General features: G+C 45.6%; 1 protein-coding gene across 2 annotated transcripts; it reads right to left on the reverse strand.

Annotated features, from left to right (window-relative positions):
• Window positions 1-20,961: 20,961 nt before the first annotated feature.
• DRGX (dorsal root ganglia homeobox) lies at window positions 20,962-49,874 on the reverse strand. Of its 2 annotated transcripts, none has more exons than XM_090279519.1 (6): window positions 49,841-49,874; window positions 45,645-45,742; window positions 44,623-44,724; window positions 41,491-41,669; window positions 41,296-41,408; window positions 20,962-21,227 (listed from the first exon to the last, which is right to left on the reverse strand). In XM_090279519.1, exons 1-6 carry the CDS (start codon window positions 49,872-49,874, stop codon window positions 20,962-20,964), a joined length of 792 nt encoding a protein of 263 aa, XP_090135645.1. The 2 variants fall into 2 exon arrangements, with proteins under 2 accessions (XP_090135645.1, XP_090135644.1); XM_090279518.1 differs by having other exon boundaries at window positions 45,645-45,745.
• Window positions 49,875-52,538: the final 2,664 nt, after the last annotated feature.

The following is a 52,538-nucleotide window of genomic DNA, read 5'->3' on the forward strand; positions in this document are numbered from 1 at the left end:
TCCACACTTTGCAGCTTGACTTTGGGTTACATAGATTTTGGGCAATGCCCAGAGGCATAGCTGTCATCTAGGGATGCTGCAACAGAAGGTCAGGTTCACCCAAAGTTAGAAAGCTCCATCCCTGAAACATAGGTTGGTCAGACAGCAATAGGGGGTTGGACAGAGGAGAATCTTAGACTGTGTATTGGTAGCAAATGACCCACACCCTCAGGTCTGCCACAGGGACACCTCCCAGCTTCAAAAGTCTCCTATGAGTGTGATGGAGATAATGCTCGGGGAGGGACAGAGACAAAAACTCAGAGGTATTAAAATTCTAAGTTCCCCTAAATAGAGACAAGGGGGAGGAAATCAAAAAGCTGTTCACACTCCCTGCCTTAAAGTGACAAGGAGGCAGAGTCAAGCTTGCAGGGGCATCTGAGGCCCAGCCAAGGAAGGGCAGCAGCCAAGGTGATGGAGGCACCAGGGGACCTGTGTTGCCAGGTGAGGGAGACAGCTGGGGAATAGTCTCCTGCCCCCACATGCCTGCTCATTCCAGATTCATCCCAGTAATAAGCAGAGATGAATCTTCCCCATAAAGAGGAACTCCAACTGATGCCATTACTAATCACCGGCAATAAAACTACTAAATAAAGAACAGAGACAGAATGATAAATCTACAGGAGGTATGCCCAACAGAACAATTAGATTTGGGAGATGAACATTTGTTCACAGACATCATCATCAGGCATGTATTATTAATAAAATAGACATTGAGTTCAGTTATAAAAGGACCCCAGCCTCCTCCACCCCAATAGTCTTCTACCTTCCCTCATCCTTGGCATTGAGCTATAGCTGATATCAGCTCAGAGACTGGTGAGGCTGTCAGTGATGCCCCACTATGCAGAGGCAACCTCTCCCTGTCTCCCTCTCCTAGAGAGGCAGCAGGACTTCCATGATTCCTACTGCCAACTAACACCCTCATCCAGCTACTCCTTTCCATGTTTTAATGAGTCTTCCCTACTATTTTTGCATCATAAATCATCCCAAAACTTAGGAGTATAAAACAATTATTTATTGTCTCTCAGTTCCATGAGTCAGAAATCAGGCATGGCTTGGCTGGTATCTGGCTCAAGGTATTTCAAGAGGTTGCCGTCAAGCTGTCCCTTCTCTGTCCTTAAGCCTTCATCTTAGTGGCTCCATACAAGGTTCGTTGCCAGAGCAGCTGTCACTCTTCCTGGTTCCTGGAAGAAAGGAGCTCAGAAGGAACATGGGCCTTTGGTCCAGGACCAGCACTGGGGAGCCAGTTCTGAAAAGACATCTAGAGAAAAGGATATGGACATTAATAAAAGCAAGAAAGTGGACATGCCACTTATTTTCATAAGTAATTGATGACCACTTAAACCATGAAGGAAGGGCAGAGCAGAGCAAGAGCTCCGGAAACTAACAGAGCCTGAGTGATCGACAGCCTCAATGTGTCCCAAAGATGGGAAAGCAGTGTTCCCAAAGACCCTTGTAAATCTGCTCAGGACTTCCTCATTTTGCCACCTACCCATGACTCTCCAAGGAGGCTAGGGGAAGGCTGACTAAAGTCAAAGGTTTCCTCACCATGATGGAATGGCAGGAGGTCCAGCCAAGACGGGCCAGGAGACTGAATCAGACACATGTCCCAAAGACAGCAGAGGAATGGCATGGTGCCTGGTTTCCAGATGACTGCAACATCCCTTTCCATGTTCTCCAGCCCACTGTGCTCCCTTGGCCTCCCTTGCCCTCTGGCTTCCATCAGGGCAATGGAGAACTGGCAGGGAGTCCAAAGCAGGAAGAAAATGGGCAGGAATATTTGCTCCTGGCTCTCTCACCAGGAGAGTGCAGGCTGCCAGTGGCTCTGTTCCTCTCCCAGAACCAGGGCTCCTGTCCAGCAACCTCTCCAAGGCACAGGCCTACAGATTTCAGTGCCCTCCTATCAGATCCAGCAGTGGGAATGGATTTCTGTAGTCACCAACCTCTGGGTGCTTTGTCACCTCTTATTGACCTCCCTTTACCTCACCTACATGCTTGAAAGTAGCTCGTGTCTTAAGTTCTCTTCATCACCCATGGGAGGTGCCTGCTAGACCGTGACTAAGAGACATTGCTAGAATTGGCCCAGAGATAGGAACTGGTGGAGCCAGAGCAAGAATGAATAGGATGGAGGCCACAGTGACCATGGGATGAGCCACCCAGGCATATGTGATGGCTGTGCAGAGGTGTCCAGCTGCCTCCATGAGCAGATGTCAGTGTGCAATGCAGTCCACACTCCAGGAAGCTCTGCTCCAGCAGGATTAGCACCTGGTCTGTTCACAGGGAAGGGCATGACCCCTGCAGCATCCTTGGGAGGATGGGAAGTGGGGCACCTGTCAGTAGATAGAGAATTAAGAGCGGGAATGAGGGCCTGCCTCTACTTAGAAGCCATGGGGAAAATGCACCATCAATCTGCCAACCAACACAGACAGCAGGACACGCTTCTACCCTAAAGAGGAAGCAAGTGTTCATAGCATCTTGGTGCTCACCACAGAACAGGCCTCCACGTTGAGACAGTGACAGCAAGAAAGGAAGTGTAGCAGCAGAAGGCAAAGAGCCAGGGCATCTGCATTACATGTGCCCAAGTGAAAATTCTGGCTCCACCAATTCCTGGCTGATGACTCTGGATAAGTCACTTAAACCCTCTGAGCCTTACTTTTTTCAGATGTGAAGTGATAAAAACCATACTAATCTTGTAAATTTCTGTGAGCATCAGAAATAATAAGTGAGAAGCATCTGGTAGAATGCCTGGCACATAGATAGTATCCAAAAATAATCATTATTTTTATTTTTTCTTATTTTTTTTAATTAGTTTCTTTTATTTTTTGGTTTTTCAATTACAGTTGTCACATTTTTCCCCCATTGCTCTTCCCACCCAGCTCATCCCTTCTCCTACAATCATATCCCTCCCCGTTGTCCATGTCCATGAGTCATTTATACATGTTCCTTGACTAGACCCTTCCCTTACTTATCCCCCTTCTCTCCTTCCCCCCTTCCCCCTACAGACTACTATTCTACTCTTTGTTCTATTTAGTTCGTTTGTTTGTGCTGCTCTTTAGTTTCCTGTATTAGGTGATATCATATGGTATTTTGCTTTCTTTGCCTGGCTTATTTCACTAAGCATAATTCTCTCTAGTTCCATCCATGTTGTCGCAAATGGCAGGAGTTCCTTCTTTCTTTCTGCTGCATAGTATTCCATTGTGTAAATGTACCACAGTTTCTTGATCCATTCATCTACAGATGGGCACTTAGGCTGTTCCCAGCACTTAGCTATTGTAAACAGGGCTGCTATGAACATAGGGGTGCATAAGTTTTTTTGAATTAGGGTTTTAGGATTTTTCGGGTATAATCCTAGCAGTGGAATTGCTGGTTCAAAAGGCAGTTCCAGTTTTAGTTTTTTGAGGAAACTCCATAGTTTTTTTCCATAGTGGCTGCACTAGTCTGCATTCTCAACAACAGTGCAGTAGGGTTCCCGTTTCTCCACATCCTTGCCAGCATTTGTTGTTTGTTGATTTGTTGATGGCGGCCATTCTGACAGGTGTAAAGTGGTATCTCATTGTGGTTTTTATTTGCATCTCTCTGATGGCCAATGATGTTGAGCATTTTTTCATGTGTCTATGGACCTTCTGTATGTCCTCTTTGGAGAAGTGTTTGTTCGGGTCCTTTGCCCATTTTTTAATTGGGTTGTTTGTTTTCTTGATGTTGAGTTGTATAAGCTCTTTATATATTTTGGAGATCAGTCCCCTGTCTGTGATATCATTGTCAAATATGTTTTCCCATATGGTTGGTTTCCTTTTCATCTTGCTGATGTTTTCTTTTGCTGAGCAGAAACTCTTTAGTTTGATGGAGTCCCATTTGTTTATTTTTTCCTTTATTTCTCTTGCCTTAGGAGATGTATCCATAAAGATATTGTTAATCATTATTTTTATAATAAAAGACAAAGTCAACCCAACATTCCTTCATAGTCCAATACTTCCCACATCATCTACAGGGTAAAGCTCATGCTGGTTCACAAGGTCCCTCCTGTCTGTCTTTGGCCTATGTTCTCCACTCCTCTCCCTGCACCTCAGCCCTCCTCAGCTTTGCTCCTCTCAGTTGGGATGACATTGACTCTTGACATGAATACATCAACTTTCCCACAAGCAGAATTTCTATACATTATACTGCAACCTCTAAATCAACTGTCTTGTGCCAAAGTTATAACTCTGGAACATCAGCTGATGAATGAACATTTGAAGCTAAATAGTCAATATATTTATCAATATACCAGTCTTTGTGTTATACCAGACTACTGGTCTTTATTATCTTAAAGAATAACTGTAGAGGTAAGATGGCGGAGGAGTGAGGAGAGGTTGCGGTTTTAGGCTCCGGAGACCCGTCTGCAGTTTGGTCTAATTGCAGACAGAACATCTCAGTGAGCAGCTGGACATTGGCGGGAGTTGAGCCAAGGCACTGCTGGATTAGAGAAAATCCATCTGGAAACAACCTGTTTAGTGAGGATAGCGGAGAAAAAGGGGACGAAACGGGATTCCTGACTGGGGCGGCTGCCCCAGCTGTGGCGGGAAGCACACAAAGGATTTTTGGTGACCACAGGCTACCCCAGAGAGGAGTCAGGCGGAGAGCGGATCTCTGCCCGCTGGCAGAGAGGGGACTCGACCAAGTGGCATTGGTGCTGAAGGACAGGAGACAGCGTGCTGACGGGCAAGTGAGAACATAATTCTCCTTTATATTTTTCTCTAGTGGACGGTGGAGAGGGGAGGAAAGTTTGGGTGTGGTAGGCCGTTCTGGAGGAGCCCAGGCGCAGGGGCGCGCTAATCCACTCCTCAACCCTACCATTGGGTCGCGGGGGCGCACATAGGGAAGTGCTCTCATTCACTGGCCCAGGTGCGCGGGGCCGTGAGTCCAGGCGTCCCTCGGACACTCCCCAACGGACATAAGATCAGTGCCCCAACGGGCACAGGGAGGGCCCACTGAACACGCAGAGGACTGTGCACAGACACCCCTAGACAGCTCCCATGGGCGCAGGGCCCCAGGCCGGAAAGCAGACCACTAGCGCAGGCTCTGTTTGTGCCCACCCAGACGGGTGAGGGAACGGGGCGGCTGCAGCACGGGAACAGCGGGAGGCGGCGACCCACGGACGCTCGATTCCACTGAGCACAAGTGTCCCTGGCCCTGCCCTAAGAGGCGAGAGACCAACTCCCGGAGCTCGGCTCAGCGGGACTGAGGGCACGGGGCAGCCCGCGAGCGCGAAAGCACCTCAGCCCGGGGTCAGTGGGAGCTCTCGGGCCGCCTGCGCGGGCAGGGTCACCTCGGCGCGAACGGGGAACCGCCGCGGCCCAGCGAAAGCAGGAGCCAATCCCAGGGAAAGCGCTCGGGCCGCCCGCGCGGGCAGGGTCACCTCTGAGCGAACGGGGAACCGCCGCGGCCCAGCGAAAGCAGGAGCCAATCCCGGGGAAAGCGCTCGGGCCGCCCGCGCGGGCAGGGTCACCTCGGCGCGAACGGGGAACCGCCGCGGCCCAGCGAAAGCAGGAGCCAATCCCGGGGAAAGCGCTCGGGCCGCCCGCGCGGGCAGGGTCACCTCGGCGCGAACGGGGAACCGCCGCGGCCCAGCGAAAGCAGGAGCCAATCCCGGGGAAAGCGCTCGGGCCGCCCGCGCGGGCAGGGTCACCTCGGCGTGAACGGGGAACCGCCGCGGCCCAGCGAAAGCAGGAGCCAATCCCGGGGAAAGCGCTCGGGCCGCCCGCGCGGGCAGGGTCACCTCGGCGCGAACGGGGAACCACCGCGGCCCGGCAGCAGTGGGCTCCAACCGCGGGGCAAACTCTCGGGCCGCCCGAGCGCGCAGGGGCTTGCGCGCAAGGGCACCTCAACTGGCTACAGCGGGCAGCAAGGTAGCGCGCCGTGCCGGCAACCGCGGGCGCGCACCATAGCGGCAACCGGGTGCGCACACCAGTCCGGCAAAAGAACAAGAACCTCTGACCTGCCACACTAGACCAGCTGCGGACCCAGAAAAAGAAGGCAACACACCAAGGCTAAAACGGAGTAAAAACATCGTTATTTTTTTTTTTCCAAATTTTTTCTCCCAAATTTTTTCTCCCTTGTTCTTTCTTTCTTCTTAATAATTTCTTTTCTTTCCTTCTTTCTTTATTCTTTTTCTGGGGTTTTTGTGGGGGGGTTTTGGGGGGTATATATATATATATATTTTTTTGGGGGGGTTCAATTTTTTTTTCTCTCTTTTTTCTTTCTTTCTTCTGTATTCTTTCTTTTCTATCTTTCTTTGTTCCTTTCTTGCTTACCTTTTGGGGTTTTTTGGGGGGGTTGTGGTAAATTTTTTATTTTCTTCTCTTTCTTTCTTTCTTCTTTTCTTTCTTCTATTTTCTTAGGGATTTTTTGGGGGGGTGTTTTTCCTCCACCTCTTCCAATAATAACAAACTTTATCTCTAACATGTTGCATATAACCTCTCCTTCTCATCCTTTCTCTTTAATAGTGGTTTATTCGTTTGTGTGTCTAGCTTAGCCCCCCTATCACTTTAAATAATACAATATAATTACTATATAAACCCAAATACAATACAATCCCACTTTCTTACTATACTATGTATTTTTCTATCCTTTTCTGCTATTTTTCTTAACATACAATGTAAATATTACTAACTGGCTTGCACAGTCTCAACTATTATTAATCTATCAACCCCTCTATCAAAAATTATATTTTTCCTCCCCAAAAACAACTCGTATCTATTCTTCTTATAGTATAAAAGCTCAAATCTCTTTACATTTATATTAATACGGGCTAGTTGGCTAACGATAGCAGGATAGAGTGGGGGATACTTTCTGAGGGTGTGGGTCTCCTGCCTGGGCTGTGTGTTTATGTCTTTAACAGCATATCCACAAAAGAACTCAAGACAAAGCAGATAGAGTGACTCTCAACCAAGTAGCCAGAAGGAAGATCCTATCAAAGAACATCTGAAATATAACCGAACAGCATAAACAAACGACATAAAGGGTAACTCAAGACCATCAGGCTCAGGATATCAAAGAGACTGCACCACTGAAACTCCCAGACCTTCGATAAAGAATATTACACCACAAAGGAGGGAAGTCAAAGCAGACTACCCCCCCAAAAAGTAAATAAATAAATAAATAAATAAATAAATAAATAAACAAAAAGAATCCAACATGGTAAGACGCAAAAATAACCCCTCAATGAAAAGAAAAGAGGAATCCTCAGAAAGAGAGATAGACGAAATAGACATAGCCCAAATGTCAGACATGGAATTCAAAACAATGGTGGTAAAGAAGCTCAATATACTCGACATCCTTAAAATCAACTATGACAACCTTCAAGGAAGTTACCAGCAGCTCCAAGAAAATTACAGGGAACTTGCAGAGAACTACACCAGCATAAAAAAAGACATAGAAATTGTTAACAAGAACCAGGAAGAACTTAAGAATACAATCTCTGAACTGAAAAACACAGTAGAATCAGTCAAAAGCAGACTAAACAAAGCAGAGGATCGGATTAGTGAGTTAGAAGATAATGTAGAGAAAAACTCCCAGACAATACAGCAAAATGAAAAACGATTGAAAAAATATGAACAAGATGTAAGGGAATTACAGGATAGCATTAGGAAAAATAATTTAAGGATCATCGGAATACGAGAGGAAGAAGTAAAGGAACATGGAATTGAAAATCTGATAGGAGAAATAGTGACAGAAAATTTTCCGAACCTGATGAGAGGAAAAGCTATGCAAGTCCAAGAAGCACTGAGAGTTCCAATCAAGAGGAACCCCCAAAAACCCACTCCAAGGCACATCATAGTTAAAATGGCAACATTCCAAGACAAAGAGAGAATCCTAAAAGCAGCAAGAGAAAAGCAGCAAATAACATACAAGGGAGCTCCGATAAGGCTATCAACTGATTTCTCAACAGAAACATTACAAGCCAGAAGGGAATGGTCAAAAATATTTCAAGCAATGAAAAACAAAGGCCTACAACCAAGAATACTCTACCCAGCAAGGCTCTCATTCAAAATGGAAGGTGAAATAAGGAGTTTCTCAGACAAAGGAAGACTGAAAGAATACATCTCCACCAAACCAGCATTGCAAGAGATGCTAAAGGGACTGTTCTAAGAAAAAAGAAGGAAAAAACAAGAGAGGAGAGGAACAGAGGTACAAAGGGAAATGAATAAATACACGTCAATAATAACCTTAAATGTAAATGGATTAAATGCTCCAATTAAAAGACATAGGGTAACGGAATGGATAAGAAAACAGGACCCACATATTTGCTGTCTACAAGAAACAGACCTCAAAACAAAAGATTTACACAGACTGAAAGTAAAGGGATATAAAAAAATATTCCAAGCAAACGGACCGGAAAAAAAAGCCGGGGTAGCAGTTCTCATATCAGACAAAATGGATTTCAAAGCAAGGACAATAAAAAGAGACAAAGAAGGACATTTCATAATACTTAAAGGAACAATCCATCAAGAAGATATGACTTTGATAAACATATATGCACCCAACATAGGAGCACCCAAATACATAAAGCAAATACTAGAAGACCACAAAAAGGATATCAACAACAACACACTCATAGTAGGGGACTTCAACACTCCATTATCAACAATAGACAGATCATCAAAGCAAAGAAACACCAAGGATATACAGGCATTGAACAACACACTAAACCACATGGATCTAACTGATATATATAGAACTTTTCACCCCAAAGAAGCAAAATATACATTCTTTTCAAGTGCACATGGGACATTTTCAAAGATAGACCACATGATAGGTCACAAAACAAGCCTCAACAAATTCAAGAAAATTGAAATCATATCAAGCATCTTTTCAGATCACAATGCCTTGAAACTAGAAATCAACCTCAGAGGAAAAAATCAAAGACACCCAAACTCATGGAGATTGAATAACATGCTATTAAATAATGAATGGGTTAACAATGACATCAAAGAAGCAATCAAGAAATTTCTAGAAACTAATGATAATGAGCACACAACAACCCAAAACCTGTGGGACACAGCAAAAGCAGTCCTGAGAGGGAAGTTTATAGCAATACAGGCATATCTGAAAAGGCTAGAAGAATCTGAAATAAAAAACCTAACCACAAGGCTACAAGAACTAGAACAACAACAACAAACAAAGCCTAGGGCAAGAAGAAGGAATGAAATCATCAAGATCAGAGCAGAACTAAATGACATAGAGACTAAACAAACAATCCAAAAGAGCAACAAAACTAGGAGCTGGTTCTTCGAAAAAATCAACAAAATCGACAAGCCTCTAGCCAGTCTAATCAAGAAAAAAAGAGAGAAGACACAAATAAACAAAATCAGAAATGAAAGAGGAGAAATCACGACTGATACCTCAGAAATACAAATGATAGTTAGAAATTACTTCAGACAACTGTATGACAAGAAATTTGACAATCTAGAAGAAATGGACAAATTTCTAGAAACATACAACTTTCCAAAAGTAAATCAAGAAGAAGTGGAAAGTCTCAACAAACCAATAACAAAAAAGGAAATTGAAACTGTAATCCAAAATCTCCCGGCACACAAAAGCCCTGGACCGGATGGCTTCACAGGCGAATTCTACAAAACATTCAGGGAAGAACTAACTCCTATCCTCCTCAAACTGTTCCAAAAAATCCAAGAAGAAGGGAAAATCCCAAACTCTTTCTATGAAGCCAGTATTATCCTAATCCCCAAACCAGGTCAAGACACAACAAAGAAAGAAAACTACAGGCCAATATCACTGATGAACATCGATGCTAAAATCCTCAATAAAATATTGGCAAACAGGATCCAGCAATACATCAAAAAGATCATACATCATGATCAAGTGGGCTTCATTCCAGGGATGCAAGGATGGTTTAATATTCGCAAATCAATAAATATAATACATCACCTAAACAGAATGAAAGACAAAAATCACATGATCATATCAATAGATGCAGAAAAAGCATTTGATAAAGTACAACACCCATTTATGATGAAAACACTCAGCAAAATGGGAATAAAGGGAGCATATCTTAACATAATTAAGGCTATATATGAGAAGCCTGAGGCCAACATCATACTCAATGGACAAAAACTGAAAGCATTCCCCCTGAACTCAGGAACGAGACAAGGTTGTCCACTCTCTCCACTCCTTTTCAACATAGTGTTGGAAGTCCTAGCCACAGCAATCAGACAAGAAAAAGAAATAAAAGGCATCCAAATTGGGAAAGAGGAAGTGAAACTTTCATTATATGCAGATGATATGATAGTATACCTAGAAAATCCTATAAACTCCACTAAAAGACTACTCAATATAATAAGTGAATTTGGCAAAATCGCAGGGTACAAAATAAATATACAGAAATCTAAGGCATTCCTGTACACCAACAATAAAATAGCAGAGACAGAGACAAAAAAGAAAATACCATTTACTATAGCAACAAGAAAAATAAAGTACCTAGGAGTAAACTTAACCAAAGAGATAAAAGACCTGTACTCTGAAAATTATATAACAGTGAAGAAAGAAATGAAGGAAGAAACAAATAAATGGAAGCAAATACCATGTTCTTGGATGGGAAGAATCAACATCATCAAAATGGCCATACTACCCAAAGCAATTTACAAATTCAATGCAATCCCTATTAAAATACCAATGACATATTTCACAGACCTAGAACAAATACTCCATAAATTCATATGGAACCAAAAAGACCCCGAATAGCAAAAGCAATCTTGAGACAGAAGAACACAGCAGGAGGAATCACAACACCAGATATCAAACAATACTACAAAGCCACTGTAATCAAAACAGTATGGTACTGGCATAAGAACAGACATATAGATCAGTGGAACAGAATAGAGAGTCCAGAAATAAACCCAGGCCTCTATGGTCAACTAATCTTTGATAAAGGAGGAAGGAACATAAAATGGAGTGAGAAGAGCCTCTTTAACAAATGGTGCTGGGAGAACTGGATAGGGACCTGCAAAAAAATGAAACTAGACCACCAACTTACACCACACACGAGAATAAACTCAAGATGGATCAAAGACTTAAATGTAAGCCGTGACACCATAAAAGTCCTAGAGGAAAACATAGGCAAGAAAATATCAGATATCTCACGTAACAATCTCTTCATGGATACATCTCCTAAAGCAAGAGAAATAAAGGAAAAAATAAATAAATGGGATTACATCAAACTGAAGAGTTTCTGCTCAGCAAAAGAAAACATCAGCAAAATGAAAAGGAAACCAACCATATGGGAAAACATATTTGCCAATGACATCACAGACAGGGGACTGATTTCCAAAATATATAAAGAGCTGATACGACTCAACATCAAGAAAACAAACAACCCAATTAAAAAATGGGCAAGGGACCTGAACAAACACTTCTCCGAAGAGAACATACAGAAGGTCCATAGACACATGAAAAAATGCTCAACATCATTAGCCATCAGGGAGATGCAAATAAAAACCACAATGAGATACCACCTTACACCAGTCAGAATGGCCATCATCAACAAATCAACAAGCAACAAGTGCTGGCGAGGATGTGGAGAAACAGGAACCCTACTGCACTGTTGGTGGGAATGCAGACTGGTGCAGCCACTATGGAGAACAGTATGGAATTACCTCAAAAGATTAAAAATGGAACTGCCTTTTGAACCAGCGACTCCACTACTAGGATTATACCCGAAGAATCTTGAAACACCAATTCAAAAGAACTTATGCACCCCTATGTTCATTGCAGCACTGTTTACAATAGCTAAGTGCTGGAAACAACCTAAGTGCCCATCTGTAGATGAGTGGATCAAAAAACTGTGGTACATTTACACAATGGAATACTATGTAGCAGAAAGAAAGAAGGAACTCCTACCATTTGCAACAACATGGATGGAACTAGAGAGAATTATGCTTAGTGAAATAAGCCAGGCAAAGAAAGAAAAATACCATATGATATCACCTAATACAGGAAACTAAAGAACAACACAAACAAAGGAACTAAATAGAACAAAGAGCAGAATAGCAGTCAATAGGGGGGAGGGGAGAGAGAGAGAAGGGGGATAAGTAAGGGAAGGGTTTAATTAAAGAGCCTGTATAAAAGACTCATGGACATGGACAACGGGGAGGGATATGATTGCGCGAGAGGGGGTGGGTTGGGTGAGGGAGAGAAATTGGGGGAAAAGGGGACAACTGTAATTGAAAAACCAAAATTAAAAAAAAATAAAATAAAATAAAATAAAAAAAAAAAAGAAATGAGCAGTCACAAAAGTTAAAGAGTTTTTTACCTCTTTTAATTGCATATTTATTTTTGTAGACTAATATCGTACAACCATATTTATATATGGAAAGAAACATACACAAAAATAAAATTTTTAAACTTTGAAAAAAAAAAAAAAGAATAACTGTAAAGGGGGAGTCAAGTTGCTAACTGGAATAAACGCAGAAAAAGATAAAAAATCATTAGGCATGCTGCTACCAAACACACTTCTGCTTTCACTCTGATGCTCACTGGACCAGTCTTGGCATTGAGTGTCCATCTGTCTCAGGAATAAGCCAGTGGACAAGCACTGGCCAAACACTTGGAGGAAACTTGGAGAGAAGTTACTAGAAGCTAAGTGCATCAATGGAGGGAATGCAGACATGTGAACTAAGAATTAGCTTCAGAACAACAGTCCAGAAGCAGAACCATACACATTAATATAAAACTCTTCTCAAAATATGTACTTAAGAAGAAAAAATCTATAACCAAACAGTGTGTAGGATACACAATTATTTACATGGAGGAAGGGTCATGTGTATACATATGCACATCTCTGGGCAGATGCCAAACCTGGTCACAGTGGGCATCTCCAGAGAGAGAAGCTGAAATTAGGGAAGGTCAGCAATAGAGAGAAGATAAAATTTACACCCTTCCCTTTTTTCTTATCATGTGCTTGTAGGTTGTAGTATAATGATCCAAATACAGAGAAAATTCATGCACCCATGTGGTACACTTAGGGCTTGTCATGGATTCCCCGGCCAAGATGAGCAGGCTAGCATTCCAAAGAGTTAATAAGACAGCATCAACATCAACTTCACATTCTCCTACTTAATTCTTTCCAGAATATCCATCAGTAAAATTTTTTCACATAAAGACAATTTTCTCCAACAAGCACATGAAAAGATGAATGGCATAACTAATCATCAGGGAAATGCAAATCAAAACACCCTCGCACCTGTTAGGGTGGCCTCTATCAATTAGACAAAATAATAAGTGTTGGTGAAGATGTGGAGAAATTGGAACACTTGTGCACTTTTGGTGGGAATGTAAAATGGTGTAGCCACTATGGAAAACGATATGGTGTCTCTTCAAAAAATTAAAACAAGAATTGATCCAGCAATCCCCCCCTTCTGGGTATGTACCCTAAAGAATTGAAAGCAGGGTCTTAGATATTTGAACACCTATGTTCATAGCAGCATTATTCACAATAGCTAAAATGTGGAAGCAATCAAAGTGTCCATCAGTGGATGAGTGGATAAACAAAAATGTGTTCTGTTCATACAACAAAATATTATTTAGCTTTAGTATGGAGAGAAATTATGACACATGCTATGACATGGAAGAACCTTGAGGACATTATGCTAAGTGAAATAAGCCAGTCACAAGAGGACAAATACTTCATGATTCCACTTACATGAGGTTCCTAGAGTAGTCAAACTCATAGATACAGAAAGTAGAATGGTAGTTGCCAGGGACTGGGGTGAAAGAAAATGCAGAGTTGTTGTTTAGTGGATACAGAGTTTCAGTTGTGCAAAATGAAAAACTTCTGGAGATTGCAAGGTAATTAAGACAGGAAATGCTCTCAGATGTATTTATATTTAATCAGTATAAAAATAAATAAATAAAACTAAATTTCCTTTGTCCCATAAATGTCACCTGTTATCTGACAGAGCCCCTTATAAGTTATGTTGTAGTTAATGTTTTCTCTCATACTCAATGTTTTAAATCATTGTGACTAGTACATCATGTTTAACACTAGTTTTTTAAAAAGCATGTGGCCACTTTATGACCCCATGTATGTAATAGTCTTAAAATGAGAAAAGTGTAGAGATGGTGAACAGACCAATGGGTGTAGGGGTTAGGGTTAGGAGGAGAATCTCTGGATGCTAAAGCAGTCCTGTATCCTGACTGTAGTATGGTTAAACAAAAATATACATGTGATGAGGTTTCAAAATCCAACCCCACCCCCCCAAAAAAAAGAATTAGCACATATAAAAACTGGTGAAATCCAAATAATGTCTGTAGCTTAGTTAATACTACTGTACAGATTGTCAATTTCCTAGTTTTGATCATTGTACTAGGGTTATGTCAATGCTATTTTTGAGGGAAATTCAGTGACAGGTACACAGAAACTAGTATTTTTGCAACTTGCATGTCAATCTAAAATTATTTCAAACTAAAAATATTTTTTAAATGTTTCCAATATTTGAAGAATTTGTTATATTTGTAGCTCTCTGGAGACAGAACCCACTTTATAAGGTGTAGTTGCAGTTTGACCTCTATACACAGGACTTTCATGCTTTCCCAGGTGCCCCTGAGGTGACAAGAAGACCTGTCTGCACAGCACACTCAGTGCCCAAGTTCCCCATGCTCTTGCATCCCTTCCACCTACAGGCTTTTCCCTCAGCCCACAGGGCTTTCCTGTCCTGTAAGTCTGGGACTCTTCGTCGTTGTTGCCACTACCTGGGAGAGCTCATGGGCCCTCTGCTGTAGTAACTGCTGGGTGCAGGGTGCAAGGCCCCACATCAGCTCATCCCACCTCAGCCTCACTGCTTCCATTTTACAGATGATGAAAGTGATGCTTGGAGTGGGGAAGGGACTTGCCAAGATCCCAAAACCAGCGGGCGGTAGAGGATTCTGGACTAAAGGCCAGATCTGGTGACACCCCCACAGTGGGGTTCCCATACCCCCTGCCGGCCACCAGTGCTGCCACCTTAAGACTGGCCTCTGACAGTAGGTGGGCAGCAAGCCAACGGGGACAGGGCACTAATTTCAAGGCTGTGGGCAGAGCAGCTGTTCTCTGAGTCCCTGCGGCCTGGGGCCACGCTGCTCTTATGTTCCTGGGTAGATAAAGTGCTTCACTTAGGAGAAGCTCTCTCATGGCTGCAGGGCCATTAGTTCACCGACTCCTGGAAAAACCATTTGGCCAGCACTCTGACAGATGTGGCCATTACACAATCACTTAGACCCTCTAGCTGCCCCATCCAGACCTTGGGAGGTGGAAGGGCCATGAGATCCTCTTTCTGGCCACTGCCTTCCCTCTGCTCTTAGGCTGCATTTTGCTGGCCCAGTTGCTGCAACAGGAGGCAGCTTGAGACAGCATAATTTCAATGTGCTGCCAATGACCTTGTTCTCCTGAGAGTTGTCCACAAACTGCCTTCACGTGCATCATTTCCCTTGATCCTCACAACATCCCTGTGAAGTCAAAATTAGGATTATCTCCCCTATCCAGAGAAATGAGGCACAGAGAGGTTAGGTAGCTTGCCCAAGATCACACAGCTAATAGTGTCAGAGAAGGGGTTGACCTCAGCCTCTGCTTCCCAGGCCTGTGGTGCCCCACCCACTCCACACTGCCCAGGATCCTGTTGATGTTACCATGTATCAGAAATGCAAACAGCCTCAAAGCAGGGACTCCAGGGCCAGGGACAGGGCAACGGCTGCATCTCTCTGCTGAGCAAAAGCATGAGGCTGCCAGAGGTTGCAGCCTTGCCCCCAGGAGCACCTGTCCATTTGGCAGAGCCAAGGCAGCCCTTGACCTGGTGGGCTCCCATCTTAGGTCATTGTATCCTATCCCTCCCACACTCTCTGGACCCTTTGTCAAGCTAGATGTGAGCCCTCCCACCCAAGTCCCCAGGCAGGGCTTCCCAGCCATGCGACAGCTGGCAAACCCCCTGTCACCATCAGCAGCACAGGCACCTTATGATAGAAGTGGCTGTGACACCGGGGGCATTCATCTGTTTCTGGCCAGGGCTCTGCAGCCACTACCCAGCACTGTCTGACAATCTGTCCTTGTCCCTGTGTTGGCACTGGAGCCAGGATATACCCAGAAGAGTTGAGGGAAATGGGAAGGTGGGAGGGGGCAATGACCAAGTCTCAAAGTAGAGCACTAAGGAGCAATAATCCATCTCCTGCACACAGCCAGGCTTGGAAAAGAAGCAGATGAGCCCAGCCAGGGCCATCGTCCCCGCTCAGAGGCCTAAGGGCAGGTGGCAGACTGCCTGCTCAGACCCAACCAACAGAATTCAAAGAGAAGACCCTAGATGTTTCTAAGATACCCAGCCAATGCCGTTCTCCCTCAAGATGTGTTGCTTTGCCTTGAGGTGGCTCAGGAAAATGTAATTTCAAAGCCCACATCCAGGCAGTGGGGTGCCCCCTTCTATAATATGTCCTTCCTGGTGGGTTACAGCATGGATCCTGTTTTATCCAAACTCATCACCCTGTCTCCTGCCATAGGACTGAGGGAGCATATGCATCTGGCTTGGCCAGGAGAATGTACTGCAAGAAAGAATGTGAATGCTGCTCTGGGACATGAAGCTGCAGACCCCTGAGGCCTGCCAACCCAGTCCTGTCCAGCAGTCTGTGCTGCTGGAGCCCTGGGGGTCCAATTTCAGAATTGAGAGCTTTGCTGTCATTGGGGGATGGTTCTAGGCATGGGCAAGTAACTTAGGACAGCTCAAGGGGACACCTGGGGAATTACACAGCCAAGAAGGTTTCTTCTCCCAGAGGTCTGGCAGGGGTTCCAAAACCACAGTGAACCTCTCCCAGGGTGAATCTGAGTGAGATGCTCTGTGAGTGATAAAGCAGAAGGGCAGAGCAGCAGAGTGCAAAACAGACTGGATGACCAGAGAGAAGCAGAACGAAGGGAGGGGTTACACAGCCGCTGGCCCTTGCTGCTTATTCCCCTGGAGTCCCAGGACCAGAACCCTAGACATCCTGAGCTTCATGGAAAATCTTACATCCTTCTCAGAGAATCGTGTTTTTTTTTTACTTAAACTGGCCCAGCCCCCTACCCCTCCCTCCTGGCACCACAGGCTCCCATCCAAGGTCTCAGGTCCCAAGACCCAGCTGGCAAGATGCCAGGCTCTCAGCCATGAACCAGACTGTAGAGGCATTGGGGATGGCCACACCCACCCTCTCAGTAAATTATGTGGGCTATGGGAGGTCATGAGTTCCAGGAGAACTCAGCATGTTCTCAGGCTATGAAGACCAAACCACCTTGTTTCCTTCTTGAGAAGATGCCATTTTTTTCACTTGAAAAAGGTCTTCAAGTCCTTGATATGCATGAGGCTAGATGGAATGAGAGCTAGGGTTTCTACCGTTCTTTCTTTATGCCAGGCACGACTTAGCAGTCAATTCACATTATCTCCAAAGATATCTATGAGGCTAGTATCATTATTTTTCCCATTTTATATAAGGGAGAACCAAAGCACAGAGAGGTTAAGTGACTCACCCAGAGTCACACAACTAATAAAACCTGAGATTCTGAACCACTTCTGATTCATAAAAGTTTCACTTTTCTTAGTGAAGCTAGAAAATTAAAGAGAGAGTTTTTGTGGTTGACTCCTTCTTAGAGCCTCTCTTGCTAGAAAAGCAGTTGAGGGGCCTGGGGGATCTGGCACCATCAACATTGGGAACCCCTGTTGGGCCTGCTCTTAGGCTGTCATGGATGTAAAGGCCGGGTATGCTGGCCCAGGGGCAGATTAAATGGGGGAAGGTTGACCTCTGCCTCTACCAGCCTGGACCTAGGAGAGGGATACGCTGGGGTGGCATGTCCTCCCCTCCTACAGGCCCACCCAAGCCAGAGCTCACAGGAAAAAGTGGTCCTCATTATGCCTCCATTGCCCTCTTAGGCCTTGAAGACTGAGCCCAATAAATCTCATTAATTCATTTACTTAGCACTCCCTGTGTGACACTCCATGAGGCCAAGCTCTCCCTCTTTCCATCAGAGGCTACCAGCCATGTAACTTTGGAGGAATTGTCCAACCTTACTGTGCCTCAGTATTCTATCTGTGAATTGGGAACAGTAATACTTACCTTGTGGCTTGACCATTAGAATTAGATGAGCTAGCCTCTATAAAGTTTCCAGGCAATGGGGTAGTGGCAACATCTTAATAAATGGGGATTATTTATTAAGGGAAATCCTTCTACCCAATTGAAAAATCAGGCTCTGTGTATTCCTAAATAAAGCACCAACTGAGGAATGGAGAAGGGAGACACTGACTCTTTACCACCCCCACTATTGGTTGCTCCCCACTCCAGTAGGCTGTCATCCCCAACATGGCTGGCTGCTGCCCAGTCATGGGTTCAGACTCCTTTCTCTTAACATGGAGTGCATTAAGGAAAGCTCTTCAGAGGGCTTCAACTAATAGATAAATAATAATAATCAGTGAATCCATGGGGACTACACCTTCTTCCCAGACTGAAGCCCAACGTTTTATAGTCACATTATCAACTTCAGCATATAGGACAGCCTATAGGAGCTCCATCAACACCCATTCTTACTGCCAGAAAGGGGAGCTCACCAAGGACAGTCCCAAAGGTGATTCAGCAAGGCCATGCTCATCTATCAGTCCATCTGTCCCAGTACAGGAAGGCTGACTCCTGCAGGCAGTGGCTCCAGGGGGTGGCTCAGGCCTACACAGCATCTGCTACAAGGTCCCTGAGCCAAGGCCTCCATGCCCTCTGCCTGGAAGCTTTAGAGAGATTTCCTTTTGCATGCTGGCCCAGGTCAGGAAGCATGTCCCATGCAAGCCTTCAGCCCAAGGCCAGGAAGAACAGAGATAGGACCTGAGCTCTTTATATCTTTCTTATAACTCTTATAAATTTATTCGGGTATTTAAACAAACAGAAACTACAGCATGCATGATTACTTTTTGCCTTTGTACAACAAAACTAAGTATTCAATATCTCTGCAGAGGTTTGGTGCTCATCTTTTTTCCTTCCTTTCAGTAACATCAAGCAGACTTTTCGATGTTATCCAGTTTTGCACAGTCACTAGAGTGTCGCATCATGAATTATTAAATCAGTACTTCGTGGTAATACATAATTTCTTATCAATTATTCATGCTAATGTGTGTGTAGTTTACTTAATTGTGTTATTGACGATCAAAAGTAATTTCCTGAAAGTCCTCAAGGACACAAAATTTAATCAGCGTAACTACTTTTCAGATGCAATGCTGTTAAGTATTCTTAATTTGCTCAACAGTTCACTTATTTATGTACCTTTCTGGAGGAAATACGAGTTTAATCAAACAATTAGATTGAAGAGTTAGTGTACATAAGGGCTTGAGCTTACATCATTCAATCCAACATTCGTAATTACAGGGAAACAGAAGCGACTTTGCTGCTTTTTGGCAAATCATTTCATCTTGGTACTCAACAAGCAAAATACAGCAGGAAGAAGGGTTTGATTATTTTTTTTTTTTTTGTAAGAAGACAGTGTATTTTATCAAATGCTTTGCAGTAATCGGAGGCGAGGCCCAACACATTCAGGAGTATTATTGGGGGGGGTGCTTCTGAGGGGACGGTAAAAGGCGGCAGGGTAATCTAAGGTAGAGCCTTTTGATTATAACTGAAAGGAAAATAATCATCATAAACACTGTAAGGGTTTGCATGGGAATGTCATCATTAAGCTGTCAAAGACTGCCATCTTTCAGGGACCAGACACCCTGCTGGGGATGGACAGAGCTCATGCTATTGCACATTTCCCTTCAATCTCTTCAAGTTTACTACCCACACAGAAGAAAATGACAAAATAGATACGCCAGACCAAAACTGAAATCACTATGCAATTCGGTCCTTCGGAATTAACTCTTCATACCACGAGGAAGCCCTCTTCCCATGCTCCATTTCTGAATATACATCATTCTCATCTCATTTTCTACTATTTTTTTCTTCAGTGAAAAAAATAATAATAAACTTAAAAAAAAAATAAAAAAGAAACACTGGAGAGCTCCCTCCATGTGTCAGGGACCTGAGGAAAGGTAGTCTATCCAGATGCATACTTATTTCAGAGGTGTTCCTGGGGGCATTTCTTCCTCCTCCAGAGGCCCTCAGCATTCCCCGGACCAGAGTGCTTCTTTCCACTGACCTAGCAGTCTAGTCCGGAGAGGCAGGGCTTGCAGGTGGGTGCTTCAGCTGGGAAGGCCACACTCGCTCCATGCCTGCAGTGTCAAGATGGTTGCCCCAGTTCATGGAGCTGACAGCCTGTCTGGCCAGAGGTTCCCAGTGAGAACTGCTAGTGGCAGAGCCACCAGGTACCCCCAAAAGTGGCTGTGTCCTGTCAGCCTATCCCCACCCTACATCTTCTAACTTTCTAAGCTAACCAAGCCCACAACCAATATATTTCAACAAGATAAAGGAGGACGTAGCTGCTAGACTTGGTAGAGGGGAATACGAGTTGGTTGGGATTATATCAGTTTCCTGATTCTTAATGGAACAAAGACAATCCCATTTCATAGCATGAGACTGAGCCCTGGGCATCTCACGTCATAGTTCTCTGGGTTGACAAGACCTTCAAAGGCAGCCCAGGAAACAGACAGGAAGGTGACAGGGTGAGCAACTCTACTTCTGTCCAAGACTTCTGGGCCTAGAAGGAAACCCCACAGGTCTCACCACAGCGTCTGCCCTGGTGTCTCCAGTACCATCGGGACCTATCACCAAAGAAGGCAGGATAACACAGGCCCGCTGGTTGGGTGCCAGAGGCACTCTCCAGACAGCAAGGGAGTGGTGGGTCTCACTCCCTTCCTGAGTCCAAGAGGAGGCTCTGGGGCAGCAGGCTTCTCCTTGCTCTTTTGAGTTTTCCATTGGGCTGAGGCTGGGAGAAACAGAGGTGGGGGAGGGTGCTGGGCTTGGCCCTCAGGACCCTCATACACTCTTCTCACCCTCACTCTGTTCCTTGGCAGAAGAGGTCTTGTCCTGGCTGCCATCGGGGTGCGCTGGCTTGGCCATAGGGCTGGGGCTGCTGCTGGTGGACGGCAGGAGGTTGGCTGACTGCAGGACAGCCTCGGAGTGCTCCCGAGCCTTCATGCGAAGGGCAGCCACGCTGGCCGTGCGGTTGCTCTGGCAGCCGTAGGGGGGGAGGAAAGACAGCCCCATGGGGTCTGGGACACAGCAAGAGCACAGTGGGCCCCCTGCAAGGAGGAAAAACAATAGGCTGTCATCGCTGTCCGTATTCTGTCTCTCAGGACTTGGGGTGGGAGCAAAGGGCTAATTGATACTGTTTGGTTCTGGACACTAAAAGGAGAGGTAACAAATGCTCAGGACCCCAAAGATGTACAATTCAAGAGATCCTATTGACAGTCCAAGGGATTATCAGAGCATCAGAGAAACCTGGCCAGTCCTGGTTCCTTGTATGGCCTTAGGCCAATATCTTCGCTTCTCTGAGCCTTAACTTATACTTCTGTAAAATGAAATGATACCTACCTCACAGGATCATTATGAGGATCTAATGATATAATCTCATAATCCCCAAACTATGCGATAAAGCACCCTAAGAACTCACAGGGGCACTACAGTGAGATTTTAAATATTTGAAGCCAAGGGAAACATAGCCACATATGTCAGACGCTATACAAGCTGCTAAGAGGCAGCTCACAGCTTTAACATGAGTGCATGCTGTATGCCTTTCAAGGACATCATATATTTTGTGAAGCTGAATTTTGCTGTTTTGAAAGCACCACACAAAAATTCACATGGAACATAAAATGAGGGTGGTGTCCTCCAATATGAGTCCAACTTCACAGAAGCAACACAGAGCCCATCAGGCTCACATCCAATAGAAAGTCATGGTATTTATTATTTTCATTTTAATTTATAAATATTATTCTTCCAATAGCTACTAAGTTATTGGGATATAAATGCTTATTGAGTTTCTTGGGCCTAGCCATTTTATGAACAGAACCATTGGGTATTTCCTATGGCCCAAGAATATCCTGAATAATTAAATGAGAACCCAAGGGCGCTGTGGACTGAGGGTTGAAAAGCTCTGAAGGAGCTGGTTTGGCAAGCACTTAGCACAATTCCCATGTGTGGAAGGGAACTTCAGAACAATAGCCTGGTCCAGCCTGCCAGCCAGCCTTGAATCTCTCACTCCAGGAAGAGGGCCAGGACAGCCCTCTGTCATGCTGAGTTTGAGGAGCCAACCTCTTCACTGGTCATCCTAAGTCATGCATTTATTCAGCAACTATCCATGAGCTTCTGGCACTGTTCTTGGCCCTAATGACTAATGAGCAGAAATAAGGCAGTGAGACCTCAGCCTCATGGAGAGTAATTCTAGTGGAGAGGAAAAAGCAGGCTGTGGTAAGTATTACGCTTGCATGAACAAAGCACAGTGCTTGGCAGACCTGTGACAGCCATGTGACTATCCAGAAGAGCAAGACAGCTAGGGAGAAGAGCAGTACAACAGCACAGATATGGGGACAGAAGTCACCTATTCAGGAAGCAGCAGGGTGTTCAGAGGGACTAAAACCAGAGACCGAAGCAAGGGAGGGTGGCAGATTGGTGGTCAGGGGCCACCAAGGGCAGACTGCCTGCAGACCATGCAGGGTACAGTGAGAGGAAGCCTCAATGAGTTTGAGTAGAGAGAGTCTTGAACTTATCTGCAACTGGGGAGTGGGGGAGGCTACTGCAATAATGCAGTCCGACCTGACAGTGGCTTGGCCCAAGGCAAGCTGGAGGGAAGGTGATGAGAGATGGCCAGATTCTGGGATTTTGCTGAAGGTCTGAGTCTGCGCAGATTACTCATGGGCTGCAAGAAGGGTAACGGAAAAGAAGGAATCACAGATGATGCCTAGGTTTGGGCCAACCATCTGAATGAATGGAGATGCCATTTCCAAGGTGAGGACAAACAGAAAAAGTTTCTTGTTTTTTTTTGCAGGGTGTGTGGGGCAGGGAGGAATACAGAGCGTCTGGCCATGTAATCCTGTGGTTCTATCTGCCACCTAAGTCCTGAGGGGAGAACTGAGCAGTGCTCAGCAGTGCTAGTACCACCCCTGCCCTTGAGGGATACCTGTGGGCTCCAAGGGCTCACCACGGGCAGGTGGGGAGACTGGAGTCACACAGACTAGCATCCAGATGGGGTGGGTCCTCAGCTGCCAACATGACATAATTTAAGAGATTTTATGAGCCCCTTGGACAGGTCAAATGGTAGGCCCCCACGTGTGGTCCCTGCAAGAGAAGTGAATTGAAGCAGCCTCTACCTGCCGTCAACCTAGGCTGGCAGGAGAGCCACGCACAGCGGGATGGTCCACTGTGGCCCTGCCCAGGACAGTTGGAATCCAGTGCCGGTACCTAAGGCCTGAGACCTAGGAGAGGGCAGCAAAACCAGGCCCTCCATTCATGCTCCGCTAGCCCCTTGATTCTTTCTGGAAGTACTCAATAACTTTGGGAAAAGCAGCATTGCAATTAGAGTGTTTCAGACCAAAATCCATTTTTGTTGAATGCATCCAAATCCCTCCCTGTGGCCTTCAAACCCTTGTGTGATGGGCACCACTGCCCTCTGCTCCTCCCTCTGGGATACCACCGGCCAGATCTCCTTGCAGAGGCCCACAGCTCAGGCACAGCAGAGTCGTCCCTGGGACCTGTGTGGACTAGAGCTTCAGAACAGCTCTCAGAAGGAGGCTCTGCAGATGGGGAGACTGAGGTTAATAATAAGTGGCACAGTTGGACCTCACACCAGGCAGAGGGCCTGTTCCTTAAACCACTTTCTCCCTCTGTCTCAAAAGAAGACACATTCCTCCCCACCTTGGCCCCTTCTCTGAGCACTGCCTGTGCGTGAAGAGACCCTACCTCCACCCTAGAAACTCTTCCCAAGCCTGTCTCTTCAGGGCTCCATTTGAGGACCACATCCTCAGGGCTCCCTGGTGAGGCTCTTTTAGAGCCCTCTGCTCACATCTTCCCAGCACTGGTACAAAGGGTAAATGGATTGCTTATGGTTTGTTGATTTGTTTTTCTGTCTCCTCCCCTACACACCTCAAAACTATAGGCTCCCAAGGGGCAAGTACCTTTCTGTCTTATTCACTACTCAGTCCCCAACACCTAGCAAAGTGCCTGAAACAGACTGGGCCCTTGGGGACTATTTGGGGGAGGCAGGAAGGGTTGCCTGAACCTAGGGCCCACTTGTAGGGCCCATTTGTGGAATCAGCCTTCAGAAGTGAGCCTCAGCAGCTCTGGTTATGGCAGCAGCTGGGTCATTCCCACCCTCCTTTCTTGAGCATATTTGGGCATCTTTCTCTTCCTTTCCAAGGTGGCTTGGGCAAAAGGAGTCTCATCTTCACCAGCACCCACTGCTGTCTCTCACCGTTTTGGCTGCCCTAAGGGGTGGGCATCACTCCACACCCCTCTCTAAGTAAGGTAATTGGTGCCCCAGGAGTAACTGCCCAAGTTTGCAGTTTATTGCAAAGGTTGGATCAGAACCTCTTGGTGGCCTTTCCATTCTCCAGCAGTATAACAGGTTGAAAGGTAGCTGTCACTTCCTGTCTCAGTTTTGACCAATGGGCAGATGAATGTAAGACAAATCACAAATGCCAAGTTTACAAAGCAAGTTCTGAGAAAGCTCCGTCCATAACCCCACACCCTTGGCAGGCCTCAAGCCTGACAACATTTCCAGCGAGAGGAGGAAACAGAGAATTGCACTGGGTTAGATCCCCAGTCCTGACTGCTCCATTTCTCCTAGTGGCTCTCACACAGACACAGACACACACTGACACCAGGCATGACTGGTTGGGAGTTGCAGTCTTTGCTGGTAACAATGCCTGTGCCAGGAGCCAGGGGGCCATCCCAGAGGAGGCTGCCTTCCTTCCAAGTCTTCCTCCCATAGGGAAGTGCACATGTGGCAAGGCCAAAATATGAAGAAGTTGAACCAGCTTGGCAGTAGGAATACAGAAGATTAGAATTTTTTTCATTTTTCTACAATGAATGTGAACTTCTTTTAAACTCAGAATCATAACTTTAATTTTAAATGAAGGTTAAAAAGACAGAAGACTGAAATTAGACCCCATCGGCACATATGAGAAGGGTCAGCATGGGGCTGAGAGTCTGAGCTGTGTACGTGCTGAGAGTTGCAGGAGAACTTGACTGGAGCTATGGTACGTCAGGGACCTGGAAAGGGTCACTGTCCTCAGGCCAGCCCAAGAGGGGCTGGTTCAGCTTGCCTGAGGCTGATTATTGCCCCCAGCAAGGCCTTGTTCCAGTGTAAGTAAGCATCAAGGGGAAGTTAAATGGTCTGTGACCCTATGATGAATATGTCACCTGCAGGATGAAGAAGTGCCACTTGGAAAAGGCAGAAACTCCTTCCCCTGAATCCACAGCCTACACCTGCTAGGTCAAACACACAAAAGCCACCAGCAAGTACACTACTGGCCTGCAAAACCCAGATTCAGAGGTAAGAGAAATAAATTAACTCACAGAACTGAGGCTGTGGGAGAGAGAAGAGTCTGTGCACCACCACCACCTCCCCACTAGAGAGATGGGAAACTGAGGACAGAGGAACACAATGACTCTGGGAGATTGTGGTTAAAGACTATAAGGGCTATACACACAATAGAGTATTACTAGGCCTTAAAAAGGGAAATATTATCACATGCTACAACATGGATGTACCTCAAGAACATTATGCTAAATGAACTAAGCCAGTTTGAAAAAGACAAACTCTATGATTTCACGTACAGGTAGTGTCTAGAAAAGGCAACTTTACAGAGACAGAAGTAGAATGACAATTGCCAGGAAGTGAGAGAACAGGGACAACGGGAACTGATGTTCAATGGGTCAGAGTTTCAATCTGGGAAGATGACAGAGTTCTGGAGATGGATGTGGTGATGGTTGCACAAGAATAGGAATGCATCTAACACTTCTGTACTGTACGCTTAGACCTGATTAAGATGGTAAACTTTATCTTATGTGTATTTTACCACAATTAAAACTAAACTAAAATAAATTCTTAAAAATAAAGCTGAGCACCATCCCCCCCCAAAAAGAAGAGTTCATGTCAAGGTTATTAGAAAAATGAGGAACATACAAGGCTGTTGAGATTCCTTTATGGCTCCTCTAGCAGGTGAAGATCTTTAAAGTCCTTCCCCCCAGCAACACACCACCTCACACCCTCAACCCATTCCACATGCCATGTCTTTGACTAAGGGAGAATCGCATGGTTTATACATATCCATGGGACCACCCTTTGTCCCAAGTCTCTGCACAAGGCTTGTTGGGTGAGTATTTCTACAGCAGGGCAGCAGACCCTGAGAGATGAACCTAAGCCAACGAAATTCTTTGGCATATAGCCCCTCACAAGTATCACTCTCTTTCCTCATCCACACCCCAAGTTTGTACAGTAGCCCAAGTGTTCATCACAGAGGCCAATGTTTATAGGTGAACCCCTAAACACCTAAAGGGTCACATGAAAGAGTGCTGAAAATGAACCAGTGGGAGTCACTTTCTCTTTGCCCTGCCCTTATCTGGATGAGAGCACAGATGTGCAGACCTGGAATGTAGATAGGGGCAAGACTGAGAGAGGTGATCTGTACAACAGACAAGATCAAAGGCAAACAAGGAGACAAATCTAATGCAATGATACCTATCAAGGGAAACTGTAAAGTCTGTGATCTGTACCCAGGGATCCAACTGTACAGAGGGGGATGTGGCTCAGCAATAGAACAGGTGGTTAATAGGACTTCACAGTAAGCTCACTGTGACACCATTTGGTTGTGGGTTGCCTTAACAGAGACAGAACCTGTAGGGGGGAAAAAAGGAAAATAAAGTTCTTTTCTCCTCTGTCACAGTCAGACCATCAGAGTAAAGGGAGGGACGGGAGAGGGGAGGAGGGAATGGAGAGGGGAGGAGAGAAGGGAGAGTGAAGAAGGGAGGGAGGGAGGGAGGGAGGGAGGCGTGAAAAAGAAAAGAACTGAAACAATTTAGCTGAGTTGACCCACAGTTTTAGACTGTCTTTCTAGGTACAAAGACTGGAATCGAAGCAATGGATGGAACTAAGAATAAGAGGGCTTTTCTATTCTTTACCATCAGCACACTATTCATATGCAGTGGGCAATCTCTGAGTGATGAGTTTGTGGTCATAATACCCTGAAGCCCCCTTGACATGACATTATAGAAACTTTGGGCACAGTATGGACTATATGGACAGTGTTTAAATCCCTTTCAACACAAAAGGAATAGTTTTAGAACACAATGTGATTTACAAAGCTGAGGGTTTTTTTCCCAACTTTAACATATGTTTTCAGAATTTCAATGACTATAATCACATATAAATTGTCCAATAAACAGCATCTCTCTAACCCCTATAACCATTTTTAACAAAGCAAAAAATTATTTCCAAAAATAGAGTCTTTATAAAACTAACTCTTGTTTTCTCCATCATTTCACAGTATCAATAGCATCACCAGATTCCTCTATCTGTTTTCTTACCCAAACTGCTCCATCAACCTGCGCACTACTGAAAACCAGAAGTAACAAAATGGAGTTTCATTCTCTGTGATACTGAAGCAGATGAACAAATAGTTACCAAATGAAAACCAGATCCCAAACACCTGACTTTGCCTGTGAAGAGCACATCCAAGGCCCTTACCAAGTGCTTATAGATTCTTCCAAGTGCACTTCTAACATAAATTGTTTGACTTACAAGACTGCCACAAACTAGAAAGCAATGTGGTTGTCAATGGAAGGCATATTGGTGGGTAATATTGAGAAAATAGACAAAAGTTTATAAGACGGCCAAAAAACTCAGAATGCACAGTAACCTGGGGTCATGCTAGCAACACAGTACAGCTCAGGATGACCTGAAGTCAACACTGGCAAAGGCAGGAGAGACACAACTGACAATGTTTAAAAGGGCCTTGAAAGCCACACCACATCAGCAGCTATCAATGATGGGGCAATGCTGAGTCAGGCAAAAGAGAGGCTCAGCACTCCTTTTTTATTACATCACAGGGAGGTGATGAAGACACTTTAGAAAAGATCAACCCCAAAACCAAGTCATCATTATCAAAATCCTATAAAATGAGAGTGACAAATCAGGGTCTGAAAGCTGGTGCAGCCTGCGGAGGTCAAAGGAAGTGGGCTTTGAACTTTGACTACTGGCTCCACCATTACAGTCATGGGGCTTTTATCCACCTTTCCAAGTTTGGCTTTCTCACCTGAGAGAGGTGCCTTCAGGAGAAATTCTATAAAGCACTAGGTACTACGTCCTCAAACAATTATTATTTCCATAACTCCATAAAAATTAAAGAGCAATTCTAAGCCACAATTCACAGCTTCTTCCAATTACCAACTCATTTCAACAATCAGCTGAAGAACAGGACTTGTTCTGAGCACCACCCCAGAGGCCCCCCAGGATAAGCAGTGCAATCTGCCACAGACAGTGACTATGCCATGTGTGTCCTCACCGGTCCTGCTCGTCCCCACTGTGTTACACACAGTCCCCATGTTTCCATGGCTATACTGGTTCCTTAGTGAAGATTTTCTGTCTGACAAAAAAGTAGAATAATTTATTCTGCCAATAGAATTTTAAGGAATAAGTCAAACAAATTTTTAAAATTTTATGTTTTAATTACTAGGTTTCTAGATTTGGGGTTATAGGGTTTTTTTAAAGCAGTCAAAAAGCTATAATCATGAATGGGATAAAAATTAAATTAGCTACAAAGGAAGTCATCCTGAAGTGGCACAGAGCAACAAAAAACTATGAGTAACTTAACAGTCAAGTTACAGTCACTCAAACAGATCACATCAAAGCTATTATAGGACAACACATAGTGCTATGAAAAATATAATAATAAAATACTAAGTTTAAAAAGCAGGTTAAGTAACAGTAAGTAAATATGATCCCCTTTGGTATAAGTATATATATGTGTGTGTGTACATACATACCCATGTATACATAATACATATACACACATGGTATATATATGTGAATATGTATATGTATAGTCATGTATCATATCCATATGGGATCACAGGTGTATACATACATCTATAAACTTATTTAGAGATAGAAAATATTTATAAATTTAAACTTTTTAATTTTAAATTTTAAAATTTCTAAGTAAGTTATGAAATACATAAATTTATTAGAGCTGTATACCTGTAAATGGGGAGAAAGCAAATGCACCAAAACCAAATATTTACAGTGGTTGATTCTGAGTATTAAGTTATGAATGACACTTATGTTTTTATTTGTGTTTCATTGTCTTTTCCACTTTTTCTAAACATTTCTTTAAAAGGGTCTCCTTCTTATGACTCAGGATTCCCCATCTCCTTTCATGCAGATGGTGGGAATAAAAGAGAGTGCCACTGAAGTCACTAAAGAATAAAGATGATCTCAGCACACTGCTGAGATGCCGTGACTGCTAATAGCCTCAGTCTACACTAGAGTTATTGACAGGCACTCCATGGAAAATCCACCAGGAACGTTTAGTCCATTTTCCATTCTGTGGCATTCAAAGTCAGTGAGTCTGTTTGCATGGGGTGCCTCTGAAAGGCCACAGCTTCAGTCTACCACACGAATACACCAACATGCCATCACCAAAGTCTGTGAGAGACACATCTGGCCACTAAATGCAGCCTGAAAATTGTTTTGTTTGGAGAACATAATACCTCCTGGGCACTAGATTAAAACACACAATCAGATTTCCAATAAGTTACAGTAAATTCTGCTGAATTGATCTAATCAGCCTATATTTCTATATGACATCATGCTTTAAAGGCTTGGCCTGAACATAAATACTTAATGTAATAAATACAGTCTGAAATATTTGATCTCCTTGGAAGTTTAATTGATCGACTACAGAGACTGACAGAAAAAAATTAAGTTAGTTCTGTCTCGTCTCTGCGATGGCACGTTTTCATCCTAGAGGCAAGTGAGCTGTAATTTTGGTTACAGGTAGACCTCTCCCACGCTGATTTCCAGTTGGATTTTCAGACAAAGGGTACAGAATTGAACAAGAAAATGGGTGTGTGGGTTTATGAAATGTTTAACACAAATTCTATAGCTTATTGCTTTTGTTTTATAGTAAAACAAATAAATATTTTGTGCGTCATAAAATATGTTTTATGACTCACAGGGAGTATTTTAATGGGGATGTTGGTACAATTGCCTATGATATTTAAGCACAGATTTTTAGATGCTGTAGCTAAGTGTGCTCATCAATAATCAAACTCACAACAAGGTCAAATTTACGTCCATAGATCTTCTACCATGGAACTCATGAAGTACATTTTCCTGTCTCAATTTGATGGTTTTTATTGCACTTTTACCATGAGTTGTTCATTTTTGTGCCCACCGCACTTCCCAAACTTGCTGTGAATGGTCTTTGCCCATCCTCACCCCACATTCCTGATCCCAGAATTAAAATGTCCCATTTGGTACAGAGTAAACACTTGAATATTTAGGGAAGGGAGAAAGAGAAGGAGAGGCTATCTTTCCTGACCAAGTTGGCATATTTTAGTTCCCCAAAGTTGCCATTTACCCAATCTGCTTAATGCCAAACTCCTCAGGTTAATTTGGCAGGTTATTCTGGTGGAATTGATGCTAAATCCCACCCCTGTCTTTATTCTAGGCATCACTGTACAGCCACTGTCCCAACATCTGCTCATTCACTCAGCAAATACTCCTTGGTAGGATTGGGTTTACCAACCATTCCTTTTGCTGTAGTATAGTCCGAGGACCAGTGCCAGGCTCCCATTTCAGCCTGGAGGTCTCTGGAGGGGCAAACAAATAATGACAGGACCCAGACCCAAGAATCTGGTGCAGCCAGAGGAGCAGCAGAAACACAAGTCCTGGGCAATCCAATGCCAGTTAGCACTGCCCACTCCTGCCAGCAGCAGCCAGAACTCAGATGGGCAGGTGGCTCCTCCTGCTGCCTCTGGGCCCAGGCCAGAAACCTCTGCTCAGCCCCCTGCACTCAAGGTCCCCACTGATTAGCAGAAAGGGCAAAGCCATCAGCACCCATAGGAAATGGCTTCTGGAAAGTGAGTTGCAGTTTTTAAAGCCAGAGAATGACAGCAGGTGCCTGTAAAAGGAACAGAATCAATACAGAGTATGGGAGCTAGAGGGCAGGACACCTGGGCCCCTGACTTGTTCTACCTCTGAAAGACATACTGTGTGACTTGGTCAGTCTTATTCCTTTCTCTGGGCCTCAGTTTCCCCTTACTGAATCCTGAAAAAAGCAGTGTTAACAGACTCAAGGAGATTCCTTACAGCTCTTCCTGACATGAGCTAGGCATGGAGGGGGCTAGAGCTGACCCATCCACTTGCCTTGTAAACCTTAACTTAATCATCACCATAATCATAACAATAATCGCCAGCACCCACTGGACACTTGGATGTGCCAGGCACAGATACACACTCTATCAGTCATAGGCACTGTTGGGGATGGTCCTACTGGTCCTCATTTCACAGATATGGAGACTCCAGAGCCTGGGCTCACCTCAAAGTCACACAATCCTCCTCTCTCAGGACCACGGTTCCAGCAGCCTTTCTATAACATACCAGCCCTACCAGTCTCAGTGCCTTTGCTCATTCTGTCCTCTCTTCCTACAGTGCTCATGCCCACTGAACAAGTCCTATACTTCCTTCAAGCCCAACTCAAGTATCTCCTCTGGAAAGCCTTCCTCATTCTCCAGAGTTTGCATGTCCTTGTTGGCCTCTATGAGAGCAGATGACTATGTCACATGAGATGGAAATCTTTGTTGCCCTGTTTGTCTCTCCAAGCTCATCCCCAGCTTGTAAGCCCCTAGGGAAAAGATAGGTCTAATTTATCACCAGATACACATCCTCTGGCTCAGAGTCAGGCAAGGTGGGGTTCTCAGTTGGTGCTATGGAGCACAGGAGGTCCCAGTAGTTTCTGGAGTCCAACAGGTAGCCAGTAATACAGGGCCAGGGTCATAAACTGGAGTCTCCCAAGTGAGGCCTGTGTTCCAGGCCTAGACCAGCATGACCTTCTTTTCTTCTTTACCCAACTCCACTACCTTTTACTCTGCAAAAAACTCTGTTAGAGGCAAAAGTGAGTGACTTTGAAGGATCTAGAAGTGACTAAGATAATGTCAGTTCATTGAAAGTGCTTAGAGTTAAGATTGGGAAGCAAGGTAGGTACAAATACAAGTGCCCCTATTCATGTCATGAGGCCAGAATATCCTTGATATCTGTGCCAGTTAGTCTCCAAAGAGGGCCTTCAATGAACCATCCCCTCACCCCCTACCCCAGTATTCACATAGATGCAGTCCACTTCACTTGAATCTGGACTGGCTTTGCGGCTGGCTTTAATCACTAGAAAGCAGTGAAGCGATATTGTTCTGAGAGTAGGCCTTAAGAAGCCCTGGCATCTCTGCTCTTATACCGTTGGATCCCAGCCACCATCCAAACCCTTCCTACAGGCTTTCATAGGGAGAGAGAGCTCACAGCCTCCCAGCATCCCTGTCCAGGCACCAGACACCAGACACAGAGGCGATCCCTTCTTACACAGACCAGCCCCAGCTGCCATCTGACTGCAACCCCAGGAAACCCAGGCAAAGCAATAACAGCACTGCCAGGCTGAGCCCAGCCAGTCCTCATATCAGAGCAGCTAGGCAGCTCTGCTACTGCTCTTATTATATAAGTTTTAGGGTAAATTAAAACAATACTGAAGCTGGAATGGAGATTTTTTTGGAAAAAAAAATCACAAGCCAATCTCCTCATGATCATAGATGCAAAAACTCTAAAGAAAATATTAGCAAACCAAATTCAACTATCTATAAAAAAGATAACTTGTCACATCAAATTTGGGTTTATTTCAGGAATGCACAGTTGGTTTTACATTTAAAAATTTATCAGTGTAATTTACTGTATTAATATATTGAGGGAAAAAAATATGTGATCATGTCAATAGCAGCAGAAAAGTATTTGATGAAATTCAACATACATTCATATTCATCATTTTTTAAAATAATAACTAAACATAAACTCTTAAAAAGCGAAGGCAAGAAGAAAATATTTTTAGTTGATACAAGGTATCTAAAAAAAGAAAGAAAAAAAAAAAGACAGCAAACACAATTGTGAAACCCTGCAAATTTTCCCATGAGATCAAGACTAAGGCAAGGATTGGTCACGAAGACCACATATTGTATGATTCCATTCATATGAAATGTCCACAAGAGCAACTGCAAGATGTCCACAATCTATAGAGACATAAAGATTAGTGGTTGCCGAGGCCAGGGGGATTGAGGGAAATGAAGAGTGACTGCTAATAGGTATGGGATAATGAAAATGTTCTAAAGTTGATCATAGTGCTCATTGCACAATTCATTAAGTATACTGAAAATCATTGAGTTATACACTTTAATGGATTAATTGTATGTTATGTGGATTACATCTCAATAAAGTTTTTATAAAAATAGAATAAAGCAAAGAGACTGTTACCACCACTTCCATTCAATACTGTACTGAAGGTTCTGGCTGGCATAGTCAGACAAGAATTTAAAAAATAAGTTGGAAAGGTAGAGACAAACTGTCTTTATTTAGAGATGATCTGATATTATAAGTAGACTATCATAAAGAATCTACAACTAAACCTCATTATATAGATTAATCTCACAAACATATGCCAAGCCAAAGAGAACAGACATGAAACATACATATGGTATGATTCCAATTATATGTATATTATATATATGTGTGTATATATATATATATACATATATATATATAAAGTTTTAATGATTAATGAATAAAAAAATTTTAAGCACCTGTGTAACCACCCTCAGGGACTTTGCACCCCCAAAATCCCTTAGTCCTTTTGCCCCTTTCTACTCCCATCACTTTCCTCCCTGTAAATGAAATCCTTTGCTGACTTTTATGGAAATATTGGTATAGCTTTGCCAACCTCCTAAGCAGGCTTTCAAAAACACCATTGTTCAGTCTTGACCTTTTAATGCGTGTTCTGTGAAATGTTTCTGATTATTATTATATTTCACAATAAAGCAATTTTTGTTTTTAAAAATTGTGATTTTTTTAAAAAATCACAGCACTAAGGGAAAAGTGATGAAAAAGGAATGGAGGCATGTGAAATGCTTTCAGATGGCTCAGAGGAGGAAGAAGTTGTTTCTGACTCTGAGTCTCATCTTGGTGGGTAAATGTTTATTGGCCAATAAAGCCCTTGCAGTCTCAGAACCCAGGCAGTTCACCCTGGCCTGGAAGTCCAAGGGCCAAGGGAATGTGGAACAGGGAGGGCATGTTCTTGGCTACCTATGGGGCCTTGCTTTCAGGAAGGACATGGCCAGACCCTGTCTCAGCAGTGCACACCCTGCCCCTCACCTCTCCTGTCTTCACACACACAATACAGGCCCAAGACTACCTCTTCAATTGCTAGCTAGCATCCACTGAGCACTCACTGCATGCCAGCACCAAAAGAGGTGCCTCACACAGCCTCTGCCTAAGTCCTCACAGTCTCCAAGGCCTAGATTGACCCAGCTCAGCCATAGAGGACAGGTACAGCCAGAATTCCAGGTGCATCCTGTCTGCCTCGAGGTTCTTCTCAGCCCAGTCCTTATTTGGGACAGCTGGAGCCACCTCACCTCCCCAGGGGTGGGATGGAGAGGGGAGGATAAGAAGGAGTCAGACCTCATTCCCTTGTTCTGCTGCTGTTCTCTTACCTAAGGCCTAACTCCAGGAAGCTGACTGAGTGCCCCCACAGCCCCACCTTGCCCAGCAGGCTGCCCCACCCTTCCTCCTGCCTGCTCTGTTTAGGTGAAGTCAGTGGTGATGCCTCCATCCAGCTCCAGAGAGCAGCTATATCTCGGGGTTTGAGCATGGACTGAGCAATGAAAGCTCTCCCCTAGCAGCTATAATTAGTGTCCACCTCACACCCAGCTCTTGGAATCACAGGTTAGAGGCAGCCAGGCTAAGTGTACCAGGAAGCAGGCCTCCACTGACTCTGGCTTTCCCACCCCCAACACACTGCCCATCCTGTGGCCAGCACTTCCCCTGAATAAACCAAGCACGTCCCTTGGCCATTAATAACCTCTTCTGTATTAATGAATGGTGAACACAAGGCTGGCCATTAAGACAGCGCAGAAAAATTCTTTGTGTCGCTTTTTGTCTGGACATCCACTATTGTTATGCAAACCTTCCCTGTGTGGGGTAGGATCCTGCTGCCTCTTTATTTGAGTTTCCAAGGCATGCCAAATCATGGAACATACTAACTGCATGCCTAGCTGGGATGAGTCCTCTCTGCCCAGGCCAGAGGGCGAAGCACATGGCAGCCTGCAAAGCCCCAGGGAAGGACTGCGTACCTGATGAGGGAATCCTGCCAGGGACAGGAAGGAACCCTCATCACTGCCAAAAATTGGAACAGTGGGAGCTATAAGGAACAGATGAATGTCAGCTGCAATAAAGTCCAGAGAAATGGGAGAAGTCTGGGAGAAAAAGACATTTCATCAAGTCCTTTACGCCTGCGTGGGACCTAGAAACTTGGAAATGAGAATGGAGGAATCTGGTTAATAAAAATGATAGTTTATTGAGGAACTCTCATGTGCTACACACTAAGGGCCTCGGATGTTCTAACTCATGCTCTTCATTTACTTCTATGAATCCAGACCTAGGATCTCCATTTTATAGAAGAGGATGCAGAGGTAGAGCGTTCCCGTACTTCTCAAGACTTACATTACGAGAGAATGAAGAATGAGAATTCACACAGGCAGGCCACACAGAGTCCCTGCTTGAAGCCACTGTGCTAATCAGCTGCTTGATAATTAAAGGATAATTAAGGGAGGAAACCCCCCAAAGTGCCTAGTTTTCAATTATCTTGCTCTGTCTCCAGTAGGCGATTCTTGACCCGAGGTAGCCAGCTGCCCCACTTATTGATGGGGACAGCTGGATGCCCATCTGGGGATCTGTGCAGCAAGAGTCTGGAGGCTTGTCTGCCACACCTCCATGTGGGCACACTCTGCTTGGCCAGCCACCCCAGAAAGGTGCTGCCCTCACCTCCAACCCCTCTCTGTGCCTGAGCAGCCCTGCTGACCTCTCCAGACACTTCCCTCGGAGCGCCAGTGGCCCGCACACCCCAACACTGAGACCACTGTGTGAGCAGCCTCAGGCAGCACTGCTTCTCAGACCCTGACCAAGCCCGACGACCGCGAGGCAGAGCACATGCCCCAGCACACAATAACAATGCTGCGGCTGAGGGCAAAGCTCCGCATCTCTGCCTTGGCTCCCTGGCTAGAGGCAGAACAACCAAGTTGAGCTGTGGCAGTTCTAAGCTGGGCACATTGTCCAAATACAGGGTAATTTCCAGTTCAATATTGGTCTCTCCAGCTCTCCAGATGCTTCCAAACCTCAGGCCACTGCTTGCAACAGGTATCTTCAAGGAATCAAAGTTATTCTATCTAATTTCCTAAGAAAACCATAATGTGGACTTTCCTGTTGCTGACTTCTCAGTCTGTGTGCTAAAACTCAGCAAAGTGGCTGCCCCCCTTCGCAGTTTCTGGGTTACTTTCCCCTATGATCTAAAGACCTAAAAGCAGAGCTCAGACCCACTGCCATATTCTGGGTCACAGTCATGAAGCTAACAGGGCCTAGCATGCCCACCCCACTCACCTGGGAGGCAGGGCTTGGCATCATCACACAAGCAACTCTGTGGCTGGGTCCTCCAGAGCATTGATTTGCCCCTGCCTGTTCTTTTTCTCCTCATGGGGTCACCTGCTCAGGAGCTGACAGCCAATACTCCATAAGCACTCCTATTTTCAGAGCCCATTAAAAACCAAATAATTTCTAGGAAGCGAATGAGTTCCCATAAAACTACATTAAAGGACCTAAGTAAGGACTTCAAGGATCATTATTTAAAGGAACTCAGAGAACTGTAATCAATGAACTCCAAGTTACCCCACAAACACTCCTGGAGACTCTCTCAGTATTTCCCAGGCAAGTACTTCATGTCTGTCACAACGATGCCTAGAACCAAATAACCAGAACCCCAACACAGAGCCCTTCAACTTGTAACTACACATAACGCTGCCCAAGCCCTGAGTTCTGGGTCCTCTAGTTGGGGTACTCCAAATGCTCATGGGAGAACTGATCCCACCCTGGGAGTCCTGCACTGTCCTCACACAATGGCCAGATGCTGGTGCAGCTGGCAGGCTTATCTTGGTCCCTCAAGTCTAATCTGAAGACACAGGTCTGAAGTTTCAGGTCTGTAGTCACAGTGCCTAGAGTGAGGTCTAGGGTGAGGCCAGAACCTTGGTGGTCCTTCCAGGGCACTTGCTGTGCTGTCTTCAGTCCAGTGCTACATGGTCCCTCTAGGACCACAAAGCCTGAGGAAAGAGACGCAGGCACCGGTTTGGGTCTGGGAGCTGAAAATCACTTTGATTTATTTCTCCTGAGTATTTTCAAGTCACCACAGGCCTGGAGGAGTAGATTGGAATCTCTGGCTTGGAAGGAATGTGCTCAGCTCACATTGGTCCTGGTAGTCCTGGGTGAGTCTCATAGCTGTGGACTCACAGCTGTCCTCACTTGCTGGGGAAAAGCATGATGGGGGTCCAAGGTCCCTACAAGCAGTGCTCATTCAGAGGAATGAATGAATAAATGGTGTTGGGAGGAAAGGGTACCTCAGGATCCTGTGGAGAATAGCCTAGACCACAAAGGGGTAACCTAGCTGAATAAGTGGTGTGTGAGCAAGTGACTCTGACTGTCTGAGCCTCAGTTTCTCATTTGTAAAAAGAATGATGGGCTTAGAAGGCCAGGAGGGTGCCTTCTAGCACCGTCTGCATGAAGCTTCTCTCAGCGAGCTAAGGCAGCCCCCTTACTTGGCCAGCAGCCCCTGGCATGCTCAGGCTGCAGAAAAGGAGAGCTTGGTTCAGCCACCAGCTCTGCCAGTATCTGGCTTCCTAGTCACTTCCGAGGGTACAGTTAAAGTGAGGGAGGCCAATTACATCCCAGAGATCACTGGCACTGAGCTAGATCCTAGAAACTTGGGGTTGGTCCTTCCTGGGGCCCAAATTGGGATATGTACTTAATTTCTATTGCTTGGGGGAGTGATAAGGTGTGGGCTACAAAAGCCAAAAAGCCATCCTGGCCCCGAACCATTTTACAATGTGCCACAAAACCACTGAGCATTAAACCCAGGGGTGTTTATTACCTGACTTGCAGGTACTCACTTCTCACCCCAGGTCCAAGGCAGAGGCCGATTCCCCAAGCATCTCCCCAGGCACTGCTGGACTCACCTGGTCTGAAGTGGGGCATTGCTGGACTTACCTGGTGCTGACCAGTGGAGTCACAGGCAGCCCCAGAGACTTCCTGCTCAGAGTACCTCCCTTCCAGAAGTGCCACCACATGGGGTCAGGCACTTTTAGAATGCAGAGATACCCCAACCAATGCCAGCCATTATCTCAGAGCCATCGTGTAACCATGGAGCCCTTCTTGTATAATCCTGCTTTAAGAAGAAAATAGAACTACAGCACAAGACCACTTGGCAGAGCACAGAGGGGGTTTTCAATAACTGCTCATTTTCTTCCCTTTCCAACATGATTTAGCTTGCCAGCTGCTCAAAGAGGTCATCTAGGAAAGGGCCCTGGCGGTGAGAGGGTCAGGATGAGCCACTGCAGGGGAACTATGCTGAAGGGAGGCCCAAGGAGGAGGTACATATAAAGGGAGAAGGACACAGAGAACAGAGATGGGAGCGGGCAGAAGAAAATCCCCTCTCACAGAACAGCAGGCCAAACACTGGTCAGACCAACGATGCTCCAGTTTGGCCTCAGAGACTTGGAGGCAACACTTGAAAGATGTAACTATTTCTAATAAAAATCTAGGTTTCCAGTTTCATCAAAATTCAATAATTCTGGCAATGCTGTGTCTCTGCTCCCACTGGCCACAGTCAGCTGGCTTGATAACAGTGGACCCTTGAATGGTAAATGCTGCCCAGTCCACCCCATCCCCACCTCTGCTGAGTGTGGATCCCAGGGAACAACTCATGTTCCTCAAAGAACTGTTTCTGATGGTAGGGCAGTGTGCCTTTTCCCCGAGCCTCTCTCAAAAGTGGGAAAATGACAAATAGAACAAGAGGGCCACGTTTTTCAAGAAAAGTGAGTGAGAGCTCCTTTGCATTGAGGAAGCAAAGGCAATGCCTACCTGTGCTCACTTTGCCCACAGCCTGCTGGCTCTGGAAACATCTGCATGTGTCATCTGCCCCCAAATTTCTGTCCCCCTGACTGCAGTTAGGAGGAACTTCTCACAGGGACATGCAGGCTCCCTGAGCAGTGCCACCACAGTGCACAAAGATCTTTCCCAGTCTGGTAAGCACACCATGATTTCTGTCACTTCTGCAGGCTCCTGTACACCCCAAGGCCCCACTCCGATGGCAAGGGCAGCACCAAAGGAAAGTGTTTCCAATGAGGCAGACACTGTGCAGGATCCCTGGAGTCAGTGATAAAGGCTTACTGAAGGGCCAGGGGAGTGGGAATAAGGGAAGAAAGGAGGGCTGATAGTTCTACCAGCCTCTCCTTCCAGTCCCTGCCTCTGTCCTGGGTCAGGGTGTGAGAGACATAAGTCCCTGCTCTGTCTCCCTGTCACCACTGCCCTTGGCATCCCTCAGACACTATCCTGCCCTCCCTGCATGGTAGTTTGGCTCTCTAGACTGCTCTTCAGCCACCACATCCTCCACTAGGACCTCAGCTTGGTTAACCAGAGATCCCCACAGGCTGCCACAGCAAAGAGATGTGGGAATCACCTCCAATTCATGAGTCTGAAGTGGGCAAGCAAAGAACATTTGTAAAAGAGTCAGCTCCTCTCAGGAACAGAACTTGCCCTCACTGAAGCAGAGAGGATTTGACAGGCAGACACAGGACTGCTCCTCCAGTTAAACCAGCTCCTTGGCTGATACCCAAGTCCCACTGCTAATCTTCCAGAAGCCCCTTTCAGTTGGCTGACCTCTGTAGTTCCCTATCAGCCTATTGTGTCCTGTGGATATGTCCTAAGGATGCTCTGAGGAGTATCTATGTGGCCTCTGGAATCCATAGTCACAGTTGCTGAAGCAAGTGGTAGGAAGGTGCAATGCTCAGAGCTGGATGGCACCAAGCCTATTCACTTATGCCCAGCTAGCTGGACAACTCAGAAGTGGCTCGAGGTTTGGGGGCTCTACCTCCTACATTGGAAAGTCTGAATCCTGAAGCATGACATTCGGGGCCTTCAAGCTCGGGCCCCTACTGGACACCTCCACCTATCTCTGGACACTCTCCCATGGTCCCCCAACATACATGCCAATCTCTAGAAAAGTCTGGTTTTTTGTCCCCAACCCTCTGACCCCTGCCCCATATTCTTTGCTGTTCCTTATGCCTAGAATGCCTTTCTCACACTTCAGGAGACTCCCCAGGGAGGCACCATCATCCATCATCATGAATGAATGTCCGCATTCATCCCCTAGACTCTGACACAGAACAAGCAGGAAACACCCTGGGGGGGGGGGGCCTGTCCCACCACCTATTACCAGGAAGAAACCTACAGTGGCACCTGCACTCCCACCTCCCAGACCTGCTGTGACAGGAAAGGCCTTGGGGGAACACTAACACAGCTCCCCGAAACCCTCTCTGGGACCCAGCCCTGTTCCTGGCCAGCACACCAGTCTGAACCATCACAGGAGGAGTAGGTTTGGGGCCAGGAACTGAGAGGTGACGTTGGATGGGCCCATTCATCCAGTGGGGATGCCCAGAAATCCCCAAGGGACAGCCCATAAGTGTTCCTTGGGCCTGACCAAGTGTCACAAATGGTGTCCATCCTCCAGACAACAACAGCCACTGAGAAAAGCAAATCTTGGAAAACCACAAATCCTAACAGTGCCAACCTCTGATATCAGGCATTCCTGGGGTGGGTAGATGGGCAAGCTCTACATATAGAGAGGGGCCTTCAAAGCTGGGATGATTGCCCCTCACAGGCCTCATAAATAAACTGCAAGTGAGCTCCTAAAAATGTTACCTATGACCAGGAGCAATCTATGAACATAGAGCAGTCACTTTGAAAAGACCAGCTCTCAGACAAGCTCCCATCAGGTGCGTTCACCTTAGTCCTCAGGCCATGTGGAAAACCAACAAGATGGTACATATGGAAACTGACCCTGCCTGTGACTTACAGAAGGAGAAAAGGAATTGCACCAGCCCAAAGTGCAAGGATGAGCCTAATCAAGAAAGCAGGTCAGTCAGACAATCGGCAGGATCCTCAGCCAGCAGAGCCAAACTCACCTTTCAGCGATGCAACGTGTGACAGGGCCTGGGCATATGTGGCCGTGTTCAGGAGGGTCCCAGGCAAGCAGGAGGGAAAGAAAGGTCCTGTGGGAGCCACCGTTCTCCCCAGACTGGTAGAGAAAGAAAACTGCATGAGTTTCCAACCCTGTGTGCCCACCAGCCCTTTAAGCCCAGGAATCCAGCTAACCTCACCTCTGCTGGGCCTCGAGGGCCTCCTTCTTGCTCCGGGCCTGGTCCCCAGGGGGTGGAGAATTGACATTTCTCACAGGTGGTGATGTCACCTCTGCCATGGACTCCTTGGCTCCTGGCTCCTGGTCAGAGGCCCCTCTCTCTGTCTTCCTCCATTTGGCCCTTCGGTTCTGGAACCAAACCTGAATCCCCAACGGAAAAATACATCCAACAGAGGCAGAAAATCAGACATGATGAGGAAACCAGAATGCAAGCACAAATGCCTGGACCCCATGCCCTGTTCTCCTGGCTCACCTTGCAGCAGCAGGCAGGTGGGCAGAGTCACAGCCTCCCCTCACCAAGAGATCAGCCAAAGTAGTGTTCTCTGAACTGCAGCTGCAGACCCACAGATGGGTCTGGAGATCAATGTAGAAGGCATGACAGGCATTTTTTAATGAGTGTTAAATCATAGAAAGTATACAAATGCATTGCCCAAAGTAAAGGTTAAAAGTGTTGTTTTGTGGAAATTCTCAATGTATGTGAGTACATTTATCTGACGTGAAAATATTTCCTTGGGGTAGGGAAATCATCAGGCCATTTATAAAACACTGCCTGGGGTTTTCTCATCAAAATACTCATTCACACTTCCATCACCTTTGTCCTGAGCACCTGAGTGTGTCTTGCCTAATACTTGTGATTAACCCTGAAATCATCTCTTGCACATCATGATGAGTGAATGACCAGCAGCCCAATACACCCATTAGAAACCCTGACTCTGGAGTCATTTTTGGCTTAAAATTCTGAACCCTGGTTAATCTTGTTTAGAGTCCACTGCAATCCTACAAGATAGGCAGTCCTATTGTCTCCTCCGCTTTACAGATGAGAGCACAGGAGGTCAATTAACTTGCCCAGGTCATTCAGGTGGTAAGTGGCAGATCCACAATTTGAAACCCAGTGGCTTGGCTAGGAGTCATGATCCAACCTGTCTGGGGGCTATAATAGTGGCCACCCCCAACATTATTAGGAAGATTAACATAGAGATGCATGAAAAACCTAGCAATAGCAATCCACCACTAGGTAAACATTAACTAATGTTTTCACCTCTGCCATCCCCGGGTTAGAAGGTAGTTTATGATTCACCTGCTCTAAGTACCTTCTTAGAGGGTGGTATAGAATTCCTTAAGCCCTGGAAACCAAGACTGCATTTGCGGGACAGCCTCATGGCACCTGGGCAGCCCAGGCCCGAGGTTTTTCCCGAGGTCAGTGAAATCCTGCTGCTCTTTACTCCATCCAGCAAACCTCTTCTCCCTTCTCCTAGGAGATCATTCCTGGCTTACAAAACAATGCTTGGTTAGACCTCCCTCCTATTCCTGAGACATCCTTTCCTGCCAGGGGACTGGCCCAGGAGGGCACCTGGGTCCCGAGGCTGAGCCCTCTGATGACCACTCCACCTCCAATTTTCATTCTCCTTTATCAGGCTTTCATTCTCTTTTTAATCTAGTTGGCTTTTAATTGCACATATCAGCAACCATTGAATAATGATTTTATCTATATTCTAAATTTAGGGCAGTTAAATGCAAAGCAAAATGCAGACACTTTCTTGTGTCTTAATTGAATGAAGGTCACAGCTATGACAACATTTAATTGAGCTATTTTTCATTATCATATTTTAATGACTTTGCACTGACAGTTCGCCTGCTTCTGAGGAAAGAGCATGATGGAGTCGTTTATTTCCCTATTTAGTTATTGTTTGACAACATCAGCTTCAATTAAGACCCTGCTTTATAGAACATTAATCATATTTGAATGAGCAAGCAGTGTAAATGTAAACACAGCTCCCTTCCCGCCACCACCAAAGCATGAAGCCAGTGTCCCCACATGGAGGCTCACTAAAAAAAAGCTTCGCAGCCATTGTCTGTTTGCATAATAGCCAACAACAGCCTCAACAACAATTCCCAGCTTTAATTGTGGCCACCCCTATCTCACCCTTGCACCTTTCAGGGAGAAGTTATGATCTTCCACTTCTGAATGCTCAATAATTGTGTCATTTATCTCAATTTGCAGTTCAGTCTTTAGGCAGCTATTGGCAAGCTGGCATTAAAAAAAGAAAGGAGAGACTGCATCCTGGCCAAAGGAGATTTTCATTTCCAAATAATAATCAGTTTAATTTGCCCACATATGACCAATGATTCATGTTCAGATTTAATAATCAGGATCACATAATCTGATTATAGGGGAAATAATTTGTTTACAACCCCCAATTTACTGCTCAGAATTCCATTATCTCTCTTCAGCCATTGGTTTTTAAGAGATACTAACATGACCCAGGGGAACCGAAAGCAAACCATTATATTTCCTACAATTAGATCTTTGCATAGTCTTAACCCCAAGCCCCTACATAAAAAAGAATAGAAACAGCATGGAGGAAACCCCATAAATAAAATGAATATATAATTGTGCTCAAAGAATAGCTTGCCTGGAGAGGCAGTGCTGCGGATGTGTGCCTCCTGTGCTCAGGCACATCTGCTGGGCTCGATGGGTTTGTGCACTTAAACATAATCATCCTGTGGCTTCTAAAAAGAAATGCTGCTTAGAGACTGTCACGGTCACGGCAGGTCATGCTCGGCTCTGCAACAGCCCTTTCACTACTGCCGCTTAAAGATTTTTAGATTGTACATGTTCTTTGGATTCACTTATCTAAAAGAGTCTGCATGCTGGGGGAAAGTTGGACATGATGCAATTTCTGGAAAGCAGATCCTAACCCTGTTCCCATCTGAAAACACAGTTCTCTGCCATTGACCAGCCTTAGCCCGGAGTGGTCAGAGCTGCTTTGAGAATAGCATCTCAGCTCTTTTTTTTTTTTTTCTTCCAAAGCAAGGAAATGGATGTGCATTGATGTAATTTAGTACCTTAGAGACGCGGACAAATTAGTGTAGAACATTATCACTAGTTAATTATGAATGACCGATTAATCAACCTAATCTAATATTCCACATTATGTTGATGTTATTAAAGTGCATCATGAAAATGACAGATAGTCTTCATTTGCTTTCTTTGGCCAAATGTGCACTCTGCAGTCATGATGTCAAAAAAAAAAAAAAAAAAAGTTTGCCAGTTTTAATATTAGGGAGTTAAATAATTGAACAGAAGGCTCACCTGCACTCTGGCTTCTGTGAGGTTTATTTTCATAGCCAGCTCTTCTCTGGTGAATACATCAGGGTAGTGTGTCTGGGCAAAAACTGCCTCCAGAGCTTCCAGCTGGTAAAAGGAAGAAGTGTTTACTCGTGAACGGTAGTGGCTAGGTGAGAGGAAGCAGATGTATATTTCAAATTTGCTAAGAGTGGTGAGGAAGTTGTTTCACAGATCAAATAGGGAAAGGAGAAGGAGAAAAGAACTGTTTGAAAAGATACCACAGAATTAAAATTTCAACCGCTGATAACTTAGGAGATAAGTCTTGCTAACAACCTCAATGTTCCCCCAAGAAGTAGAAATACAAAGAGAGGTGCAAATATTTACATACATTTACATTTAAATATATTCATAGAATTAAAATGGAAGGGTGGCTTTATGAATTAGAATGGTGCACACAGGTCCAGGAGAAGAGAAACAATTTGCAACTGCCCTCTCTGTGTTAGCCGCACAGAAACTGCATAGGGGTGTTTGAGTCACCTTCCTGACTGCACCACTTTGCTCCAGAAGTTGAACAGATCTTAGAGAAGGGGCCTAGGTCCAGGAAACACAGTATCAGGGTTCCAATCATAGCCCTTCCATTTATGGACAACAATATCTTCTCCAAATCTACTTCTTGGTCCCCAGTCTTCTCATCTACTTACCAGGAATAAGAATGTTCTACTTGCCTTCCTCAGAAGGTTATTCCAAGTTTCAAATGATATTGCTGATGTTAAAATGTTCCCCAAACTATTAACCATAAGCTAATGGGAGCAATCATTATTGCCTCTTCACTTACTATTTGGGACCAAAAGGTCAAAGTCTTCCACCCTCTCCCCAAACAGATTCATTGACACAGAAGTCATTCAAGAAAACAGAAAGATCTGGTTAACATAATCAATTGGCCTGACTGGAAAAGATGAGGAAGAGCAGCTAAAAAAAATTTTATTTATTTATTTTTTTTTGAGGCAGGAAACAGCTAACTTTCAGAAGGAGAACACCATCATTACCTGCTGAAGTGTGAATGTTGTCCGGTTCCGGCGCTGTTTTCTGCGCAGGAACCCATCATCAAAATCTCCAGTAGGGTGATTGCCAAAGGGTGCAGTGCCTGCTGGGAACAAACAGGATCCACCTGAGCAGATGGGCCCCCAGTCCTCACACACCATCCCCAGCTACACAGGCTCATTCGGAGGCAGCAACCCATCCCCTCCAGATAGAGCCCTGACCATACCAAACCATCTTTTTCTGCTCCTCTTATTAACCTCCTTCTTTTCCACTCTCTTGCGCTCTCTCTTTCTCTTCCAATAATTTATGACCCCAAGCCTAACTATGCCTATTTCATAGGGTGGGTGGTGGCCTTATTTCCCAAGATAGCCAAGTTCTCTTCTTGAGAAATTCTGGATTCAAGCAGGAAGGGTCACTGACTTGAGATGAAGCCTTCATCTGTCCTCCAGCTCCCAGCTGCACTCTGTCCAATGCACCTCATTCCCTACTTCAGGTCTTTTTGCAGAAGCTGATGTTTTCCTATTGCTTACCTGTTAGTCTACTTGCCTGTGTTTCCATAAACAACAAGGGTTAAAAGCTGGGGGGTGGAGAAGAAAAGAAAACACCAAGAGCATTTCACAGCACTTTCCTCTTAGAACTTCAGGACATGAGGAGGTAAGAAATTTATAAATAAATATTAATTATCATTGGTCACAGTTCATCAGCATCATAGTAGATCTGTTATATAGATGTCAATAAACAAGAGATCTGCCCCAATAGTTGCTGTCCTGAATTCCAAGCAGACTTACACAGGGCCACTCTCAAAGGGCACCCCACTCTCTTGTCAGGCTCATAAAGGACCCACTGCTTCTGCTTCATTGAAAAGAAAGGCATTCTTCACAGCAGCCTCTAAAGCTCATACAAGGCCAGAACAGACTTTGGCCCCACAATGCATTCAGATCATTTTCCAAATGTGCACCATTTACTGGACAGTCCAAAATGGCTTCTTAGGAAAACAAATGAGCACGTTCACATGAGGCAGTGAACACTGTACCTGCCATGAGCTCTGATCTCAGAATAACTGCCTATTTGTCATTAGGAGCTGGCAAGCCACAGTGCCTAGACCATGTCCCTCAGATGGACCTCAGTCCAAAAGAAGCAAGAACCTTTAGGCTTTTAAAAATTCCATCTACTAAAGGCAGTCCCTCCTACTTACTACTCTACTCTCCAGTGCCACATCCTCTGCCACAACACCCCACTCTCTGCGGAAGCCTCCATTTTCTTGTCCAAACAGCATTCTTCTTCAAAACCCTAGTTACAAATATTTCTCTCCAGATCATTGGAAGCTTAAAAGAGCAACCTCACACCAGCCTTATTTCCATTATTTTGTGGAATACCAAGTTGTTTCCTTTTGAAACAAAGAACTTGACTGGTGAGGATGGAAGGAAATCTCTGAGGGTCTCTGATCACAATCAGCCTCAGTCTTCTAATTTACATCTGCTGCTCCACATTGATTTACCTCGTATACACATACTTCCTTAAGTGAAACACTGTGTGTCAAATTAAATCCTAAAAAAGGCTGATGCTTTATCAAATTAATAAGAACAAAGATTGACAACGTAATAGAAAAGAAAAAATATGAGAAGAAGCATTTTACTTAAAAATAAGTAGAATGGTCAATAATGCTATGAAAATGTTAAGCCTTGTGACAATTAAAACAGAACAATTTACTATTTCCACCATGTTTTTTGGCAAAAAGCATTAGGGGCATCATGATACCTAGTACAGATATGAGTGTAATCAAACATGCATGCCATCCATCTATTTGTAGCAGCATCTATTGGTGAAGACTCATTAGAGGGTAACTCGACAATTTTCATCAAAAATTTAAGTGCACATACAGGCATTTAATCTATGAAAATACTAATGAAGGGTGACAGAGTAAAGACAGAAGAATGTTCTTGGAAATATGGTAATTAAAAAACTGGAAACAACCAAAGTTCCCATCAGTAGACACTTTCTGCGCAGTATCAGCTATTTAAAACTCAGTAGATCTGTATACATCAACATGGAAAAAACTCCCAAAATATATATTATGCCATGATAAAAACAAAGTCCTGACTGATATGGCAGTATGATCTCAGTACAAATAAAGCATAACACATACAGAGAAAATGACATAAGTGAAGGCAAAAACCTGTTTTCTTTGAAGGAATCATGAGAAACCAACAATAGGGAGTGCCTTTAGAAACAGAAGTGAAGAAATCCACTTTTCAATGTATAGGTTTCTGTTCTATTTTAACTTCCTAAGCAGATATATGGAGTACTTTTGAATTTAATATCAGAAAAATTATCTGAGAAGGGAGATTATGAGCCATGCTGTGCTTTCTCCTTTATGCCTCTCTAGATTAATAAAAAATAAAACTTAAAAAGCTGACAGGTTCATATTCCAAAAGTCTGTTCTCAGCCTTTCCATCTGCAACAGATCACCTCCTCTCCAGCAACACTAAACACCCTTTTCTTCAAAACTGGCTTAGAAACACATCTGCAAAAATAATTTTAGAAAGGTTTTTAAGGACATATTTCCTTTTCTTCTGATTATAGCAATCAGTCAGAATCCAGGTGGGATGTGCTTGGGATGTCGGCTCAGAGGTAAGCCAACTAAGCTGAGCTGGGGCTAGAACTCATAATAGGCTGGGCTAGAACTCACCCTATGTGGCATCTGCAACCTGCCCTGAAGATGGGGTTTTCCCCTTAAGTTATCCACATAGCTCATGACCTGCTAAATACCCCAAACCTCAGCCGTCTCAACTTTAACCAGAAGGGTAGGACACTGGGTATCAATCACCAAGGTTCAGAAGAAATAAAGATGCGTCCACCACACATTCAGAGGGTCTCCCTCCAGGCCTGGGGTACAATGTCAAGGGATATACCTCTCCAACCTTTTCATAAAGCCAAAAGGTGAAATGCAAGCAACTGTCTGGCCTTTCCTTAGAAATGCTGACCAAGCTGGCAGGTCTTAAACACTGGTCCTCATTAGTCCCCTCTAGAAAATCCTACTGAACTCTTAAAAGCTTCCTTAGGAAACACATAAACTTATGAAATCCTTGTGCAGTTGGCCAGCTAGGTTCAGCCACTGCTCAAGGTAACCTAGGGCAAGGAGGCAACCATCCTCTGATGTCCTAGGTCCCTCGGTGTCTCACCACTTTCATCCTATTCCATGCCTCCCTGGATTTCTTTGCCTCCAAAATTCTTCCACCCCACAAATAAATCAAAGGAGTGGGTTGCCAAAGCAAAGTACTGGTATTACTCTCACAGTTATAGATGTCCTTCTGTCCTATGGCTGAAACTACTGCTCTGTGGAAGGTGCTGTTAAAGGGCCAGAGTGTGCTACCTTGCCTTTGCCTGAAGCATACTAATTCCACCTTGTGTAAAGGTCCCACTTCTGGGAATTTCTACTCCTCTCTCCATCCTGGGAGCACCAGAGATTCAAGCTGTCCCCTTCTCACCTACCCCCACCTAACAATCCAGTGCAAAGACCACACCAGGGATCCTGAAGTGGAATTTCTCCTAAAGCCTGGAGACCCTCAAAGACCCAAAATCTTGGCAATGGAACTGCCCCTGCGAGTGAGGAGTGGTTGGCATTTGAGGTCAGAAACCCAGGAAGTCACAGAGATAAAGCCAGATCAGGGCGCTTGGGCCTGTGGAAGGCAGGGCTACCGGTCTCTGGGCTGGGAGGGCCACGGTGGCTGGGAACCGATGCCGCCTCTTCTCCCACCTCCGCCTCCCAGCAGCACTGCCTTCTGGTAGTTTAGGCTCTTGTTCTGATCTAGGACAATTCGAGCCAACTCCCCAGTCCACCTTGGCTTTTCGGGATGTTGGCAAAACACCGTGAAAGATTGATGCGGCCCCCTGGGTGGCTGGAGAGCGAGGAGCGATTAGAGGCGTGACACCAACATATGTGCTGGGAGGACCCTGTTGGTCCCTTCGGCATAGCCCGAAGCCTCCCAGCTCAGACGCAGAGAGAGGTGGGAGGCAGGTGGCGACGGGGCGGGAGGCTGGAACGGGATACGGGGAGGGAGCCAGGGGCGCCTCTACCCACCGTCCGGGGGCTGCACCCCTGGTGGGGCGGGATCCAACAATCCGCCAGCCCCACTGTGGCTTGGGTCCTTTCTGGCGGGCGCAGGCTTTTCGGAGCTGCTCGGGAGTGGCGCTTACTCACCCTCAAGCTGTGGCGGACAGTGGAAATAAAACATCCTTGACGGCCAGATGTTCTGGACGGCCGGGACTCGGGAGCGTGACCACGGGACGGACAGGAACGCCTGGCTTCGGCCTGGCTGCAAAGCAAACAGCGATAGTCTAAGTCTCCCTCTGCCTAGGCCCTAGCCCGGCCTCAGAGTGCACCGGGAGCTCCCCTCCGGGAAAGTCCCCTCTCTACGCCCTCAGCCCACTATGGGAACTGGAGGGGAGGTGGCAGCGCCTTTTCAAGTCGGCTCTCCGCGAAATAGCCCTTCAGTTCAGGTCCACCACCCCGACAGCTGTGCTCCCACCCTGGCCCCAGTACCAAACCCACTCCGTTCCCGGCTCTCAGGGGTCCCCCGCGCAGGCGCTGCACCTAGATCACTACAGCCTGGTCCGGCGAACGCGCCAGGCCATCTGGGCTAGCGACAGTCCTGGCCGGGAAAGCACAGCCGAGTCCCAAGGCCTGACCCGCGGGACCCGGTGAGAGGGTCGGGAACCGGGCGTACCTCAGCGGGCAGCAGGCGAGGAAGGCTGGAACCTGATTGCCTCCGGTCCGCACGCCGGGCTCGGCTGGAGGCGGGCGGGGCTCAGCGCGCCTGGCGCCCACAAGACCAGAAAAGTGACTCGGGAAGTGGCCAGATGTCTTGCTGTCTACAACGCGCGCCGCCGCTCAGCACTCGCCTTTATAAACTCACGCATAATTGGCCTTAATCTGATTATTTCCAGCGCTGTCTACAGCGAGTAACTTGGATAGGTCTATTGGGCCTTACAAATGGCCCACGTGGTGTAAAAAAAAAAAAAAAAAAAAAAAAAAATCCGTCATTTCTCAGCAAACATCAGGAATTTTTTCCCTCTTTTCTTTTAAAAGAGGGTAGTAACAACCATCACCCCCACCACCCCCGAAAAGGCATTATTTTCTTAACACTCCACTCCACCCCACCCCACTTGAGTCCCCTGACGCAAACCTTCTTTCTCTAGGACTTTAGATTTGGGCGCGCCCTTGTCAGAGGCCTGGCGGCTCCCGGGCTGCGAATTGACAAAGCGTTGCTCATTTTCACCGCTGGATGGGTTTTGGGGAGACTCTTTGCACACGGCTTCCCTTTCCAAGCGACCGTACAAAAGGAAAGTTTGATTTTGTTCTCAGCAAGGGGTCCCTGAATTTATGGTTGCTTTTCGATGCAAATGATATGCAGTGGGACCCTTCGCAATTACTTTTAAAATGCATCGGAGGCAGACACTCTGCAGAGAGAGACCGCCCTTCCCTCTGCCTGGGTGAAAATTAAACTCTAAAGTACCGGGCTGAAATTTTCAAGGCAGGGGCGCGGGATTGGATCAAATCACATAAACTGCAAAAAAAGCAAGTCTAATGGCGCATAATTGGTTCTGTAATAGCATTACACCAGGATAATAGCCCGTTACGGCCCCCTGCACTATTAAGTGCTTCCCTGGCGGAAAGCCTTTATGATATTAAAGGGGGAATATAATGATATTTTGGTTATTAAATGCGTGTAATTAATTTATGCACCACTGAAAATAAAGTTGGTATTATGACCCACTCAAGATGCATCAGAAAATGCAAGTCAGACAACTGTTGATAAGTTCTGGTGTCTGTGTTGCGTCTAGACTGCTGATTTTATTTTGGGACGATGGCTTCTTGGATAGACTGCATAAATTGAATATTTTATAAACATTCTAATGCTGCGTTCGGGAGTCGTGGTAAGGCGGTGGGGAGGGTCCGTGCACCACCTGGGATCCAGCCTTGACCTTAACGACACAGCGCGTTGGAAACAAAAGGCCTGGTGAAGCACGTGTGTTGGGCCCTGGCACCGCTCCGAAAACCTCCTGGAGGAAGACGAGACACCTGCCTAGGCAAGTCGGAGCCTGGTGCACCTCAGCGGTCCCCCCTGGGCATTGACCGTCCTGGGGCAGGGAGTTGACTATCACAAAGAAGAAACCGCTGGAAACTCCGGCTCGGTTCGGAGCAGAGAGAGTCCACCGCGGAGCCAGCTTCGTCAAGATCACCGACTCCGCGAGTCCATGCGGCGGATTCGGGGCGGAGGTTAGCACGCCCGCAAGTCGGAGGCGAAGACAGTAACAGGCAAAGCCAGCGGGGCTGCTGAGAGCCGTTTGCAGCTCACCTAGAGAAGGCTGGAGCCGACCCCCTCTCTCAACCCCAGACAAGAGGCTCAGCTCGCACGCAATATTTCTCTCCCTGTTTCCCGCAGAGGACCCCTGCTCTTTGAATCCCTTTTTAAGAGCCTGAGGCTCCCCTTGATCGCCTGAGTCTGGCAAAAGCCCCCTCAAGTTCCTTCCTGCTTGCCTTAGGCGGCAGCTCTTCGCCTGCGTGCCCTGTGCGCTCCAAGAGCTGGGTGCGTCTGGGAATTGAGGTGAGGAAGGCATCCGGGTCGGCTTAGCCAAGATGCTTCAGGCACACCTGAGTATCTGTGCGGGGACCCTCAGCACCAGACGCCAGATGCCGCGTTGGCCGCAGAAACCAACGAGGTCCAAGCCCCAGTCTCAGCTCCCCATCCCTGATATCTGCTAAAGCAGCAAGGTCCAGAGATGTCCTAGGGCTATATAGGCTCGCCCTGGGTCTGCGGGCAGCACTCTTTCTGCGCCCCTCGGGTCTGTCCGAACCCTAGACAGCGGCACCAGTTCCTCCTGAGATGCGAGGGAAA

The sequence above is a fragment of the Furipterus horrens genome, unplaced genomic scaffold, assembly GCF_987537825.1.
Source record: "Furipterus horrens unplaced genomic scaffold, mFurHor1.1.pri manual_scaffold_5, whole genome shotgun sequence".
In the NCBI taxonomy this organism is placed as follows: domain Eukaryota; kingdom Metazoa; phylum Chordata; class Mammalia; order Chiroptera; family Furipteridae; genus Furipterus; species Furipterus horrens.

What these genes read in the sequence shown, in the direction of transcription:
- DRGX (XM_090279518.1), bottom strand. Translation starts at nt 49,874, where the DNA reads ATGTTTTATTTCCACTGTCCGCCACAGCTTGAGG. An exon ending in CTGTCCGCCACAGCTTGAGG is followed by an intron (nt 45,746 to 49,840) that starts GTGAGTAAGCGC and finishes GTTTGTTCCCAG; the next exon opens with CAGGCACTGCACCCTTTGGC. An exon ending in GCCCTCGAGGCCCAGCAGAG is followed by an intron (nt 41,409 to 41,490) that starts GTGAGGTTAGCT and finishes TTTCTCTACCAG; the next exon opens with TCTGGGGAGAACGGTGGCTC.